Genomic DNA, 72,089 nt, shown 5'->3' with positions numbered 1-72,089 from the left:
AATATGCAAGAACAGATTCCAGAGATATCAAAAGTGGCTAGATGTCTCTTAACTCTTGGCACACTATAACAATTATTTTTCAAAGTTGTAAATAAAATATTATTGGAGTACGGTTTACAAAGAAACAATACTTCAGTCTTTGTAAAATGTCACGTTTAATCATGTTAGTTGTAGTTTCTTTGTAATTACTGAATGGAAATTTTTTCAAAGTAAGTTCTTTGATCAGGAACTGGACCATCCTGATGTTGAGATAAATAAATAAACATCTCATTGCCATCGGATCAAGCTGAAATACAATAAGGCCTTGATGGGAAGATCTCTGATGTTAATGGCTGTCTGTCGCAGATCACCTAATAGTGTGTTTACCAAACAGGAACTCTGCGCTTTTTGTTGCACAAATTGGTACATTATCTTCTCATCATCTAACACCTAACCTGCAAAACAAAGAATTATATTCTTTCTGGGATGTGCTACAACCAATGAGATACACCCCATTTACTGGCAACTCTGCTTTTCCTGTGAGGGCGGGACCTGTTGCTAATTACTTTTCATCCGATGGACACTACAATTAAGAGCGACCTGAATCCTATCCAGAGCAGTTATTGTTAAATTTAACAAGCTAGGGGAGAGGCGGGACAGTTGAAACACTTTTCAGATAAACGTCATTTTCTACGATAAGGTTACAGATAGATTTTTTGTGTGTGTGTGATCAACAACTCACATATGTGTTCTCTTAGTATCATGTGTTATTCGGTACAAATATAGAATGATTTAAGTAAAAATTGACTTTGATCGGTAGTTGTGCTTTGTTTCAATCGTCCCGCCTGAGCGGTTCTATCACCCATTAAACATAGGCGATAAGCCTATGCGCATTTTGTGTAATCTTTCTAATAGGCTATTTTGACGAAGACAGACAAATCCGTTTACAATTAATTATCTTATACTTCTTCCTTGAGTCATATCGAGTGTTTACTAGTTGAATAGCCTTAACAGCGGTTTTCCTATGACCAGGTTTAACTGGCTGGAGGCGCTGTTTCATCCGTCCCGACAGCGCATCCCGACAGTTAAACCTGTTTTTCCCTTAAACTAAAAAACTTTGATATTGCACACTTAAGGGTGTGTTACAGTACTAATACACCTGCCGTATTATCATTACAATGGCACATGAAACAATAAATACAACTTGTCAGTCAAAAAAAAGTACCGCACGAAAGAATTCACTTACTGCACTCAAAAACAGCTTTCCGGCTTTAAATCCAAAACGGCATGACGTAAAGAAGAAATGTTTTCGCGGGTCTGGTAGGCATTGCGTGTTATACGTGCTGAAGAAATATGACGTACATGACGTGAGTGGTTTTCAAGAAAATCGCAATGTTTCATCCGTCCCGCGTTTCAATCGTCCCGGCTCTCCCCTACTAAAAAACAATTTATGTTAATTGAATTGAAACTGAAATAAAATAAAAAGAAAATATTACATAACATGTCAGAGCCAACAGCCTCATAGATAGCTTGGACATGTAGCATGATTGCACTTCGGGTGACCTGGATCTTTCCCGATCCCATCCCCCTCCCTATCTCTCTACGCTTCCTGTCTGCTCTATACTACTATCCTATACTATAAAAAAATATTTTAAACTATTTTTAGACCTGTCGGGATGGTTTTCACAGGAAATTGCAAACATGCGTCACTCGCCCGTCTTGTCATATCCATAAATAGAGAAAATTTGCTCCTACTTTGACGTGTGTGTGGTGTGGGAGTGACATAGTCTAGTTGCAGTACCAAAACGTAACCTTGATCATTGGCCCGGTCAACTCCTTCCCTCATCGGGAAAAAAAACTAAAATCAGCCTAGCTTGCCGTGTCCTCTTCTATAGTAGTGCATAAGTTACTTTTGACTTGGAGCTGGGTTGAATTAGTGTCAGAGACATGGCTTGAATGTGGGCTGGAATCAGGGAATCCTGGAGTTCACATGGAGAGGAATATAATTCAGGAGGAAGAATGGTATTCCATGATGTCCAACTCCACCAGCAGTCCTTCAGAGATGAACATCGATACTGGCTCATACACCTGGTCAGCCTTGGAAGGCTTCGGCTCTGAGTCAGCGGTGGGCTCTGGCTTTTAGTTCATGCACGTAGTGAGTGCAGGTTCGGGCTCTGGGACAAACACTTGCTCAGACTTGAGCTCCAGGACGGACATTCAAGCCGTCTCACTCCTGAACAGACTCAGATGGCTCTGGCTCTGCGGTGGGCTCAGTCTTTACATCCTTGGCGGGGTTTGGCACTGACTCTGGGTTAATGGCTGACGGGTGGAGGAGTGGGGAAGGACTAGGGAGGAGTTTAGAGGCAGGTGAGGTAACTGGAATGAGAAGTGATTATGGCAGAATGGTGGATGTGGGCTGGGGAGTTTGCAGCTAAGTGGCCATGTTCTCCTCTTCCATTTCGCTGACAGTGAATGGCGAGCCACCTCGGCTGCAATGCATGGTCTATGTATTGTGCCAGCGTGCGGGTGATAGTCTTCAAGGTGTCGTCGCTGCAGGAAACCAGGGGCCTCGTGTACAAAGACATGCGTTGATATAATACTAAAACATTGCGTACAGACAAAGCTGTAAATCACAGGATCCCACGCATATTCTCTTTGTACATCCCAATTAACGTGAAATTGAGCGCACATGCACTAGCATAACACCCCACCCTGTCTCCTCCCTTAATTAAATACATTTTAATATGGTAATGAGTCCAATTTGCCAAAAGCAAGCAGCAAGAAAATGGCAAAAGTAAGCAGCAAGAAACAACATTGGAATTGGAGGTGCTACTATCGGAGGTAGAAACGAGACAAACTATTTTATTTGGAACTTTGTCCTCTGGAATTATTGAGAAAACAGTTTTGGCTGACGCCATCAATGCGGTGGGATCTGAAAATCGCACTGTAAATTACCTTAAAAATAAATGGTCTGATATACTGGTGGAATTTAAGCGGAGAACTGCTGCGCACCGACAAAGTGTGGGCAGAAGAGGCAGTGATACAGGGGTCGATGAACATACACCGTTTGAGCAGAGAGTTGCCTCTATTATAGGTGACACTTTACTCTCTGCAATAGTATCTGTTGGTGTGGGAGACTCGGATTTATCACAGGACTGCCACGAAGGTAACTAATTTGTATTTTTTTGCTTAACTTAGGTACACATAGCTTACCAGCCTGCATTTAATTTTCAAATGCATGCAATGTAGCTGACCAAAAGTACACCAGAGATTTTACATATCCGTTGCATTTATGGCAAAATGCTTGTACCCATTAATAAGGAACATACTCAAATCACAGTTAACATGTGCCTGTGTTTATTTGGACTTATATGGTGCAACAGTAGGAACGTCCACTGGCACGCACTCGGAGTCCGCCCCTCCTGAGAAGCCAGGGCCCATTGTGTCCAGCATCTCCAGTATCTCCGGCATTTCCAGTGCTACCCCCAGTGCTGAGGCCCGTCCATCTAGCTGCGTCTTGATGCATGCTGTTCTGGAGTCACAACAGCAAATCGTTATGGCCATCAGATAGATTAACAGTCACCTGAAAAATATCACTGACGCACTCACAGACATAAGCCACTCATTAAAGGAATTGGTCAAAAAATGAACTTTGTCTATGATTACCATTTATATTGTCGCAATCACATGTTGACGGGCCTGAATGGCTTGTTGGTTGGGCTGCAGATATTTTGGTCCTGGGTCAAGGTCATCTGGCGGTGCTGCCACTTCACCAAGTGGTATACCATGCCTGTGCGTGACATTGTGCAGTACACCACAGGCCAGCACGATGCGGCACACCTTGTCAGGGCGGTATAACCGCATCCCCCCAGTCTTGTCAAGGCAGTGTAGGGCTGGACGATATGGCCAAAATGTATATCACGAGATATTTCAAAATTTCGGTCGATACTATATAATTCCGATATCGATATGAACAATATAAAAGCCTCAGGAAAAACTGCCAAGAACGGCCACAATTAATGTCTGTACCTTCTAACTTCTGAAAAATTAATTTCCCAAGTCTCTGAAACCTCCTCCTATAAAACTATATAATATTTTAGAAATAAAAATGGTACAAATAAATTATTGTTAATATTTTATTTGTATTTAGCCTTCATACAAGCAATGTGACATCACTGTCAAATAAACATAAGTTAATAACTCAACTTATTAATATACTTTAACTTTAAGCTATAGGTTAACATATGTTGATTATATTCTTATAGATTGAAAAAAGTGCTTCAGCCAGGATAAAGAATATGAAAAGTGCTCAGAGTTGCTGCAGAAAACAAACCAACAAAAAGTGAGCAACAACAAAAGCACATGTTGCTAAAGGACATTGAGTGTTGATGACACCCAGAATTCGTTTTGATTGATGAATCTGAATGTAGTGTTTACATGAACGCTTAACACGTGATCGGGTTGATGTGCGCGTTTATGTCACAAGCTTCAAATCAGAATAGTTGTTTGGCATGCGCTGTTTGCACATACTGTAACTCCCTCCCTTGTTTTGGCTTATGCTACTCTGAGCAATGCCAGAACTTTGTATTTTGAGCACTTCTTGCGTTATTTTTGCCTCTTCACGATGACTCGCTTGCTGTAGTCCTCAGTTGTAAGTCGCTTTGGATAAAAGCGTCTGCTAAATGACTAAATGTAAATGTAAACTCCATTCGCCGAATCTGCCATTTTTGTCTGACAAAGCAGTCAGGAGAGTTAATTTAGTAGATTAACATTGGAGGATTTGAACTTGAAAAGCGAAGTGTACTGACGCCTTTCCGCGGATAAAACGACATTCCTCCTTATGTTCATTCATGTTTATTTGATGCTATAAATTAACTAAGGAAGAGATGATTGGTTCATGAGCAGCTTTAACGGAGGCTCGACAGCGATCTGTCACACACATTAAAGAGTCACAAAACGGTATTTATTGTTTAAATTTCTTGACAAAATTGCAAATTTGAAAGTTGAGGCTTTGTTTCATATCAAAAGTAACCTGGTCTGTCCTGTCTGTTGGCGCGTTGTCAGTGTCCTCTCTGTTCCGCGATGTATTTTTCACTGCGTGAGAACAGTGTGGCGTGAGAGTGCCGTGGCTTGTTGGACATAGCAACAGTATCTAAAGGGGGCGGGTCTTTGCGAATGGTCATGGAGACAATGAACATATGAACCCTTGTGCCGTGCTGCTTATATTTATCACGCAGTAAAAATGAAAACGTAAACGTACCCCACATCGAAATATCTGAAATGTGTTTAAAAATCATATCACCGTTATTGAAAAAAATTATATCGCGATACTTATTGATATTGAATTATTGTCCAGCCCTAAGGCAGCGCCACCGACATTACAGCTGCCCAATCGCCCGCTCTACAACTGACCGAGTGCGAGAATGGGCATCATTGTTTCTGCGCTCTCAACAATGCTGTTTGAAAGGATTTATTAATATGATTAATTGATAGAATATTCCCATAAGGTGTGACAATAGAATGTTAATTATTTTATAAATTGCAAATTAATAGCAATGCTTCTCACATGTGTGTGTGATAGACTTGTACAACAATTTGTAGTGTAATGTTTGCAACTTCACTTCATTGCCTGTAAGACAAAAACCATGAAAAAAGACTTGAAGTTGGCGTGGAGAAACGCACATTCTCGCGTTAATTTCATTGTTAGTACATCCGACCGTGAGTGTGTAAGCTGGCGTAGCAAAGTTTTTGTGCATACGCAGCATTGATACATGAGGCCCCAGGTGGCTGAGCTCGAAGGAACTTCATGTAGTCTTCCAAAGGACGGTTTTCTTGTGAGAGGGAGCGGAAAAGGTTTTCAGGATTGGCAGGGGAAAACACTGCTGAGACTTGGACTAGAAATCAAGAACCTGAAAACAGAAGAAGAAAAAAAACAGAAACGGACTAGAAATCAAGAACCTGAAAACAGAAGAAAAAACAGAAACATCCTAGCAAAGTAAAAAAAAAAAAAACTTTTTTTTTGTATGTCCCTGATAAGCTATACTGTAAAAACGAAATGTGATGATGTTAAACAGAATTAAAGACACTACACAGCCATTCTCATCTATAAAAGTGAAGGAACTTTGACTCATTTGGGTTGGAATTTATTGCCCACAGGGATATCAAATTGCATGCAAAAGCACATTTCCCTCCATTTAAGAAAGGCAGATATGCTAAGGTTTAATAATTGCTTTTAAATTGTCCTTGTAAAACACTCAGTTGGTCATTAGGCATAGGCCTACATGTAATAATAACACTGACATGGACCATTGGCGACATAAAAGGAACACACATGAAGCTTGAGTATGATGGTAAGTTACACTTATGGTCAATAAAGCTTATTCATCATTAACCACAGCATCACAGGGCTGAAAGCGATATTCTAGCTAAAGCTTGTTTCACACCACATGCAAAATCAGTGCATGCCATTGTAGTCAGAGTAAAATTAACCAACATTACTAAAAATTACAAGACCAAATGTTTACTACATTTAAAGGATGTTTTTGTCAAAAGTGAAAAACAATAAACTATTACAAAAGGACAAAAACTGTAAAATAGCTGGGTTCAGCTCTTTGTAGATTCATTTTGATTATTTTGATCACCTTCCTCATATAAAGATTAGATTTCACGTCAATCAAGTTTACCAAAAAGGTCTCATTTGTTCAAATTAGTTAATCCATTAACTAACATGAACTAACAATGAGCAGTATATTTTTACAGCATTAATTAACCTTTAACCCCCTGAGGTCGACAAACGCGTGGGCGCGTTTTGCTCGTTTTTTTTTACATAGCAGCAAAATAGACCTAAAATACTCCGTCGGTTTTGGTCATACAGACTTAAGAAATATGAAAAAATAAGCTGTTAAATGTCTACTTTTTTATGTGTCCACTTACAATCGAAATAAAACATTGTGCTTTTGTAAAATAAAGAAAGTAAACAGGGAGTGCTTTATGCCTCTCCATCTCCGTGAACTTTTTTTCTGAAGCACTTCTCTAAACTCAAACAAAACTCAGCGAATACTATTCACTCAGACATGAGCTATATATCTCTATAATCATTTAAGTGTGTAGTTTTAAATTATCTAATTCAAATCTAAAACAAATATTCTCTGTTTATGTAATCTATATAAAAAGAGCGAGAGATCAGCTGTGCTCATTATCGTTCTGGCACCTCATTACTCCGCTAATGTGACGCCCATCGAGAGCACGCGCTATTCAAACGCAGATAATCTGGAGCAACACATGCAAACCAGTCAACGCCCACAACAGCTGGACAACACACTCGCTGTGAGGAATAGCTCTGCTAATAATATCGTGATTATCCTGGAAATTTTACCTCAAACGTGCTGGAGTAGCCGAACAACGGATCCAGCTGCAGATCATCAGTGAGTGCTTTGTTCTAATCGCGATATGAACTGGTGTCTGTAATCCGCAAAAGACTGTTTAAATTTGAATCGCGTTTCTGTGTTTGAATGAATGCACGGCGCATGTGCATGCGTTTGTTTACTAACGTTACAGCTCGCGCGTGTCTGTGTGAATGAAATATCTATTGCCTACTGAGATGAGTAAAAATCGACTGAATACGTTGAAATAAAATGTCTTTGTATAAGCAACATTTTAAACTGCAAATTAACATTTATGCCCTAATATAGGCTATATTATAAAAGACGATATGTTACAGACGAAATATGAAAGACAACATTTCGTTTTGGATAGATTATAAAGTTTGTACTGCCACATCAAAACCTAATTTCCAAGGTGCAAACAAAATCTTAAAAGGTCAATATAAGCCTTCTCTTTAAATTATTTTTGTGTTTTATTAGTGACAAATTTGGGGAGAGGATAGCCTACATAATCCAAAACTTTCTGAAAATACGAATGAGAATTAACTGCACAATTACTAGAAATGTTTACCTTGGATATTATACAATTTGCAAGCATAGGCCTACACAGTTTGTGGAAAAATACACTTTTTTTTCAAGATGTTTCCAACTCTGAACCAATTCTGTAGATGTGTGTGTGTATGTATGTATGTATGTATATATATATATATATATATGTGTGTGTGTGTGTGTGTGTTGTCTTTGCATTCTTTGCATTCTGTGTGGCTCAGTGACACACTCAGTGAAAGGCTCATTAGTATGCAGCATTAGCAGGTCTTCTTTGTCTCCAGGTGTGAATGAGGACATTATTCATGACCTTGTTGGATCATTCACGCCCCCCTGCATATTGCCTTTCCAAACAAAAAGTGTCTTACAAAATTTAAATCAATCTATTGTTTAATGTGAACGATTAGCCCGGATGATTTTCAGATCATTTTGAAGTAAATACTCTAGCCGACAAGATCCATTAGTAAAAAGTATTGTGGGAATATGTGAAGTTGGCCGTTTGTGGTCTTATATCAGAACATTTAAGTTTGAGTTTTTTGAATAACCACGCATAAATAATATTCTCTCAAAAATGCAAACATGTACATACATGTTGCTCACATATTATGATAGTCATGTTCGTGCTAAATAGAGTGTAATTACACCTTTGCCATTAATATGTTTATAAGCAACTGAAAAAAATACAAATATCAGGTCATGTCAAAACATCTCAAGGACCCCAAAAACACCTTAGACTCCAGAGGGTTAACAATGTTTGTTAATAAACACGTTTTTACTCATGTTACTTCACAGTGAATTAACTGATTTTAAAATACATCTCTTAAGTGTAATAATTTATTAGTAAATGTTGAGATCACCATTAACTAATATTAATAAATGCTGTGGAAGTATTGTTCATTGTTAATTCATGTTAATTAATGTAGTTAGCTAATTTTAACAAATTAAACCTTATTGTAAAGTGTTAATATATGTTCTTGTATTTTCCACTTCGGAAAAATAGGTAGAGGGAGAGAGATGAAAGCACATCATTCAAAATAAGCCTGCTTTTGCTAATTGTCATAATAGAGGAAATCAGTTTTGCAATCTTATTTACTTCTCTGAAAAAAAAATATGAATTTAGCGCAAATTTGCTGTAGTCACCACACAGACATCATGCAATAGATCACATATTGCATTTTAGTCCACAAACACACACACACACAAACACAGGGGTTTTTCATTATACGGAGATCCAAATTCAGCAGTTCTGCCTGGTCAGGGCTCATATATCAGGGCCATGACAAACGGCTGACCTCGGGGTGAACGAGCAGATCCACGGCGGATGTGGATCACTGCAGGACACCTTTGGCCAACCCACTGACCAGCCCACTGCTCAGCAACCCCCGTGACATGAATTACCACACACCCAGCAGAGTGCTGACAAGACAGAGTGGTTATGAATTATGGACACACATGCGGTACATGCCTGCCTGAGTTTGCTATACTATTGCAGATACACACACTTGAAGTCAAAGTTTGGACACAAGAGACTGAAATGCAGTCAATAAGTGCACATTACACATTTTAATTATTTCATAAGTCATTATAAGCTGGTTGAATTGTACAGTTTAATCAGAAGAAGCAACTATTCTATTGAACTCTTGACTGCTATTGAACTATTTTCAACCACGTTACTCTAAAATGTGGAAAAACACTCGAGGAATAACACTAACTCCAGAGCGTGTTGGAAACAAGGTTCTTTACTGTCTCACACGGAAACTGAAATTCCAAAACATGAACAGCACATGAGATGCCGTTGCTCATGCAGGCACAAGGTAACTCATTACAACAAATGCGCATGCGCCTATCACCACGATTAACTAACTCGATTAGTATTTCCTTTGATCCATTCATATCTAACTGACACCATAAACTTCACAATATAGACATTAATGAATTGGACATAGAGGGGGGCTTAACAGAGCTAATGACCTAGTGTTGGGTGCGACTAAGCACACTGAATGTGCACAATGGCCCCCATCTGCAAGTCAGGTTTGTTTGGAGAAGCAGTCAGCTCTGTGGTCAATCAATTCCGTACTGCTAAGACGCAATCTGCCGCCCTAAAGCAGTTCAGGGCTTGTGAACCTCCCACTTCTGCCTTCGCGCCCAGGGACCGCCTCAAACAGGAGGACACCTCAAACACACCTCTAGGAGGAGTGACGAGCCGAGAAATCCCCCATCTTGCTCAGTTTGGGGAGCTTGTGCTCTTCCCATGACCCACCAGTGCCCCCGTTGGGTTGTTCCTGATATAGCTTTCTCCCTGTGTCGGATGCTCCAGCCTCTACGCTAGACCCTTAAGTGAGAGAAACCTCCTCATTATCGTCGTTTTGGAGGGGTAATTGGAGCCTCCCTTCAAACCTTTGGCGTCAGCTCCTCACCGGATTCTGACCATCAAGGTGGCGCTTTTGTTAGCGTTAGCCTCTCTCAAGCATATGGGGGATCTGCGGGCTCTTTATGTGAGTGAGCCTTGCATGGAGTTTGCCCCGGGTCTTGTGAAGGTGTTTCTGCAACCCAGGCCTGGTTATGTCCCCAAAGTTTGGTCCACTTCCTTTCACTCCCAAGTGGTCATGCTTCATTCTTTCTGTTTTCCTTCTTCCTCCGCAGAGGGGTAGAGAGAGATTTAAATGTATATGTGGACTGCTCTGGCCAGTGGCACAAGTCGTCTCAGTTGTTTGTATGCTTTGGGGCTGGCCGCAGAGGGCTCGCCACCTCTAAGTACAGGATCTCTTGTTGGGTGAAAGACACAAATTGCTTTGGCTTATGAGGTGCGGTAGCTCCCATCACCTACTCTACTAGGAGTGTCACGTCTTCCCAAACTCTTTTTAGTTCCTTCAGAGAATATTGTGTGGTGGTAGGTTGGACTTCTCTGCACACTTTTATCAAGTTTTATAACCTGGATTTGAATGCGACTCCTGGTTGCCGGGTTCTTTCCGCATGAACTGGTCGCATTTGTCCTGGTTGAGTTTGGTCTTGCCCAAAAAAAAAAAAAGAAAAAAAAGAGAGATAGAGAGAAGAATGTTCTTGGGTCAGATCGCAGATAGCAGCGCTTAGCTTGGCATGTGTGGTATATCGTTTGCATTGCTTTATCGCTACGCAGCATTGAGTGGAACCTATGAAAGAGAACGTCTCAGGTTACCTGTGTAATCCATGTTCTCTGAATAGGGAACGAGATGCTGTGTTCGCTGCCAAGCTCCTCTCGCTGCCGAGCTGGGCTTTTTTAGTATTAAATTTGAGGAGCAGATGACGTGTTTACTGTATTAAGAGTGAGTGACTAAGCACCTCTGAGGAGGAGCACGTGCCATCAGCCAATGAATTGTTGTGATTCTATACGGGTTCAGACAATCAGCACCGCCCAAGGGAGTTTCCCATTGGGTCACCGCTACGCAGCATCTCGTTCTCTAATCAGAGAACATGGGTTACACCGGTAACCCCAGACGTGTTCTGGTAATCTCCTGAGTATTCCCTTTCATTTAGTTGGGTTTGGAAGTGCGCTTTACATACATTAGAGCTGTGTTATACACGTGTTATTCAGACTCTCGCGCCTCATTTTCAAGATATTTTTAAGACAAAATCGCAAGAACCCACTTAGTTCTCTGTTAAACTGTGGACATTGTTCATGTAACACAATCAGAACAAATTTATGTGCAAATCAATCTATATTGTTGCAATGAGACAATTTACAGTAAGCCTTGAGCTAAATTCACGACGCACAGCCAACCACATAATCAATCACATCAAATTGAAATGCCCTCCATTTAAACAACAGCTGTCAGTTAAATGAGCTGGCCTGTAGCCGAACCTTATTTTGAACCTTAAAGCAGCAAAACAAAACCCCAAAAAGCCTGGGCAATCTCTTCCACCTTCACAGGGATGGACTGCAGCTTCCCTCTGGATTATCCTGTCAGAGAACAGGCCACTGCTCATATTTTACATTTAAAGGTTGGGGAAATGACCTGCCACACTATTTGACCTGTTCCCAGATTGTGTATGTTTTTCTTTTTAAGTGTGACAACGGCATTCTGCAGGTGACACGGTCAGTGATTTACCGAATCCATAAATGAACTGTTTAAAGCAAGACGGAGAGCTCTGTGGCCCAAAGTATCCCTTGTAAACATAAGTCAGCGAGGGCTGTTGAAGGCAATGGAATTGGGTTGTTTATATGATGGACAGCTGCCAGGGTGACACTTCTCTGAAATGCTGTCTGATTGGACACTCTTTAATACACCGCTGTATATTTTCTCTTTCAGGGGGAAATGGGTGTTGTATGCAGATATCGAAACGTGAGGTAATTTACAACTCAATCGTTTATATGTTTGCATGCTAAAGGTCGTTGACAATAAAGACAGATGTAGGGATATGGTGCCGCTCCCTATAGGCTGATGAATTGGAATGACATTCATGATCATATATAGCTTATGATTAATCGTTAAAAGATTGTGATCTCGATTCAAACCCCCACGCGATCTTATTCCTAAATGAAAACGATTTGCCTGTGTTTATTAATCCTTTGACAAAATCATACCACAATCAAATCTGTGTTCACGCTGCCGCTGACCCAGAGAAAGCAGTGATCATGTTTGTAATGCATTTTTGAATAGGCTGCAGCAATGAACATTTTGTCAGAACCTCTAGTAAATGTTATTTTGTTTAATTGTCTGTTAAGAATCATGGGAGAATCATGATCACTATTTGAAACAAATAAAAATGTGATTCTCAATTTTTCCAGAATCATTCAGCTCTCTGTAATACATTAAAAGTTTATCTATCCATCTACCAAGACATTTAATTAGAAATCTTAATTTAATTCAGAACCGCGCATAACCCTGACATATGCAAATTCATGTTTGACGCCAGAGCCAGTGCATCTTTCTTATCTGCATAAGGCATGTAAGAGCACGGGAAACAGGGTGATGCCAGGCTAGCAGTTTTTGGCTAGCATCCTTACATTCTCTGTCCCATCCATCTTTCGTCTGTGATAGATGAGGAAAGGCAAGGCAAACCACATCCGTCTGTTGTCTCTGTGTCAACAGGAGACGAGAATATATAAGTCACACCAAGGAAATGGAGAGCAAACATTTATAATAGTGCCACCTGTCCGCTATATTAATCACTCATCCTGTTTGCTAACAACACAAGCATCAGGGTTCAGACACGCACATGATGATGTTGCTGATTTACACATGCTCTTCAACTCGCATCTAAGTATTACCGATCCTTGAGTGCTGAGAAGAAGAAAAAAGGCTACACATGCTGAAAAATTAAGCGTTGACAAATTAGTGCAGTTGCTATTTTGTTTGCTAGTATCCGGTATTGCTACTTACAAAGATTAAGAATTAAAAATCTAAAATCTAAAAATCCCAAACAATTTCTTTACAAATTAGGTTATTAAAGGGATAGTTCACCCAAAAATTATTTACTGAACACAAAAGAAGATATTTTGAAGAATGATGAAAACCAAACAGTTGATGAGTCCCATTAACTTCAATAGTACCTTTCCCCACCATACTATGGACAGCCTTTCTAAAACATGCAGAGAGAAAGCAGTGCTGATACTGGTGAAATATCAGCAGTTTTAGAAAGCCTCTCGTCCAGTCAGATTTGAGGATCGGAACTGTTATAACATACAACCCGACATTATTGCCAGGTTTATGTTCTGTTATGTGGACCCTTATTTTGACATATCGTCCCCTTGGAATTATAAGGTTCTATCTGACATTTTTGTCAAAATTGAGTTATTCACATATTCTTATTCTGTGACAACTTATTTACATTATGTGATGTTGTTTTTTAAGTTGTGTACATTTTGGAACTTTTTATTTAGAAAATAAAAAGGTTCTTTCTACACAGTCGAATGGAATGCAAAAACTTTAAAGCTCAATATCTCAAAACCAGTCAGAATGCAGATAGAACCTTATAATTCCAAGGGGACGCATTCTGTTCTGTCTCATTTCTTCTTCTGCATGTTGTGTAGCATATTTATATATTGAATTCAATTAAAAATCACAGGAAGGGAAATATGTTCACTGCGACAGCCCTATCCTCACGCATTTCTTTACATTGTTATTTACACAGGAGGCTCAACACAACATAAAACTGTGCTTGAAGTATCACCAGGGGCTCTACACATGAACTCGAGCATTGACAACATTGTTTGTGTACACAGATTTTACTAAAAAGAAAGGTTTTGTACGACTCACTTTAGCAGTTAGTGTTTCCGGTGGCTGGAATTTTGTCAGTCAAAAGTAGTCGATCTCTGAATGCAACGTAACATGAGGAGAGTAAAGATGGAAAGCTCTTAAAGCTTGTTGCCATATAAATTGCCATGAGCTAAGTGTCTAAGTTATCATGCTTTTCATTGGAATTACAAGTTCATGACATTTCCTCATGGAGTCAGTTCATTACGTTGCATTTGGAGATCGACTACTTTTGACTGACAAAAGGCCGGCGGACGGAAACACAGTGAGTTGTTCAAAATCTTTCTTTTTAGAAAACTCCTGTAGAGCCCCTGGTGATACTTCAAGCACAGTTTCATTTTTCATCTGTTTCAACAAACAAACAAACAAATACATATTTCTGAGGGACCATGTGACAATGAAGACTAGAATAATGGTTGATAAATTCAGCTTTGCCGTCATAGGAATAAATTACATTTTACAATATATTGAAATAGAAAACATTTATTTTAAATTGTAATACCATTTCACCACATTACTGTTTTTTACCCTGTTTTTGATCAAATACCAATAATATCTTACCGACTCCAAAGCCGAACTTTTCATTTTTAAATGAACCTCTTTTGTCAAGACATAGCAAAAATGTTTCTTTAAACCATTATTTTGTACATTAATGGCCACAGTCTGAGGATAGTTGCTTTCAATAGTATACCGGAGGGATAAATGACTCTTGCGCCCGACGCAAATCTAAAATGGGTTGGTCTGAAGTACATTACTCATAGGTGTGGTTTGGGCGTAACATGCAAAATAACAATCATCACACATTCTCTTTAAGAGCAGGCACGCTTGTTCCATGGCGGATTGCTATTACAACGGCGGATTTGCCAGGCACACGCAACTTACATGATGGTAAAGGTGATTTTGCAGTCTTCAGAATTTTGTCAGATGTCCTTATATACCTATGTGTCTTGCCACTACTGAGCAAACTGGTTTGATCCGTCATTACTAGAATTAGGCTGAATAATTTGGGTAAATGTGTAAGCTAGATTTATGCCTATTTTTTCACATCTTCATGGACACCACAATGATTTCCCTCGTGTGGTAATATTTTTACTTGTAATTATGCATGGTTTGCAAAAATGGGAACTGCTGCGTCTGTGTAGATGAGAGAAGCAAAGTATATGTGCGTTGTGCACACGCTACATTATGGCCAAGCATGCACCCTTAAAATAGCATCTGAATAATGCGACTGACTGTAGACTAGGTTTTTCCTGGTCTGTGGCGGAATTGTTTCTAAAACTGCAAAATAGCACCAGGGAACGTTTGCGCCGGAACAGACCTCCTCTTTTCGCTGAACCGCCCCCGGGAGCGCAAGTTCATTCCCTAATTTACCGACGTGCGTCTGTGGAGGGTAAAGTCTGGTGTGCGTTGGGTGCAAAATAGCAATAATACATGCATCGGTGTACAAAGTCATTTGCGTTGGGTGCAAGATAGGGCCCAAGGTGTCTTTCACTTATGTTCCATGACATGACAACACCAATGCCTTCTAAAGATTCTCTTATTGTTTGACGAGCAGTATTCCATACTGTAATAAGACTATATGTTATAGACATCTATGTGTACAGAATGTATTAACCGTTTACAAAAGACCCCATTTGGACAATTATTAAGTTTGTGATGATGAACATGGGAGTTGAAGCTACGCTATGGGTAGGAGGTCTCGCGGAGTCCAGTGTCTGATGCCCGGTATCTTCGCCATTAATAGGCCGATGCAGTTTTGATGGCAGCACAAGGTGTGCCACAATGTATTAGAAGGCCGCCTGACAACACATCATCAGATTAGTATATACTGAAGGAAGACGCACAGACATGCCCAAAGCATGGCAGTGTGAAGAAGCATCTCGTTCCCTTGTCAGGGAACCAGGGTTACATAAATAGGCAACGTCTATGCTGCGCTAGCTGCTGATGCTATGGGGATGTCACACTAACTGTGACAATGAACATTTATTTAAGAGCTCAGCAAACAATTAAGTTATTTGGCGTAGGCCCCGTCCGTAGCTCGCATTCCGAGGGTAGTACATTTATGGCATTTCTCGGATCTGCACTGGTCCGGGTCCAGCTTTTCAAATAATAGACTGGTCCGGGTCAGTTTCGTGTAGCACATTACGGGTATCTTCGGGTTTGGGTACACATTTTTGTAGCCGTGTAGACCTCTGGTACAAAGCTCCACCAGTTTGCCCAGCCACCGCATATGCTCTGCCCACCAATCTCAATGTTGTCGGACATGGTTTAGAGGGCCAAACGGGAGACTTCAGCAATGAGGATGTCCCCAGAGAAAGGTAATTGACTAGTTAATTTCCACCCAGGGCATCCACTCATAACCCTGCTCACAGAGACTCTACATTCAAATAACTTGAAGGCAATTGAACCTTGAACCACACAAGGAGAGTATTGATGTCTCCATGCACCTGACACCTCAGTGTGTAGGTCTGGGAGAAAAGGAAGGCTCACAGAAGTTGCACATTTATGACTTTGCAGATATCATTAATCTAAAGGGCCTACTGCAGTCTTATATTTCGAGATGGACCAGTTCAAGCTTTGTTGGGCTGTGGCACAGAACATAAGCTCCACTAGCTCAACATATTCAGCGTTATGCTGCATGGAGCAGGAAAGAGATCTATTAGATATATCCATCTCTACTGACACTGCTTCTATTCCATCAGAATCTGATAGAATATACCCATGTCTATGTAGCACGGCTCTACAGTCTAAGCAGAAACCACTTTCTAACTCAATAACCTTTGTATTCTTTTTTTTACAGGTCACTTTCAATAAAAAAAAAACGAGAAGAACAAAAATAACAGCAGCAATGATAACAATAAATCGCAGGTAAAATATCGAATGACAACAAATCAGAGTTCCTTTCAATTAAGTGTCTTCTCAGACTTTCTGATTTAAGTAAATAAACAGGAATTTTGCTCATTTTAGTGTCCATCGGTAAGGGGAACTCCCTAGTGTTCCTCTACCAACTCTGTCTAAGATTCACATAAGGGGAGCATGCATGCTGCCTCACCAAATATGGGCTAGAGTCGTAGGGCTCAGTGGCTTGACTCTCTTCATTTGTGAAGATAGCCAGTTGAGAGCGAAGTATCCTCAATGGGAAATCATCACAATGAATGCATCCAGCCCCCGCGAGAAGTTCCATTGAAAGGGAATGTCTCAGGTTACAACTGTAACCATACACTGTGTAACAAGGCACTGTGTGTTGGATAGATGCTTGGGGGTGGCATCAGTATATCCAGTGTCTGAAGCACTTGTGAAAACAATTCCCATCTGATTGGTTCTGACAATGAAGTATAAGAGGGTACCCGAAGTACACGTCATCAACTTTGTCTGAAGGAGACGTGCAATGAGACCCAATGGCATGTCAATGAGACGCAGTGTCTCATTTCCCTTCTAAGGGAACCATGATTACATGCACAAACATAGTGGGAATAGCATATGTTGACTTAAAGGATTACTTTCCATTCATCCAGTGCATTGACAGACCGTCTAGTTGTAGCATTCACTAAGCCATTGTCTCTCATAAAAATAGAAGATCCCCTAACTTCTAGGCCTCTACAGCATGAGAAATCCCGACCTAAAGGAACTGTGGGTTACTGCAGCCAGGAAAAAAAGGCCTCAGCATCAGCTGTGACAGCATCAGCTCTAGGAAACACCTGCCACAGGGAGTTTTTCTTTTTCAATATTTCACTATCAACTTGGGCAGTACCACTACCTCTGGGGGAAAAGCACCTTAATTTTCATGTAGCAGGCTTGGCACAAGAATGGCAAAGTACTTTAATGCAACAGATTCTTGTAATAACTTATCCACCAGACAGACCCAGGGGTGCTTCAAACCCTTCTTTAGTTAGTAGATGAATTCTATACACGTCACTCCATCCACAGAGCCTGAAGTTTAACTTTTTGAGAAGGGACATCTTAGTGGTGGTGGGGTGGATGGAGGTGAATGGAAGCATCAGAGTATTTAGAGTATGATTGGATAGAGAGAAGGTAATCAGTGACGTAACGATTCAGTCTTCTCGGCAGAACTTACTTCAAAGCTTTAATTTCCATTCATACTGCCCGTGACTTTGTCGCTGTGTGTCGCTAGTTTCTGTAATGTGAGTTCGTAGTGCTGTTGCTCTGTTGCACGTCTGGCCATATTTATAGAAAATACAATCACAAGTGATATATAAAACTAAGATATATGTGGTGAGTGTAACAAGGTTCGTTGTTATGGAAAGAAAGAGGTAGGAAAGATTTTAATAATAAATAAACAAATACAAAAATGAAAGTATAAGCCAGCAGCCCCTCGCAGACTACTGCTGGCCACATAAGGCAGAAACAACACATCAAATAAAGTGTGTCAAGCAACCCACATTCTGTCACCAACAGTCACTGTCGCTAGTGTCGCCAGAAGTCGCCAGCTCTCCAATGAAATTAATGGGATCATGTTACTTTGTCGCTGGCGGTGTGAACTAGGCTTTAGACACCAATTACGCTGATGGTGTCCCCATAGGATACTGTACATCCAAGACACAGTGTAGAGTTCCCCTTCGAAAGGGAACTTCAGATCACTGTATTCCCTGTAAAAGACCTGAAATCAATATGCATCTTCTGATATTAACTCCGTTTAACAAGCTGTATCGCATCATATTAACCCGTTTACCAATTGCACCTAAAGACTGAGGCCGAGAAATCCAAGGTGTTCAGTCTTCACAAAACACAGCAGTGAATCTCACTGGGGGACAAAAAATAGATATATCAACAGCATTCATAGTAAAAACAGGGTGAATGGGTGTGAAATTAGTCTGTCTCATAAAGAAAAGATAGATGGACTAGGTGAGTTTATTATTGCCTTTATTGTGCTAGAAAGAAAAACCTACATCATACAGAAACATGTTTATGAGTACATCCACCCTCATCGTCCTTTCTTTTTTATTCAATTTAATTGAGTATGTATATACACATGATGACCTCAGAAAAACAAAATACAATTTTATAATTTAATTGTATATAATACATTTAAAATGTTAAACAATTTATTTACAATAAATTAAATATAAAATATCTAGATAAAATAAAAAAGATACAATTGTATACTTAGAATTTTATTTCATTGAGGTCATTTCTATTTCTGATAATGTAATGTGTAACACATTGCAGTTTTCTCTATATATTTGTCTCTTTTTCCTCTTATTTGTCTTTATCTAACACTTATAAATAAATTTTTGAGTGAAACATGTTCATGTTTCCAGTTGACATTAGCACCGGTTAATGATAGCAGTTGCAGTTAACATTCTCTCTCTCTCTCTCTCTCTCTCTCTCTCTCTCTCTCTCTCTCTCTCTCTCTCTCTCTCTCTCTCTCTCTCTCTCTCTCTCTCTCTCTCTCTCTCTCTCTCTCTCTCTCTCTCTCTCTCTCTCTCTCTCTCTCTCTCTCTCTCTCTCTCGTCGCCTCAGGGAGGTGATTCATTATATGAGAGTACTGTCGCAGCGCACTTTCTCTCCAGAGGAAGCTAGCACTGTTCTCTTTCATACTTTCATAGTCACACAAAATACAGCAACACGAGCAATCAAATACCTGAAGGTTTGGGTTCACATTGAAATCTTCAACATTTAATTGCTTGACAGATGTGGTCACAATGAGCTGATGAAAACTCACTATGGAAATGTCAATGTCACACTTATTCAACACATTATCATCACTCATTATTAAAACAACACATGTTGACCAATGTGCTTACATCATCTCAGTAAAATAGACAAAATAGTACAATAGAATAAAAAAATGATGGATGGATGGATGAATAGGCCATGGCAAACAAATGTGTCTTAAGTTGTACTTTAAAAACATAGAGTCAGCGTACCTAACATGTAATGGTAAGCTATTCCAGAGTCTTGGCGCTACTACCGCAAATGCACGATCCCCTTTCTGGCTTAACTTGGTCCTTGGAATTTTGATGATCTCCAAGTTCTTCCTGTCTGATACTCCATTAGCAGATCTGATAAATAAGTCGGTGCAAGGCCACGAAGAGATTTATACACCAGTAAAATAAGTTTAAAATCAATCCTATATTGTACAGGGAGCCAATGTAGAGAGACCAAGGACGGAGTGATGTTTTAACGTTGTTTAATATTCGTTAATAATCTCGCTGCAGCGTTTTGAAAAGTCCCCATTTGATGTCTATTGGTTTATTTTTTAAGTATAATTTTAAATGCACATATTTTACAACACACATAACATTTAAAGACATCTAATTTGTAAAAAAAAAAAAAAATCCTTCAACATAGTGTAACAAGGTTAGATGATATGGGAAGGAGGCGGCGGGAACCGGCGAACATTCAACAACTTTAATAAATAAATAAACAAATACAAAATGAAAGTATAAGCCAGCAGTCCCTCGCGGACGACTGCTGGCTACAGAAACAAAACATAACATAAAATCAGGCCTGTTCCTCTCTCGATATTCACTGTCGTCGCTCCTCCTTTTATGCCTCCGCTCCTCCGTGAGAGATACGAGACCGGTGCGTCGCGCAGGTGTCGCTCATCATTAATCACGCCACCGGTCTCGCGCCGCTCTCACGTCCCTCGACCTCGTCCTGCTCGCCACAGTAGCTATCAGAGAACAAAATGGGATCGAGATCTACTCTTCAGAGAAAGTTGCAGAATTCTCTCAAACATCTGACCTATACACAAGATTTCCACCATATTGAGCTCGAATGACCAGGTCACCACATGCCGGTCTGAGGCTGATCGATAAAAGGAAAAAGCACAGAGAGTGACCTGTAGTGCCAGTGGAACATTGAGCTGAACTCCCTGCTAGTTTGCTTTTTGGCCCATGTGAGAAGCCCAGGACACAGGAAGTGGTCAAACCGTGACAGCCAGACTTCCTATTCATCCTATTCAAACAATGTAATGTCACAATCAATTTCACAGGTCTATACAAACCCACAGATATACGAAGAAAGACTGGGGAAACACTATGTGGATGTGTGAGAGGTAATCTGTGACTCGCAATTCTATAGTTAACAATTAAAAATAATGATTGTTCCCAAACAGGCTTCCCCAAACACTTCCCCTGATTTAGAAGAGTCAAATAAATAAAACACACACACGCACACACACACACACACACACTCACACTCTGAAACCACCAATATCAAGGGCCAGCCACAGAAACAAAATGATGAAAACAGCATATAAAACATACTAAATGATGTGTTAAAGTAAATCTAATAATGCAAAAAGGTTTCTGTGAGTCAATGAACAGAGTTCAATTTGGCTGTAAAGAAGCTCTAAAAAGAAAATAAAGTGTCAAAAGTGTGAGTTAGAATAGGCATATAGCTTGCACGATAGCAGGAACACAAACACTTCATGTTCAGTAAATCTCACTGAAAATGACATTTTAAACAGTTTATATTCTAAAAAGCTATGTTTAAGTTTTGATCTGTGTAAATGGTTCTCTTCCTGACATAAATGCAAGAACCGCTACAACAGAGCGTCCTACAGATCGCCTTTGAGATTGTCCGGGTCCGGAGTCATCTACCCCCTTCCCAAGCTATGCCCATGGTTAGGAGGTATATATATATATGTGTGTGTGTCACAGGTCGGGGGGGTCGACTCGGTCTACACCCTCCCTTTACCCAGTACCACTGAGGAGCAGACCAGAAACCAAGCAGACAACAGGGTAAAATTTGAGCAGGCTTTATTAACTTAAAACAATTCGAAAATCCTAATTTAAAAACTTCTTCCTCCTCGATATCCAATGGGCGGTGGGGGAATACCACCAACCCAACGGTGGGCGTGCCTCAAGTGCTGAGGGGGGCGTTCGCTGGACAGCAGGCAAGTACCCCAGGTACAGTTGGCTTCCTCCCAGTATGACAGGTACAGAAGGCTGTGAAAAGGGGCGTCGACTGGACAGCAGGTAAGTACTCCAGGTACGGTTGGCTCTTCCCAGTATAACAGGTGCAGAAGGCTTACGGCTGTGGAAAGGAGCGTCGACTGGACAGCAGGCGAGTACTCCAAGTACGGTTGGCTTCCTCCCAGTATAGCAGGTACAGAAGGCTTGCGGCCGTGGAGGGGGCCTCGACTGGACAGCAGGTAAGTACTCCAGGTACGGTTGGCTCTTCCCAGTATAACAGGTGCAGAAGGCTTACGGCTGTGGAAAGGGGGCGTCGACTGGACAGCAAGTAAGTACTCCAGGAACGGTTTGCTTCCTCCCAGTATAACAGGTACCGGAGACTTTGTGGCTGTGGAGGGGGCGTCGACTGGACAGCAAGTAAGTACTCCAGGTACGGTTGGCTCTTCCCAGTATAACAGGTGCAGACGAATTCGGAGGGACGGCGGGAACGTTGACCGTGTGGCAGACGGGCAAGTCCAGGCAGTCGTCCAGCTCCTAAAGTCGGGCGGGCTTAGAATTCACAGACACTTAATTACTTCCTCGGAAAACTGTAACACAAGGAAAGACCGATGGGCACGTGACAGAACTCTGTACATTAGGCATGCAGCAACTTCACTTCAAAGACACACGGTGGGACACAGCATTTCCACACGTCACTCTCACTCACTCCGTGGAATTAAGGGCACGGCCCACCTCCTCCCCAATGCCTTGAGAGCGTGTGAAGCGATAAGGCTCCCGAGTGGAAAAACCCGCCGATGGGAAGCTGGCTAGATGAGAAAGTTCACTGCCTCGCTCTGACCAGTGGGCACTGTAAGAAGAGAGAATTTGGCGACAATAATCACGTGTCACAACAACTGTCCTCACATTCAGGCGTCTGGACTCCTCTTCTATTCCACCTCTTCTCATATGCAATATATTGGGGTGTAAGTCAACATTCAATACAGCCAGTGAAAGGTTGGTACTTATCTTCACCCAGGTGGGTAGACTCAATGCTACTTTGTATATGGTTTCGCCCTCTACCTCTCTGTTCTTCGCCACCCAGTTCTTCGTAGCAGACCCCTTTCCACAGAGCTATCTCGCCAGCCGAAATCTCCCAGCCCTTCTCGACAGAAACAAAGACAGTGCGCAGCAACAACCCAACACGAGAGAGACCCCTTCTCTGTCTCCCCGCTCTGCTTTTATCTGTCTCTCAAGGCTACGTGTCCCAATCATCAAGCAGCCGCTTAATCCGCCGCACCTGCTGTCACTTTGCCATCAGCGGCTGCTGTTACCATGGTAGTGACGCACCCGAGGCTGGCTTGGTGTTCTGTTGAAGTCGCTCCGGGTGGAAACGTCCCTCCGCTGACTTTTTAGTTCCGCCTCTACTTCGTCACCTTGTGACATATACACATATTGTAATAAATACTTTTAGTAAGAACACGTTACATTGATCAAAAGTGACAGTAAAGACGTATGTGTTACAAAATATTTATTATTTATATACTTACTGTTCTTTTAAACTCTTGACTCATCAATTAATATATTTGATAATGGTAGAAATAAGAAATGTTATATTAGAATGATTTCGGAAGGATCTTGTGATACTCAGGGTCTTAGAGTAATGATGCTGAAATTTCAGCTTTGCATCACATTCATTAAATTGAATTTCATTACAATATTTGCAATATTGCTGTTTTTACTTTATTTTTGATCATATAGGCCTACTGTAAATGCTGTTTATTTAAAAAAAAAAAAAAATTTACCTAGTTTGTTTAACAGTAGGCTATGCACTATCAATAAAAGGTGTCCATTCTTTAGGAAAATGTGCAAATATCAGGAAAGCAATTTTAAATCAGAAAATATAATTATTGTTTCTTTGATTTACACTGGAAAGGTTTTATCAGACAGAAAGAGATTGATCTTTTATCTTTGCCAGAACTGAAACTTGCAGTTTGTAAAAAGTGTCAGGACATGGACAATTAAGACAGGATTAATATCACTAAGTACTAAAGAGATAAATATCATGACATTATTCTACCTCCCATATAAAACTAATATTATCTGAATAGGGCTAATGTAGGGGTTGTATTATGGCACCAAGATTTTGGAGTAAGTAAATTGAAAAGCACTAGAATATATGAGCATCTTGCTTTTCAATGCCAAAGGGTTGATAGCTTTACTCAAAGAAATATACTGTATGGAAGTGATTCATAATTTGGACTGTATGGTTACATGAGAGGTGCGGTTTTCAGATTAATAATGGTTTCCTGTAGTAATCACACTTTCATCTGACCCGCTGTACGGGCTGCCAGTGGTTCTCCATGTAAATTGAATTGTTTCCTGGAGTGAATAATTAAAACGCCTCTTTGGCTAATTATTCACACTAATTACTCTCTGTGCTTGTGACACTGAAGAAATGCAAGCTGATTGTCTTCCGTGAAGCCCAAAAAAATTTATTTACAGTGTGTGTGTGTGTGTGTGTGTGCGTGTGCGTGTGTACTTGTGTGTGTGTGTGTGTGTGTGTGTGTGTGTGTGTGTGTGTGTGTGTGTGTGTGTGTGTGTGTGTGTGTGTGTGTGTGTGTGTGTGTGTGTGTGTGTGTAGTGATGAGGTGTCAGCTCGTCATGAGAAATCCAAAAATATGAAATGGGGAAAATAAATCCTAAATTTTTGTACACAACCACCAAGCATTGAACAATTCAATCACAGTAGCTACTGTATAGCTATCACGACTAATCTGTGTTGTTTTTGGCCAAAATCCCAATACAGTCTTATTAACATTTATTGAAAATGAAACTCAGCCTTCGAAGGAAAAAAAAAATCACAAAACAAAGAGACAATGAAGTCATGTGTGTCTGCATTATTCCTTTATGCTGCTCATATCTGACCAAGAGCAGGTTCCTCAATGAGACAGTAAAATTAACCATCAATTATTAGTGGCACTTTTAATTTCTACAACACTAGTGGCACTAAACAGAATGGTAAAAATAATTGTTACATTTTCTATAGAAACTATGAATGATGTTTACACATGCAAACTCTCATACACAATTCTATGTTGTCAAAGAGTTACTACGTGGTCCTTGTTTTAGAACATTACTGTGCAGTTGCTATTGTGTATTGGGAGGTTGCTATGCAGTTGCTCGGGTATTTTGGGAGGTTCTTAAGAGGTTTCTTGAGATATGTAAAGGTATGTCTTTCATGTCCATGTGTTTTTTTATTGTATACTGTGTTGTTTTTAATTATGTTTTACTGTAGCACTTTGAGATTTGGTGTCAAATGTAAAGTGCTTTACAAATAAAATGTATTATTATTATTATTATTATTAAACATTGTCCAAGCTAACATATACTGTATGTAATACTTACTAACTCAGGCACTGGATTCACAAAATCTTCTTTCTTCTTCTAATAATTCACACTATTTTCCTCGCGACAGGCTTGACGGGAGCTCAGCGCTAATATTTGTTTGAATGTGCTGTGCATTTTAACTGGATATTTATAAAGAGCTCAAGATTGAGAGGTCTGTTGCATTAATTTGTGTTACGTCTTTCATGTGCTCACTAAAGTGAATGCATCCTGTATCTGTGTGTAAGAGTGTGCGATAGTTATGTTGTAATTATAAAATAATAAAAATTATAAAAGGTACCTATTTTATGTGTTTTTGTAGAGTTATTGGGTCTTACTATACACCCGGTGCAATGCAGTCATAGACGTCTCTGTTACATATGTAACCCTCATTCCCTGAAGGAGGGAACAGAGACATAGTCGACGTCCCGACTGATTGGGTTCACGCATAGGGAGCCTGTCATCTTTGAGTATTGTTAAAACGAGCCAATGCACATTGCACACTCTGCCCCGCAGCGCGGGTATAAATACGGAAGTGGATGCACTCACCAGTTGTTTTACGCTGAGGAGCGTTACCGGTGCAGTACAATATATGGAATGTGACTGAGGTGACTCCAGCCTATAACAGGGGGGAGACGCACCGGTCAGAGACAGCAGAGCGGGCTCTGCTAAGGGAAAGACACGGGCTCGCCACAGGAAGGTGTACTGTGGAAGAATACACATGTGGGATCGCCGTAGGGATTACAACATATGGACCCAGCCTAGCACAGGTTCCACCAGTGCATACGAGTGTTAGACTTGGCATCGAACGCTCCGCCATGTCTGTTGCCGAAGGGTGTAGAGGAACTTAACAGGGTTCGGCAAAAGAGGAACTCTGCTGGAGCAAGAATGGTGCACATATCCATTCCAAAGGAGGGGAATGGCACAGCAAGCCGACACTTCGAACAGGGCTTACAGTGTAACTGGCTTCTATGCGAAGGGAGCACGCGGGAAAGCAACCGGCTCAACGTGTAGGCTATAGAATCTAGCGAACGTGTTTGGTGTCGCCCAGCCTGCAGCTCTACAAACATTTGTCAGCAAGGCACACTGTGCCAACGCCCAGGAAGCAGCTACATTTCGAGTGGAGTGGGGTCGCAACCCAGTGGGCATGGTGCATCTTGGGAAGGACACGTCAAGATGATGGCATCCACTTTCCAGTGGGCCAACCTCTGCTTGGAGACCGCCTTTCCCTTCTGCTGGTCTCCGTAACTGACAATGAGCTGGTCTGAGGTCCAGAAGCTTTGTGTTCTATCCACACATAACCACAAGGAGTGGACGGGACAGCGAAAGCCAGGGCTTGGACTGCCTCCCCCTTAAGTCATGCAGTGTGAAACCTCCTATCGCCGATCCATAGTGCAGTGTGAACACAGCAGCAATTGAATGATACCCCAGATAGTCGTGCAGTGTGAAAAGAACAGTGACCAGACTACTTTGAAAATCATGCAGTGTGAACTCGGCTTTAGCTGGTAAAGACCTTTAAACTACAACTAGTCAATTACGTGTAGCCCTGGGGCTCCGCCTTCTTTGATGTGAAAAAGTTATCCAGTTAATTTATTTTGTTCAGTCCATCAAAGTCAGACACAAGTAAACCACACTGGAGAGCTGCTTTATAGTAGAAAATTAAGTTGTAATTGAAACCGACACTGACACTGTTTTTTTTTTATGTTTAATACTGTACATCTGCTAGCTTTAAATGGGTCCTATTATGCTTTTAACTGTTTTGTTCCTGTTTGAGAAAAAGTTACAAAGCACAAAGGGATTTCTTTCAGGACCACTATCATCAAAGATGATTTATAATCAGCGTACAGTTTGGATTGGCAATATGGTTCTATTCTAAGCAAGAACTCCTTGCCATTATGTGTCTGCGTATCCCCCTTTTTGTGTTAATTGGTGCTGGCCACCAATGTATAAGTTTGTTAACTGTTTCTGTATGAGTTATTGGTGTTCTGTGAGAGAACAGGTCCTGTAGTCCCTAGACCTATGTAAGTGTTTGAGAGGCAAATGCAGTGACTCATGTTTATTGTAGGTTTTTTATTTTTTATAAATACTTTGGTTTACCTCAGTTAGGTTAACATTTCCTTTAATTTTGTAACCCCCATTCTGTGGAAAATAAACCAAAGTGTTTGCTGTAGCCTGCTTACTGATAGAATAGAACCAACATAAATGTATTGCAGATATCATTAATGTTCTTAATGACAGTAATTTAATGTGACAACATAAATCAAGATAAATGACAATCTGATTTGAAGAGGAATATCAGAAGACCAAGTTCTGACTGTGGACGAGAGGAGGAGCTGGGGATGGAGGAGTAAGGTGAAAAATCAGCTGATATTATTGAATGGGCCTTATATATAGGGATGCTGTGATAGGTGTCACATTCCTATAGATCAGCTGAGAGTCTGATGTGAGTATGAATGTATATTTTTATATATATTGCAGAATAAGCTGTTACCATAAGTACTTTACTGTGAAATTACAGTACAGCTGTAAAATGTAAAACTGTATTGAAACTGTAGAATTACAGTAAATGTTTCAGCTACCAATGTTTTACTGTAAATTTGCGGGACATTTTTTTTCACTTCAACACACTGGTCCAGCCAGAGAACATTGCGCTTTTCAAAAGGAAGGGCTTCATAAAGACATGAACTAAACAGGGCCCAGTTCCCCAAAACGTTCTTATCGCTAAGTAGTTCTTAACCTATTCCTTAACCTCTCTCTAGCAATCTGGCAAACAATTTGGCTCTAAATGGCTAAGATCTATAAATGGGTAAGCATGGTGGTGTCCAGTAAGCGACCAACTATGGCAGCGATCAAACGTGTCCTTGTATTGAATCAAAGACGGCGCCGGTGTTGTGCAGAATTTCGACCCCCGCCAAATTATTACCCCCCTGTCACGATACGGTGGTTGGAGCGAGGACTTAAAAGCAGGTTAGGGTTAAACTTCTTTATTAAATTATAAAATAAAACAAACAACAAAAACTACCCCGAGGGGGAAAAACAGAACCGAACAGACTTGACTTGACGCAGGGAAAACATGAAGGGACGCAACATACAAAGACATACCATGAACAACAATGACGATCCAGCACAGGACAGCAAACACAGGGAGACTAAATAGGGAGGCAAACACAGGAGGGTAACGAGGAGGAAAGGTGGGACAAATAAACCAATAATCAGATAACAAGGGGGAGGGACCAGACAATGACCAGAGCACATGGCCCCAAAATAACAAAACACCCATGTGCACCACCAGACAGGACAGACATGTGACACCCCCTAGCATTGGTAGGTTTAGGATTAGTTGTGGTGGAGGGGTTAGGATTAGGCAATCAGGTACTGACTTCAACGAGGGGGTACTGGTAATAATTTGGCAGGGGGTCGAAATTCGGCACAACACCGGCCGCGGAGCCGTTTAGTCCATGTCAATTTTTTTATTTGGCAAGACTTAAGCCCTTTTGACATTTTGCCTGACATCCTGGCAGGACCTTGATGTGCCTGATCCGGAGGCAGTCATCTTCCTTGCTATGTCGCTCCATAGCTCTTTTTTGTTGCTGTTGCACAAGTTATTAAGTGAAACATAAACATATGTCAATCAATACCGCATTAAACAGAAGTAACTGCAGCTGCTTGCCAATCAATTCTGATTGTAAAGTACCTTACCATTAATATAAAAGTATATTACATCATTTTTAGAAGTCGTTAAACCCATGTCAAGAAGCGGCACAAGTGGCACAACGGGATAAGGAGGCTGGATGATTAGCGAGGGATACCCGGTTTGTCTACCCGTCACATTGATAATTTAATTAATAGTCTATATTTTACTGATAACTTAAACTATGTTAAAATAAATGTTATTGGAATAATTTGATAATTTTATTTAATTTGCATAGAACGTGTTGTCTAACGCCGTAATGCACCTTCGCGTGAAGTGGAAAATCGATTCCTGAGCAATCGATGCCAACTAATTCAGCACCTTCACTTGGGACAGCGCCTTTGTAACGTCGAACGTAAGCGGCAGTGTGTTAAGAAGCTTCCTAAGGGACACTTAGGGGAACACACTTAGGAACAAACTACTTTGGTAAGATATATATTTCGAGTCTTCTTAGCGCACTAAGAGTGAGCATTATCGGGGAACCGGGCCCAGAGCGTTTCTGACTGACTGGGAAGAAACGTATGGCAATAATGTAAAATATGTGAAAAATAATGTGCTTTTTGAACATTCAAGCATGGAAACCTATTCTATTAAACCCCCCAAAACAAAATCAAGACTTTAAAAAAGGAGCACAATAGGTCACCTTTAAAGCAATTCTACTGTGTGACTTGAGTGATGAAATGCCTCTGTTATGTCCATTCAGGACGAATTAATCTGTGTTGTTTGGTAATGCCTAGCTGCATGTTTAGTATGCAGCTGTTTTGGTCTGAGTTGAGTGCATAAACCTCTTGTCTAGTGTCTTTTTTATATATAACAGCCTTCTCCTTTTTACTCCCAAGCAACGAATGAATAATAACTTTGCCATATTTACCATAAGAACTTTGCATATCAGGGCTTTTACCATCCCGTCTACAGAGCTGGGCAGATTACTTTAAGATTGTAGTCGGTTAGCGATTCCCAATTACATACTGTAACAAAAATTGTAGTTAGTAACATAATCCATTACATTACACATTTTAGGAAATATAATCCAACTTATTTTTGATTACTTTTAGATTTATTTTGACCTAAGGCATTTATTACATTGATTTAAATAGGATAATATTGTACCATGTTGATATAAAAATAGAAAGAGAAAGAAAATATATTCCATTCTTTGTTATCAGCAATATGAAGTGCATTAAACATTATATTATATTATAATGTATACATTGAGGTTCATGAAGGAACCCTGCAGAGGGTTGGTGAGTTTTATAAAAATCTAATAATTAAATATGTTCTGACTGTGGATGAGAGCTGCTTTATTTATGTATAACATTTTCTAATTAAAATAATTAATTTTAAAATAATACAAATTATAATAAAAATGTGTTTGGAAGACAAAAGCCTCCCAAAGACATAGTAATACATGGTTAAATGACTCACTGAGTGATGTTGAGAAAACACTTCTTAAAAGTGAAATGATTTCTGTAAATCCAAGTCAAATGCTTTGTGGTCTCTCAAATTCCCAAATATTTATAGCCACCTGACGAATGCCATTGTAAGAATAACATGTGATCATGTAATCAATAAAAAAAGTAGATGTAGTCTGACAACAATATTTAAAAATGTAATATAATCTAATTACAAGTAGCCTACTTATTTTTTTGAATCTGATAATGTAATCCCGATTACATGTAATCAGTTACTACCTGTCCACCACACACAAACAAACAAACATGACATTGACATGTAGGACCATTGAACTAACCGAGTAATGTTTTGAAAAAGCCACAGAGCCGCAGTGTTCACACTCTTGTCTTATAGTTGTCTCTGCACATTAAACTTGGATAGAAGAAAGTATTGTAACATGACACACTTCACCTTTCAGCAAAGACTCCAAATCTGCTGTAAAATTGAAATTACATTTGGAAAAGTCCATTTTCGAGAAGTGTGTTTTCAACATTAGTTGATTTTTTAAGTCAGGGTTGTTTAAATATTGAAGCAGTTTCCATTCACATTACAGTTTGGTTGACTTGAGGACAGCCACTAACATGGATGGCACCATACATGCATCTGACTTTAGGGATTTAGAGAGAGAGAAAGAGGTCAACTCTCTCCTCCCTTTCAAGACATCCCGTCTCTCATCGTTAGAGGGAAGATCAAAGAAAAATGAGTTCATTTCAATATCCCTTATTTTCATATCAAAGACTTCAATAGCTTTTTGTTCATCCTACTGAAGCAGTTATGTGCGTAAATTTTATTCAACGGGTGCTCCACTTGGACAACCGAGGGACAATTTACAATTTTAGTGCAGTTCTCTCATTTTAGTAACTGTTTTTTTATTCTGTTTTCTTTATTGCATAATCCAAAACCTGTTCACCTGGGACTGAAATATACATGTTGGGAGGGGCTCAAATTTGGAAAAAAACGTATGGGATTATGATTTTACATTTCACAGTATAATCGTCACCATGAGACTAAATGAGCATAATCAGACTTTAATGCATGAAAATGAAGTCGAAATAATTTCAAACTGTTTCATTTCAAAGCAGCTTGGATCAATTTAGACTCCGAATATTCATACAGTCAGATCATTAGCTCAACAATAATATACAAAAAAATCTTTTTCAGGTTTTTAAGTCACGATCTCTGTTGACTCATCTGAACAAAGATGAATCTGTTGTAATGAGTCACGCAGCAGATGTGACTTGTCTCATTTTAATAATATTGATTCATATCTGACAGTCAGAAAAACGTTTATACACAAGCTTAAGTACTAAGATATGTCAGTATAATCAATTTAATGTCTTTGTGTTAATTAAATATTTTGCCTTAGTATAAAACGTTTGTCTCAGTGCTACTAAAATCTGCTAAATAAATGTTGGTAATTGAAATAAAGCTAAAATAAAATATAATAAATATTAGTGAAATTTAACCAACAATTCAAAACATTGCCTTGTCAATCTCTTATGTTATATTGAGATCATCTGCACTTCCTTGTTGGTGGGGATCACAGGGACCCCAATGATTAAAGTTTGTCAATAGTAATTATAATTATGAAATATATATAATTTTTTCCTAGTAAACATCTTTTGCCATTTCTCCTGAGATTATTAAACTTGTGAAGTAATATAAATAACTGTATCATGAACCATTTACCATTACCTGTAATGTAGCTGTGCGCATTTCAAAAAAGCAATGAAATCCAGAAATAACCAAATAAATTTTTAATTACACAAATTAATGGGGAAAAAACATTGTTGTACATGCTCTTTACATATACCAGAACAATGATCTATCTTTTGTTTGACAAAAAAAATAAAATCACAATAAAATAAATCTTATGTTTTCCAAAATAGTAACACTACTTCTGTTTGGGGTTAAAGGGTAACTAAACCCTAAAACAACTTTTTTTAGTTAATGATCTGTAAGAATGAGGCTTCATAAATGCTGTTCATTGATTCAATTAAATTTTTTGACATTTGGGTATAAAGTGTTTTCATTTTAAAATATATGGTGTAAAAACGTCTGAGTGCTGCCCTCTTCAGGTTAAACGGAATCTCCTGAAGTAGGGGTACCCTGTGACGTAGGGAACTCTGTGACGGTACTCTGCCAAGCCCTTGGTGCGAGTTCACCACGCCCCTGGCAGCCCCTGGTATAAAAGCATCTGGTTCCAACAAAACCACTGTAGTGTAGCGAGTCAGGAGTTGGAATTACAAGTTTTGAAAACGGCCAGGGTAGCGAATATTAGCATATAATTGATATAGTTATTTATTTTGTGTAGCCTAGGTAGTTAATTTGCATAGTTGTTAGTATGGTTAGAAGCATAGTTAGTTAGTACTAGTAGTATTGCATCAGTTAGGATAGTGTAGATTTCTAGCATTAGCTTTATCTGTGTTTAGTACATGGGTTAGGATGGTACGTAGGTGTAGTGTTGCCGGTTGCAACAGCACTGCTGGACTGCATAACTTTCCACCAGACTTGGAAATTAGGCGCCAGTGTTTACATGCACTTAAGTGTGTGTGCCAAACGCTGCTCTTCTGCATGGACTCCACCACCGCCGGCGCGTTTTGCTGGATATTTTTGTTCACATAGCGGCAAAATATGCTTAACGTAGGTTAATAGTAATAATAATCCACTCAGATACTGGACCCATTCTCTCTTGCGCGGCTGCTTCGCTAGCATCGTCGGATGCCGATCGCGATGCGGGAGTTAATGTGATGCGACACCGCAGTTTGAGCTAGCGGCTCGAATTGATATGGTTTTGGCTCTGTGTCCACAGACAATTCCTCCACTTCAGGGGAAGGTGGGGGAGAAAAGTCCTCGACTTCAAATGACCGCTCTGTTGCAAAGCTACTTGCGTTACTCCAGTCACTCTCCATCTTAGCGAGTCTGACAGCAGCTGTCAATCAATCTGTCTCCGCTGGGCTCTGCCCACTTTTCCAGCATTTTTCAAATATTGCCAGTGGGTGGAGTCAGGCTCTGACCAGGGGTTTAGTTACCCATTTAACCAGACCCCAGTCAGACCTCATTGTTAACAAACCAATTAAAACGAATCAAAATTCAAAAGCGCTTTTTACTGCACCGTTTCAAATTAGAAAAACTAACTATGTGCAAATTGATCAAATTGATTCCTCTTGGTTGCAAAACTGAAGCATTGAAATGTGTTATCTTTTAGACGACAATTTCTGTTTCTAGAATCACCAACGTTAGATGTCTCATTCCTCGTTCCAAGTTAAACACGAAGACAAATCGTACATGATCCATGTGTACATGTACCAACAATTTGAAGTGTTTAGAGTGTGGCGATATTGGGCATAAAAAATGGCATGCTCGCATTAAATGCAAGCACAAAGCAATGCTAATAAAGCAAATGAAATTTAATTGGGTCCCACTTTATATTAAGTGGCTTTAAGTACTATGTACTTACATTGAAATTAACAATTTGATAGAATGGACTTATTGTGTACATACATGTTTTTACATTGTACTTATATTTTAAAAATGGCAGCATGTAATTACAGCTGTAGTTAATGTATGTAATTACATTTGTAATTACACAGTTGACCCTTCCCTTATACTTTAACCCACCCTTAAACTTACCCATACCAGCACACCTGTCCCTAACCTGACCCGTATCACATCGCAATAGCAGCAAAAGTGTTTTACAATACAACATGAACACAATAAGTACATTGTACTTATTTTTCGATGTAAGTACATAGTACTTAAAGACACTTAATATAAAGTGGGACCAAGATTTTTAAAAAGTTACACGAGTTCTCAAAAAATTGTGATACAAATGTCCGTATTTTGGTTTGATTGGAGGTAACAAAATAATTCTGATTACATTGTTCAATTGTGGGATGCGGGATAGAAACAAACTAGAATATTCAGTACAGTGCAAATAGTAGGATAAAAAAAAATCTAACTTGAAAAAGAAATAAAGTAGATTGAAAAGGAGTTAATTTTTGAATTTCTGTGACAGTTGGAAAGCTGGAGGGGGAAAAGGAGAAGGCTTTAGCCTCATTATTTCATGAGAAAGCAAAAGGAGAGCTTTAATCAGAGCTAGTTTTACCTTTTTGAGAGAGATGGATGATTTTTTTTTTAAATTGGGAACAGAAAGAAAGATAACTAATAAAATATGTTGCATTTAAAATCTGTGGATGGGAATTTAAATTCTGATCCTAATGAAATTACTATAATAGCTTTTAATTTTGATATGGACTTATTTGGAGAAGGACAGTGCGATGTTAGCCGTAGCAGTTCAACAACTTTCACCTGTAAAATCACATGGCTTAGATGGACATCCATCTGCATTTTTTATACAATTATGGAACTTATTGAAAGATGACAGCAGGAATTGCCAGTTGTAAAAGAGTAAAACAGCTCCTTATTTCCAAAAAAAAGGTGATCTTGGACTGTGTCAGTTTTATTTTGGCAAAGTGTCTTTCAAATAGATTAAAGCCTTTTTTTTTTTTTTACAATATTTTGTTACTGAATAACATATTGAATCCCTCACAAAAACAAATGACAATTTGTTTCCGGTATAGAGACATAATAGATATTGTAAAGATGGTGAAAGTACTGGAATTTCTTCAATTGATCAAGAGAAAAAAATGTGATTGAGCCAAGAAGGTGAGTGCCACCACAGCCATCCTATAGGAGAAGAGCTCTGGTTATAGCAGCTTTGGCACTGTGGCACAAAATTAATAGTTGTAATCCTCCAGATGTTATTGTTCATGAACTACAAAAACAAAAACAAAAAAAAGGGGAATTTTCTTGTTCTTTTTTTTTTGGACTGGTCAAAACTGGACAAAAGCTGCTATTCTTTTTTACCAGTAAATGAAGGTGGATAAGACCTAACATCCGAAGTAAGAAAGATGATGCTATATGCAACTGGAATGCGCTGGATTGACACCACTAAAGCCTTTTTATGTAAAGTTGATGTTTTAAAAATATGATCTGCATTTGTTTTTTTAATTAATTTAGCAGTTCATGGACTTGAAGGACACGTCTCCTTTTTTATAAATCAATGTTGCAAACATGGACATCAACTTATCAAGTAAACAAACGTTTCTTTTTATGGACCCTGGAAATCAGTGAAACTCTTAATAAAAAATAAACGGTTAAAGGAACACTCCGACTTTTTGGGACTTTAGGCTATTCAACTTATCCCCCAGAGTTAGATAAGTCCATACATACCATTTTCATCTCCGTGCGCGCTATAAGTCTGTTTGACGCACCCACCGCTAGCCTAGCTTAGCACAAAGACTGGATGTAAATGGTTGCAGCTAGCATACTAATCCAAATAAGTGACAAAATAACGCAAACATTTTCCTATTTACATGTTGTGATTTGTATAGTCACAGAGTGTACAAAAAACAAAGTCACATGAGACACAGACTTGCTACTTGGGCGGAGTGATAACCGCAGCACCTGAGACGCACCGTGGTGAGGAGCAGAGAGTTCGTTCAGAGCGCGTCTCAGGTGCTGCGGTTATCACTCCGCCCAAGTAGCAGTGCTTCGCCTTCAGAGAATATAGTTCCCAGTATTTATACGGTTAAAATGTCTGTGTCTCATGTGACTTTGTTTTTTGTACACTCTGTGACTATACAAATCACAACATGTAAATAGGAAAATGTTTGCGTTATTTTGTCACTTATTTGGATTAGTATGCTAGCTGCAACCATTTACATCCAGTCTTTTGTGCTAAGCTAGGCTAGCGGTGGGTGCGTCAAACAGACTTATAGCGCGCACGGAGATGAAAAAGGTATGTATGGACTTATCTAACTCCTGGGGATAAGTTGAATAGCCTAAAGTCCCAAAAAGTCGGAGTGTTCCTTTAATACAAAAGGCATTCAGAAATGATTGCCGAAAACTGAATTCGACAAGTATCATTAGAAGATGAAGAGTCTGAGATGCAGGAGATTTTTTTTTCCCCTGAACTTAATATTTCAGCTTTTGCAGAAGAGCAACTAAACAAAGTCTCAGCACTTTCTTTAAGGACTCCAGAGTTACATGGATTTATAGGGGCTTAAAAAAAAGCTTTGTATTTGACATGCGTAAAAGTTTTATATTGTTAGATTGACAGGTTTATTTTAGAAAAATATGGATTAAAGAACTTGGTGTAGCAATATGGGTAACAATAAAAACAAAACTTTCAGTAGATCCAAAGATGACTTTAAAGCTTTTGTAACTTCGAGGATCAAAGCAGAGTGTTTTTTTTTTTTTTTTTACTGATTCTGGCTGATTTTAAGAAAACATTGGGTTTGAGAGAAGTTTTGTGTAATATTGGTCATGAAGAAAACATCATTTTAAATTACATTGCTGTTGGTAAGGTATTCACTGTTGGTTAATTTAATGTAATTTATTTATTTATTTATTTTTTTGTAAAAAAAAAAAAATGTAAAGGAAAAACAAGATATAAATAAAAAGGTGTAAAAGGGTAGGTTCTCTCTCTCTCTCTCTTTCTTTCTCTCTCTCTCTTTCTCTCTCTCTCTCTCTCTCTCTCTCTCTCTCTCTCTCTTGATATAAGAGCCTGTGCAAAGTACAAAGCAAGAAAAGTGACTTCCCTGTGCTGGCTGGTTATTAAATTTGTTTGCAAATCTCCAACCTATTCTTATCCTTTCTGTTCGTCTCTCTGTCCATTTTCATACCTTCTTTCTTTCATTTGCTCCCCTAATTTCCTCATGCTTTCTTAATATGCATGGTCTCACAGTGAAAAAAAGCAGTTTGTTACTGCAGTCATTTATAAACATGTAATATCTTTCTCTGCCTTAGACAATATCTTTATTTTCAGTTGGAGGTTGTGTGCAAGTGTTAAACTAGTACTGTAGTTCACCCAGAAATCACAATTCTCTATCATTTACTCACACTCATGTCGTTTCAAATCTGAATGACTTTCTTTTTGCTGCAAAAGCCACAACTTTGATAGCTGTTTCCAATGCTCTTCTCCATGCAATTACAGTGAAAGCTTTAGAAAGGACACAATAGTGCCATAAATTTGCTTCATTCAAGAAATGCTTTATATTCTAGAGTTCTGAAGTCATACTTTGGAACCGACGGATATTTAAAGGTAGGGTGGGAAATTGTTTTCCAGAAACATTTTTGTTATACTGGTTGAGATTATCTTCATATCTTCACAATTAAAGTATAGGCCTATAGTATATATAGATCAATGAAAAAGCTAAAAGGGTCTGAAAAATGATGTCATGGTTGCAGTTTTTCTTTTGGACAAGTAATTACATGTTTTTTGTTGTGTTCACGAGTGAATAGGATTTTTGACTACCATTTTAAAAAGTGTTGTGTTCTGACTAATGTGTGAGAGAACGGAAGTTATTCTACTAGTCTTGAGTGCTTCTTTGTTTAAATACTCCTGACAGATATACCACAGTTTGATTTGTTTTTATTGGATTTTGTTAATGTAATGAAGTATTTAGTTTGTGTACCTTTATGAATTAGCTCAATGTTAACAGCAGCTATGGTGTAAAATGGCCAATAACCATAAATAAGTTACTTATGTTCATTATTATTGCAATGCTGCACTGTAATGTATCACTGATGAATTAGACATGAGGTATTCTGAGAGCATTTTTAAGAATGTTTTTGACCCTTCACCAATTTGGTCTCACATAGTGTGCATGTATGTGTTTTGGAGGAGGTGTGGCTTTTAGAGAGGGTGTGATCTTATGCTTTCAAAGCTAGGTTGCTATTGTTAGCCTCTCTGAAATTGCCTACAGGCTCTCCCCCAATACCGCTTACAGTAACAAAGAGGATGGAGGAGAAATGCACAAAACTAAATAAATATGCAGTAATGTCTGAGAGGAAATTTCATGGAGATTACTATTTTTCAAATGCATGGATCTTGTATTAACAATATTTGTTTCGTGGAAGAGAAAAATGTTTGAACAGGAGCAGCGAGGACAGAAAAACAGTAATGAAGAGCAGCGGTCAAATTGCATGAATCTTCAACATCTAATATACTCCAGCACCCAATGAATATTAATGTCACAGAGTGGGTTCCACTTCCATCGGCTTTGATTCTGCCTAAAGCCGAGAATAGAAAAAGATGTGTAATGTAGAAAAGGGGTCAACAATAATAATAATCTATCATTTAAATTAAAGGTTAGCTACAATAAGCAAATTAACTACTGACAGCTATATAGAGCACAGCTATCATGCCAGTGATATCACAAAAAGTTTAGAGAAAGATATGTATTTTATTATTTTCATTAGTCTAAATATATAAATTAATATTATTTAGACCAGTATGTCACAGGCATGTGTAGATAGAAAATATTTAGGGGGCTTCAGTCTTACTGACTTTTCATTGTTCATTCAATCCATTGTGGATGTTACCAGTAGAGGCTCTTTTTTTTTTAACTGTTACTGTTACACACTGTTACATGCCATAATCCCTATGATTCTAAAAAGTCTTCCTCATTTTCCTGTTCTCACACACAGAGACCCCAGATCCCATTTGATATGGTATTTCTTGGGCAGTCTAGCCTGTTTAATCCTCTTTTAACTTTCTCCACCTCATTTCTCATTGTATCTGGTTTTCCACCTGTCTTCTCCTTTACCTGTGCCCATGATTGTGAGTGTGACAAAGCTTTACACAAAATTGCCAGCTAAGCAACTTCCTCCGGCAATGAAAATAGTTAAAAATTAACGAGTAAGATTCTCATTCTGTTATATATATATAATCACTCACTGAACACTTAATTAGGTACACCTCTCAAACTGAAATAAAGAAGTGTGAAGTCCGCACACTGAAATGAACTGCTTCCAAAATGGATTTTATTATTAAAAAGGCAACGTTTCGACCCTCAGGTCTTCATCAGGCACAACACCTCTTAAACTGATCATTAATGCAAATATCTAATCAGCCACTCACATGGCAGCAACTCAATGTATTTAGGCATGTAGAGATGGTCAGGACGTTTTGCTGAAGTTTAAAACTAGCATCAAAATTTGGAAGAACGGTGATTTAAGTGACTTTGAACATGGCATGGTGTTTTGTTCCAGAGAGGCTTGTCGGAGTATTTCAGAAAGTGCTGATCTCCTTGGATTTTTATGCACAACCATCTCTTGGGTTAACACAGAATGTTTACACAGAAATCATAGATGTAATCTGGAGCCAACCCAGAAATGTAGTAGTCCTTGTCACACTTTAGATCAGGGTACAATTCCCACTTTTAACAAAATTGTAACTATGACTTTTGCCTCAAACTCAATTTCTGCTTATTTATTAGTTAATAAGGTAGTTGTTATGTTTAGATATTGGTTAGGTCTTATATAGTCTTGCAGAATAAGGTATTAATATGTGCTGCAATAAACAGCCAATATCCTAGGGTAAGATGCATGCAAATAAGCAGCTAGTTGATAGTGAGAATTGGACCCTAAACAAATGTAACCATTTTTTAAAAATTTTTGTGACAAATGGAACCATATTGTTGTCATAGAATGCCTGCATCAATGAAGCACACACCTTTTAATCCAAACACACAAGGAACATGCAGAGGAACTCAGAAAACAACCATCCAACATAGACGAGACAGGATAAAGAACTGAACCAAACAGGGAGTATATATACAAGACCAAAAAACGAGGAATTGAGATAATTAATGAGCAACAGGTGAATGAGATGAAACAGAGAAACGCATGGGAAAGCTGGGCCAACAGAAGATGAGCAAACAGAAGGTGAACACAATGAAAACAGAAAAAACCCTGACAAGTGTAAAGTGTTACCCTACACTGTAAAAAATTTCCCTGTTAATTTACAGTAAACTACAGGCAGCTAGATTTACCTGTAGAATGCTGTAATTTTACAGTGGACCTGCTGTAATCTGAAACAACAGTTTATTACTGTAAAAAAATCCCTGTTAATTTACAGTAAACTACAGGCAGCTAGATTTACCTGTAGAATGCTGTAATCTGAAACAACAGTTTATTACTGTAAAAAAGATTACAGTACTGTGCTGTAGAAAATATAGGCTGCACAGTATACAGCACTGTCAGGTGTTTGGGTCGTTATTTTTACATTAGTGTTCTTGCTGTAATCTTCATAAACTGTGCATTAATATAAAGTCTATTTAAGTACTCTAAAATTAATTAAAAACTCGTTGAAATATGCTTGCAAACAAATTACTCAAAACAAAAGATGACCTTAAAACATGCTTTTATTAAAGCAACAATGTACAAAATATTCAATTATTTCTGCTTCACTAGAGAAACTGGGTAACTCAATGCTTTGACTTCACATAAACATATGTGAGCAGAACAGAATGATGTGATGTCAGAAACATCTGATTGCAGAAATCAATGCTGCAACTGTAAACATGACAGAATTCAATACTTACTGAACTCCGTACTGTCACAAACATTATAGAACTCAATGCTTTGATTAAGTAAACATCTGGCACACCAGCACAATGCTCCGACTTCACCTTATTAAATAAAGCCCCACTCGATGTCTATGAGTTTTTTTAAGAGGGTGGCCACATGCAAATTCACAGTGGTTGCCTTTTTCTGGACAAGCTTCCCCGTCTTCTTGGACACCACCTTTGCCTGGCTTGCTTTGGTTCCTCTCTCGGGGTTCACACCAACAAAGCGTCTACAATGTAATTACAGAGAAATATAATACATTAAGTGAGGCAAGTAAAGATTAATTTAACTTTAATCATACAAAACCCATTGCATTCTCAATATGAATATTCTAGGTTGTTACCCATTATGGCAGTATTTGTTTAAGTTTGTTCTGAGGCATTTGAAGACCTGAGGATTTTAGAGTAATTTAGATAGCTTTATATAGATTTGTCAGTAGTGTTAAAAGGATAGTTAACCAAAAAATTAAAATTGTGTCATCAAAAAGAGAAATAATTTCTTTCTTCTGTTGAACACAAAAGAAGATATGTTAAAGAATGTTGGTAACCAGACAGTTGACAGTTGGCCATAGTAACAAAAAATACTATGGAAGTCAATGGGTGCCATCAACTGTCTGGTTACCAACATTCTTTTACAAAAAAAATAAACTCATACAGGTTTGGAGGAACATGAGGGTGAGTAAATTACCAAATAAAATTTTTTGGTTAATATCCCTTTACGCAGATTGATTTTTATGACTTTGGTTGGAGCATTTTAAGATAAAAATAAATGGTAATGCTACCCTTAAATGAGCTCAGAACTGTATTTTAAATGTAAAATAAAATTATGTCTCCAAAACACGCAAGTCCTTCAAAGCAAATAACTATTTTAGTCGACTGGATTGTTCAGACTAAGCTGTGGCATGGATCTCTACTAATGGCTGGTGCAACAATAGTGTATGGCATCAAATGGTGGACTAACAGCGCAAGCACGTAAACACAGCACACAAGTGCATTTCAACAGTGTGAACACCATGAAAAGCTGGCACGTAAAATGTAAACATGCAGAACATTCAAAGGACAGAAAATATGATGCGCTCATAATTACAAGTTGCGAGCAGAAATAACAAATCCGCAAGTCATGACAGGTTCCACACCCACAAGTTCTTATTGTACATGCAGATTTGAACATACGGACAAGTACTCTTCTACATTCGGGCACCGCTGAAATTTTTGCACACAAGTCAGATTTGACACTCGGGGCCGGAGCCCGAACCTTCCAGTTAACAAATGCTATTGGCTGCTGGCCAAATCGGAGCTCATCTTATTTTGATTGTCTGCTTGTATGCCGTGAATGTGGTCCTCCTGTTGAGGTTGGCCCTCAAAACAGAAAGCTAGATCCAGGATGACAGACTGTAAGAAGTTAGTTTTCTTTAGAATTTCATACATGTGTTTATGTTTGGTGTTTATATGCAACAGGTATAACAATTATACTGTTAAATTTATGTAGAATTTGGGTAGAATTAACACAAAATTTTCATTTACATATGTCTGATGTATTTAATCAATAATAATACTTCCATTGATACAAGGTTGTCTTTTGACCTGATTCTTCTACAATGGCTGACCCAAGTTGGCATGTAAGTGATTTAGGACATTTTTACATAATTGACTTGTGTTACATAGATAAGGTAACACCAACAACTATAAATATAAATAAAATAGCTAGACACGTGCATGTTTTTATTTTTCTTTACGTAAAATGTAACAACTGAAAACAGATCAAACTGACCTGAAGGAAAATGTTAATGTCTACATGTCTAGCTTTTTATAATTTCAAGAGTTGTCTGTGTTACCTTATCTATGTTACACAAGTCAATTATGTAAAAAATTTCTAAATATTTAAATCAATACATGCAAACTTGGGTATGCCATTTTAGAAGAATCAGGTCTAAAGACATCATTGTATTGATGAAAAAGTTTAAAAAATTTCTAACATATGTAATTGATAAATTTTGTGTTAATTCTACCCAAATAATACATACATTTAAAAGTATTATTTGTATACCCATTACATATACTGTAAACAAACTATAGATAAACATGTATGAAGTTGTAAAGAAAACTTACCTTCTTACAGTCTGTCAGCCCGGATCCCGCGTTCTGTTTTGAGGGACAACAACAGCCAATCAAAATAAGAGGCCAACAGCCAATAGCATTTGTTAACAGGAAGGTTTTGTTCTCGAGTGTTGGATTTGTGTTTACGTTTTACTTGCGAGCTTTGTCAGGGTGCTCACACTGTTGTAATTTACATGCACGCTGTGTTTATGCGCTTGCGCTGTTTTTTCCTCCATTGTTGACATAGAAATGAGAGAATTATTCTCTCTATTCAAAACATACAGCATGACAACACATTTTGCCTGAACCTAGTGCTACATTTTGTGCTACATAAATGTGCAAGCATAAACTTCAAGTCACTATCAAAGGGAACTACTGTAATCATAAAGTCAATAGGAACAAGAGAAAGTCATCAATTTAACATTCCTGAACAGAGCTGATAAAACAGACTTAAGCAGAGGATTTACCTTTGAACAAACTCCAATGTTTTTGCAGCTTCTTCTTGGTACTGCAAATTGAAGACATAGTAGGTGGCAAAAACTGCTGCAAGGCCAGTGATGAAGTTCTGTTGGATGCCTTCACAGATGACGTTGTTTTCCACACTGATCATCCATCCTCCTAGAGTGACTTCATCACCAGCAACTGATTCAGACAAAAAATATAGTTAATGTCCTGAAACAGTATCAAATATTGGTATGAGTGCCCTATCCATGCATTTTCAAGGTACTAGCTAAAACACACACAATTAAATTGAGCAGTATATATTATTATTTTTCTCAGTATTTACACTATTATAACCGCTGCAAATCAGTACTTTCCCAATGACCTGTGAAGGCTAAAACAACAAATTACATCTAAGAGCACAACAAAACATAAGTTAAAGGGTTAGTTCACCCAAAAATGTTTTCCATACTTTACTTACTCTCAAGCTATCCTAGATCTATATGACTTTCTTCTTTCAGCCAAATAAATTATAAATATATATATATATATATATATATATATATATATATATTTATATGTCTTGATGAGGACAAGAGAGAAGCTATTGTCTTTTTCAACGGCACATATTGTGCAAAACATTCTTTACCTGACTCATTTTTACCGAGACAAATGGGCACTGGCTCAACATAATTGAAATTACTTTTAAAAAACTTTTTTCTCTTATGGTCAGTTTTGAGTTTGTTGGTATTGCAAGCCCTGTGGAGATCCTCACTTTTCATAGTATCCATCACAGTGTTTATGTCATAATTAAAATTTTACAATTTTTCTTGTAGTTTGGAAATTAGGTGTGACTGATTTATGTCATGTTTTTCCTAACAGTCTTCAATAATTGTTTGAATTGTAGATGATGGAAGGAGCAATTTAGCTTGTAGTTTCAGATAAAACAATGCTATATTTTTGAGAAATTGTTCTTCGTCTGCTTTTTCTGGGTAGATCTCCATTTCTTCATAACTTTCCTGACTGGGACTGCCAGGTTGCATATCACTCTCATCATTACAATCACTGCTGATTGAATGTGCAATTGAGTCAACTAGACTTTCTTTAGAGCAATCTTTATGCTTTCTTGACACATGTGCTGTGAATGTAGACTTCAGTGTAAATTTTTTGTCACATTGTTTTAAAGGGCATGTAACTGTCTTGCCTTCAGTAAAATGACTTTTCAGATGTAAAAGAAGGCCACGGATATCCTCACACTTATAGCTACACAAGTCAATATGACATGTTAAATCACCTAGACAATCTAGTTTAGTCCTATTCGTTCCATATCTATGGCCATATGTGTGACACTTGAAGGCTGAAAACTTAGAAAAAGTTCTTGTGCATTCAGAGAAACCACACTTAAATGATGCATTCGGCGCAAAACTGTGAGCTTGCATGTGCCTGACATATGCAAATGTGTTGCTGCATGTTTTAGCACAAATGTTGAAGTTATCATTTTTATAATAAAATCCAAAGACCTCCCCTACGAAATAATCGCACAATATTAACTCAGAAAATCTTTAAGCTATACTCTCTCTAGGGATAGTAAATGTTTTGCATAAAACAGATGCAGAAAGTTAATAGGCTAACTGTTAGCCTTGATTTAGAGCACATTTCAAAAAAAACCAAACAAATGGTAAAATATCCCAATCCTCGACGTAGTTTTGGTAATCAAGTCAATATCACAGGGTAACACTTTTATCAGTTTGCACTTACCTTGATATATTGACGAAGAGAAAAGCTGAATGCAGGTGTCCACTGATCTGTGCTGGCAGGGTCACAGTCGGAGTGAAAAATCCTTTTTCTGAATATATAATCGTTTTCTTACTCGTCTTTCTCACATAATACAAATTTTAAGTAATGTAATTTTAAACCTGTAATGTAATGTTAATCATTTTTGAATGCACGTCTGTTGATGGCGATTGATGAGTCCTGATGTTTTTTCCCGAGTTGTGAGCGAGCGGTCTCAAGCTGGCTCACGCATGTGACCAGACTACAAAAAATACTGTATTATCCCGTAATACTGAACAGCAGCTTGCCGTTATTATTTTGCTTGTAAAATTCAGCATAATTTACAGTATTCAGCTGTATTTTTGAATAACGGTAAATTACTGTACAAAATCTCCCGTATTTTTACAGGATTTTTTTACAGTGTATATATATTTTTAGCATAAACTTTTTTTTTCAGTTAGTTGACCTGTCAACATTTCAATTATTTTTTAGCTTTAAAGGTGCCATGTGTCATTGTCTGGCAAAAAAAATCAAGTCATATTTCACATTCCATACCAGATGGGGGCAGTATACCTCACATATCAAAATATGTGATGTGTAGGATATGGTATTTTATAAATCACACACTATAAATATGATAAAGAAGCAGAAACAGATAGTTGCAGTAAAGTAAGATATTTTAATAAGTTGAAGAAACAATAATGATTTGTGACACACACACACACACGATTTGCGCATTGCCATCATGTGTGTATTACAGGTAACGTTACATTGCTTCCTGATATCACGTGCGCAAACACAAATAACTATTTATATATATATATATATATACTACAGGGCCGTTAAATGCTTGTATCTGATAACCGTGAAGCTCTTGTAATTATTACTTTACCCAACCTCTCCATGTCGAGTGATGCAGTAAACATCAGACAGCGCACGTGAACCGATCATCTCTACTATAGTAAAAAAAACACGAACACTGTTGAAACATACAGTAGGCTACAAATGACCTGTTCGCGCCACAAATTGTTCTCCGTCCTTAGCGACCGAGTCATTGAATGTAGAACAGCCGGCTTCTGTCGTCAGCGAGCAGCACTCTTCAGACAACGAGGGCGCGCGCGCCGTGTTGATACCTCCGTTTCAGTTTCTCGAACCCGCGCAGTGCGGCGCGGCGGTCAGAACACGGAGACCATTCTGCCCCTAGCTATGCGTGCGAAAGCATGGGGAGCGATCCCGGGCGTGTCAGAATGGGTGCTGAACGTTGTAAAACAGGGCTATGCGCTGCAGTTCGCCCGCCGTCCCCCGCGCTTTCGAGCCCGGACCGTGACGAGCGGTCCTTTTCTTATCTGATCTGATTTGTGCTTCAGAGCGCGGTGGTTGTAGGGGTCTCTTGCCAAAGGCTTCAGCCATCCTTCCGCTCTCTTCCCTGAATTGAAATGAAGTAGTGGGCTCTGTACTTTCCACACGATAGACATCAGGTTCAAGTACGCCCACAAGCCGTGCGAGTTATTCGTGTCGTGTATTGCAGGTTGGCTGGTGGTTATGTGGCCCGCATACCGCCTCCCATGGCCGAAACTGGTATTACAACACCTGTCGGGCCGTGGCTAGAAATGCTAATGCTAATTAAGGTTGATATCTCTGCAGCACTATAACTTGACATTTTTTTAATGACATCATTGCCCTTATTTCTTCTCATTCTTTTGATGCGTGTAGCTCATTTTTTGGATAATTTTACCTCAATTTTTACACATGGCACCTTTAATGCAATATTTACATTTTATTTAAACAATTTGTAATAGCTTCAGTTAACAATAACAACACTGGTTTAAATGTCACATGGATGAGTCGTATTCATTTACATGTCCGCACTCCGTATTACAGTCTGCTTCAACACAGAGAAGAGTCTAGAAATAACACAATTCACACAATTTTTACCTTGGAATTATAAGGTTCTATCTGACATTTTTGTCAAAATTGACATTCATATTCTGTGAGAACTTATTTACATTATGTGATGTTTGTTTATGTTCAAAGAAAAGGTTATATCTACAACATCAAAAAGAATGCAAAAGCTTGCTCAAAATCCAGAACCTTACAATTACAAGGTGGTGATTTAGCATGGTTCATAACATAGTATTGAGTACATACATGCATTAAATGTACATACTATTGGCACAGATCATTTAGATTCACCCTGTGTTAATCTAATGGTAGTGTTAATTAATCATAGGGTCCCTATTAGGATATTTTAAAGTTTCCTAATGTTGTTTTGGAGTCTCCTACAACAGGTTTACATGCATTAAAGGAAAAAAAAACACTGTTTCATTTTCTCATAATATACATTTGCACATCACCAGATTTTCAATGATTATCAAACGACTCGCCAAATGAATCCATCTCTCTAAATCCCTTCTTTCCGCAATCTTCTCTGCTCTGATTGGCCAGACAGCTCCGTCTGTTGTGATTAGTTTACCACGTACAGCACGCGTTGAACACAAAAACTCCCATTGCCATAACAATGACAGCTCGGCGTGTCCTGAGGCTTCCTACACTGTAAACTAAACACAGTGACGAACAATTACGTCGATTTTACCATATCAATCCGAGCGCGAGTCCGATGATGAAACACTAGAAGAACTAGGGTTATTATGATTATTCAACCCGAACCTCCATCGCAAGGACGACTCGAGCAGGGGTGCGTTTCCCGAAAGCATCGTTAGCCAACTATGGTCACAAGTTCCGTCATTATCAGCATAGTTCAACGATTTGGTGTTTCCCGAAACCATCGTTCCAATGAACGTTCGCAAACAGCATCGCAAACTTGTGTGGTTGGAACGACAGCTCTCGATCTGTGGTTAGAAGCATAGTTTCTAGTTTACATGAGATGTAGACTGAATAAATCCTTATCTTTACCAAAAGAAGCAAGCTGACATTCAGTACAACCCGTGTTATTTATTTAGAATACATACAAATGTAATTTACGTCTTTTAATCCTAAACACCACATTTTTGTCCACATCCATTTTAACGCACATGGTTATCTAATGTCAAGAGATTTAAAGCACCATTTTAGAAGACTGCGCATGTGCGAACTTGCTCTACTATGTAAGAACGAGCCAAATATTGAGTCTGGTAATAAAGCAAAATAACTGAGAAAAATTAGAAATGGTCTTCAGATGCCATGTCTGTGACTTATATGACAAAATCTAGCGTTAATTTGATCTCAAACAGATTAATTAAAATAAGTTGTTAGTCCACCACGTGTGAGATGCCATAAACCAATGTAGTTGAACGATACTTTGCGACACACGGTTTCGGGAAACAGTCATGACTAGCTAGTTGATTTCTCCAACGATGCATCGTACTATGGTAGTTAAGCAGCGAGCTATATAGTTGTACGGGAAACGCACCCCAGGACATTTCAGTGATTCATTACTCAGTTTGAGGTACATTATGAGATGTTGCAATTCCTCACCATCAGCATTAACAAGTGCATGTCCATCAACCGATTATTTTACTTGTACTAAATTATTTACCGAGTATGTTTCTAATATATTGCGGTGAAGATGTGGAAACTGTGTCAATAACAGTGCATGTATGCAATATAGCCTATTAGCCGAGCTCTAGTGTGAATGACTGATGTAACATAAACATTGGTAAAACAAATCTTGCTCCATGCTTAATCTTTCCACTAAGTAGTGAGAACGACAGACAATCTGCATTAATAGACAGTTTTATGTAATAGTGGCCCACAGCAAGAAAGTGATAATGTGAGTTTGCCAGTTAGCAGGAGATATACACAATATAAAACTCAAAACTAGTGTTTTGAACACCGTCTTTCAAGAGCAAGCGGTTTGCGAATCCTGCATTGAACTCCGATATTTGAGAACCTGTCGTCAGTAAAATAAGGGTAACAGGAAAAGTTTAGGATTATACTGCTGTAGTATCATGGTAAAGATTAATTTTAACCACAGATTATTCACATGCTCATCCTTGGGTAGTGAAAAAAAAGTGTCTTTACCGTCACAATGTAGAGCACAGCGTCTCCTCGACATGGTGCTGTGTGTATCCACAGGAATCAGCTGCCGGTTTGAGGTTTAAGTTTCCCTGGTATCTGCGCGCGCTATAAGTGGGCGGGCTAATGTCTCGTCTTGACGTCACAACGAAACGGCTCATGACTCGTTTGAAAAACAATTCATTTCATTGACTCAGAGTCGACTTTTGAAAGACAATAACTTTGGTAACACTTTACAATAAGGGTGCACTAATAAGCATGCTTAACTAATGCACAGATAATACTGAACTAATGTATACTAATGATTATCTAAGCTATTCATTAATGATTGCCTCATTAGCAACTAATGAAGAGTCTGGTTAATATATTAGTTAATATATGAATTGTTATTAATTAAATGTGTAAGTGTGTATTAATTCCATAATACCTTATTTTATTAACTAATAGTGTTAATTAATTTGTTAATTACCACAATGAGCCAAAGCCTTATATTTCAACTTCCAGATAATACAGGTAAACTAATATGCATTAATACATTATTAATTACAGCATTAGTAGTGTGTCAATTACTACAATGTTTTTGGAAACCAGTGTTTAATAAACAGCTTTTATCAACTCTAGTGATGGTCATTAATGATTAATTAATCATTAGCTAACAATCATTATGTTGTGACTTTACTTATTGAGGCACATCATTATTAACTCATCATCTAGTAATTGTAGTAATTGACACACTACTAATGTTGTAATTAATAATGTATTAATGCATATTAGGCTCATTGTGGTAATTGACAAATTAATGAACACTATTAGTTAATAAAATAAGTGATTATGGAATTAATCCACAATTACATATTTAATTAATAACAATTCATATATGAACTAATATATTAACCAGACAGACTCTTCATTAGTTGCTAATGAGGCAATCATTAATGAATAGCTTAGATAATCATTAGTAATACATTAATTCAGTATTATCTGTGCATTAGTTAAGCATGAATTAATGCTTATTAGTGCACCCTTATTGTAAAGTGTTACCATAACTTTATATACGGTGCACTTTCAGATTTAAAACTTTGCAGGATGTTTTCATTCGCTTAGAGCTATATTACACACTACATGAAAGGTCATTTTCAAAAATCCATAATAGGGGCCCTTTAAAACTCCTTTACATGATCGTTATGATTACTTTATCAGACAGAATGATACTTTCTCTCAGTTATTCAATTGCTTTTTCTAAGAATAGTGCTGCCTTTTTCTGTAGCTATCTTTGTCTTGTTCTGGTATTCTAAGACTAGAACGGGTCTGACCTATGCACGCTTGAGTTATTAATTTATAATTTTTTCTTCATTTATTATAATGGAATTGTATTGTGATATTTGTGCTTTATTATAACTCATTGTGTTCCCTGGCTCTAAAACTCAATTAATTGTGTGAACAAATTAAAACTTATTTAGCGTGAATTATATTATTGAATTTTAATTAAATGGGATTAAGCTGTTATTTGAGTCGTTCAGAGCTCTGTTTCCCAAAAGGCTGCTGTGTCTCTCCATCTGTCCCACGTCTATTGCTTCTTGTCTTTCCAGCCAAATATGTCAAACCACATTTCAGTTGGATATTAAATGATGGTTTTTGGAAAAAGGCAAACTGGGACTTCTTCAGAGTGAAGCCTCATATCCACACTGATCCCCTCTTTGTCTTGACCTTTCCGGCTATTCTGAGAAGCAATAAAACCAGTTTTATTAACGGTTCGCTCAGATTCATTCATTTACTGTGGTAAGAATTGACATCATTACAAGCAGACTCAAGGTAGTCTTTGCTATGAGATTTACAGGTTGTCAAAACTGTACAAAAGAAAAACTCTATAATAACAGAAGGAGCTAGTTATTGCTTCCAATAGCACTACCTTTTGAATTATCAGTGAGTGATATAGAAGAGAGATCTCGCTTGTTTCATAAATTATTCAATAAGCCGTGGGAGTGATCCGAACACTTTAAGTGTTGAACCACACTGGATTTCCAGGGTTTTGCACTTTCTATTATTAATAAAGAGAGTTTATTTCAATACTCTTTACAGGAGGATTACTGGCCAGAGACGGCACCCCCACTTTCTTTCTCGCTCTCTCTATTTTATGGTGTTAGTTGAAGTCATGTTGGAATTATTGCACTTACAAAAGTGAGCTACCACAATGTCATATTTATCAGGAAAACCCCCCAGATAAAGCTAAGCTGGTTTATGTGACTGTTTATGTTCAGAATGGAATACTACAGAATGATTGCATGTAATTCAATTTAAGAATCATAGCGGAAGTTATTTGCAATTGGTCATTTTTAAGTTATAGTGACGGGTTTGCAAGGACATGCTCATTTAGCTGGTTTATGAGGCACGTTTCCATCATTCTCTGTAAGAGACAAGGTGTAGCATCAGTTACACATCTAATCACATGCTAGCTCTGGTACAGTTTCCTGTTGTTGTCAGGGAATAAAAAGAAAGAAAACCAAAAACATTAAATAGCCCCAAACGATCATATTACTCTGAATAAAATCACTTGAACACCTCAAATCTGATTACATTTCGCATTTTAGGTCACTTAAAGGTCTTTCTTAGTCACTTAAAAAAAAATATTGTGCTAGTACAACAAGATATGCAGATTAGGTGTTTATAACTGATGCTTTATTTGAGCTATTAGCATTTTAGATGTACACTACCATTCAAAAGTTTGGTGATTGTTTGTCAGGGATCTGTCACTTCGGTCTGGTTTATTCTTGGTTTTGTGACAGAGATTCGACACTCCTGTATTGTCTTGTCTTTGTGTGAGCGTGCGGTTTCGTGTGTTGCCGTGTGCAGGCGGGGAGGAGCTGAAAACGTGAAGTCAGACCCTTTCTGCTTCCCGTAGTGATGCTCGCGCTGTGTTTGCATACTTTACCACAGCTGAAGTGAAATAAATGCAGTATTTGTCAAATACACACACTTTTCAGATACGTTTCCAATTACAGTTTTTTTCAATTGCTTACACACTAAAATTAGAACTTTCCCACAATTAGCAAAACTTTACACTCAAGGAGCAAAACACCGGCCTAGATTTGCACAACTGTAAGCACATTGTCAGCTTCACACTTTTTGCAAAACATTACACACAGTGATTTGCAAAACACTAAACACACTTGTATGCATTTGACACAGAAATGTATCATGATGTCATTTCCTTGCAATTTCAAAGCAAAGGCTTTCAAATGAGCACACCCATGAACCAATTGGTTAAACACAGGCACCAGGTGTGCACACACACTGGTGCTTAATTGTAGACACACCAATCAGGTTAAAGCACTATAAAAAGGCAACAGGTAAGTTCACCTGTCTTCAACAAAAATGGATGGTGTCAGAGGAAGAGGGAGAGTGCGGATGAGAGGGGGAATCCAGAGAGTACCAGGTGGAGGAAGAGGCCAAGGAAGAGGAAGAGGAAGAGGGAGAGGGAGAGGGAGAGGGAGAGGGAGAGGAAGAGGAAGAGGAAGAGGGAGAGGGAGAGGAAGAGGAAGAGGAAGAGGGAGAGGAAGACCTGGAGGAGGGGTAGGACATGCACAAAGAAGAAGACAACCAAATCTGTGTAATGAAATTCGTGCTACAATTGTGGACCATGTAATAAACCACGGACTAACACTGAGGGAGGCTGGATTGAGAGTACAGCCTAACCTAAGCAGGTACACAGTGGCATCAATAGTTCGGACATTTCGTCAAGAGCACAGGTGAGAAACTTCTCTTCAGTCAACAGAAAATCCATTGCTTACTGCATGTACTATATCAACAGTACTGTATATGTACTCTATATTTTGGTACTGTATATATTCCTGTGTGTATCATTTTACAGTAAGCTGTGTATTTTGTTTGGCCAACATAGGATTGAACGTCGTGAACACCAAGGAGGAAGGGGCCCCATATTCACACAGGAGCAAGAGAGAGAGATCATAAACCTCGTTTTGGCCAATAATGCAATCAGACTTCGAGAAATTCAAGCCCATATTGTCAATGATCACCTAATTTTCAATAATGTCCAACAGGTCTCTCTGTCAACAATAGCCCGTATCCTTAAAAAACACCAAGTTGTGATGAAACAACTGTATAAAGTGCCATTTGAAAGAAATTCAGACAGGGTGAAAGTCCTGCGGCGTGAATATGTGGTGGTACGTTTTGTTCACTGACTGTAGTATTGTGTACTGCACACATAACCTTTTTACTGTACATGTAATTTTACTGTATAGCAGACCTACAGTATACTGATCTACACAATGTGATCTTTTGCTGTATTTCAGAGAGTTTTGCAAATGGATGCGGAGGAAGTCCCACATGAGTTTATTTACATTGATGAGGCTGGATTTAACCTGACAACAGTACGAAGAAGGGGAAGAAACATCATCGGCCACAGGGCTATTGTCAATGTACCAGGGCAACGTGGGGGTAACATTACCCTTTGTGCTGCCATTACACAGAATGGGGTCCTCCACCGCCATGCCAACTTGGGTCCTTACAACACTGAACTCATTCTTACATTTTTAGACAGATTACACAATATCATCACAGCAGCAAACCAAAGGGACCAGATGCAATACATTGTCATCTGGGACAATGTAGCTTTCCATCGTTCTGCTCTGGTTCAAAACTGGTTTCAACAACACCCACAATTCACAGTTCAATACCTACCACCATACTCCCCCTTCCTGAACCCCATCGAGGAGTTCTTCTCAACATGGCGGTGGAAGGTTTATGATCTCCGGCCCTATGTCCAGATGCCCCTCATTCAAGCTATGGAGGAAGCATGTGATCAAATTGAACCAGCATCCATACAAGGGTGGATTCGTCACTCAAAAAGATTCTTCCCACGTTGCCTTGCAAATGAAAATATAGCCTGTGATGTTGACGAAGCCCTGTGGCCAGATCCAGCTAGGCGGAGAGATGTTTAGTTTTTTTTTTTAGTTTTTTTTTCGGTACTGAACTGGATATGTAATTTGTTACAGTATTACTGTAAGCTTAGAGTACAATGGTATGTTCAGTAATAATATATGAAAACTGGAAAATGTTTTATGAATATTTGTTCAGTATTGACTGACTTGAGTACATGAAAATAAATTATTTTCATCAGTCTGCACAATTGGTGTCATGTGGTGTTGGTGAATTTATTTTTACACTTTCTGTGTAAATGCTAAAAGTGTTTTAGGTTGAGCACAGGAGTGTTAAACTGATTCAAACAGAGTCAGACCATATGATGGTTGTGTTTATGTTATGACAACAAAATAAGGTTTTTATAAGACACTGTATAGTTTTGACAAAAGTGTTTCATTTTGCAAATGATCTGAGGTGTTGTGCTACTTTGGTGTAGTGTTGTGCTAATTGTGTGAAGGGTTTTGAAAAACCGGGCCCTGTTTTCAAAATTGTGCTTAAGCAATTGAAAAAAACTGTAATACTCGATGTACTGCTAAATACAGCGTATGTTTGTACAAGAATAAAGGGTAACACTTCAACAGTTGAAAAGGGTGTGCATAAGACTGACATGACACCTTCATAATCATGTCATGACACATGTCATGAATATAAAGGAGGTTTATGCATGTTTATGACAAGTGTCATTAAGTGTCATTCGCTCAATTATGACATTTTTAATGCAAATATGAAATCTTTTGAGATGTCTTTGTTATGACAACTTGACATAAACCAATACATCATGACCTGTCAGTGTCTTGGTAATGACAACTTGACAATACCAAGACAACATAAATTGTCATAAATATGTCATAAACATGACATAGCAGATTCATTATCAAACTTAAGAAACAACTTAGCTTTATGGGTTAACATTACAATATTTCTAATTTTAAATGACAAATTCAATGTGTACCACTGTAGTTGAGGTCAAGAAAAGTATACATAACTCTGTAATACAATTATTTGACGGAGTATTAACACTTAATGACAGTTTAATGACAAATTCAATTTGTACCACTGTAGTTAAGGTCAAGAAAAATATTCCTGACACAGTTAAAATGGCCTCACGACAGCCAATGTCAAAACCAACCACCTGACAGTTTAATGTAATGTTAACCCATAAAGCTAAGTGGGTTTTTAAGTTTGATCATTAATCATTTTCAGACATATTTATGAGAGGTTATGTTGTCTTCGTAATGTAAAGTTGTCATGACAAAGACACTAACGGGTTGATGTATGTCATAATTGAGTGAATGACACTTAATGACAGTTGTCATAAACATGCATACAACCTCCTTCATATTCATGACATGTGTTATGTCATGTCAGTCTTATGCACACCCCTTCAAGTAAAGTGTTACTGAATAAAGTTCAACATAAGCCTATACAATCAATGAAGTGGGGTCTACGGTTTTTTTTCATCAGTTTTATTTTGATAAACATGACATATCTGAATCAGAATCTGGCCAATCCTGGAACAGTTGGGTCGTCATCAGAGATTGTGCAGCCATTAGGCTTGTTTGAGATTAACAAAATCTGTGCAGAACCGATCACCGCGAGATGTATGCCGGTTCGAAATGTATCCAAATGCGGTCCGCTTTGCTCTGATGTCATGCTGACGTATGTCATATTCTGCAGTCGCGCGCAGTTGCTCTCCACCAAGGGGGTAATCCATCAGCCGGAAACCGAAGCTTTCCCGGGGGCCGCCATTGATTAGCAGACCATCACCTGCTGTTAGCATTCCATTGACAGCGAAAAAGTGAAGGAAAGACGGACAGATCTCTCTTCTCGCAGTGGATGAGACACCTCTGAGATCAAAGACGGATATCGCGGGATTCACGCTCGTGCACGGTCTTGCTAATAAACTCTATGTAATTTAAGTTCTGTTGCTTTTATATGAAAATAAATACAATGAACAAGACACCCAAAGTACTTGTTATTTAATTACATTCAAAATACGTGTTTATCAATGATTTTTTACTTTAATACAGACATATGTTTGTATTTTATTACAATTATTACAGCCTATTTTTTTATTTTTATACAATGACATCACATACATATAGAGATCACACTGTCAGAAAGTTGAGAATATTCACTCATAATTTTTACACATAAAAACATGATATCAGATTTTTTAAATCAAACATTTTAAAAGAGAACAATACATCACGGTTGTTTAAACCAATGAGCAGTAAGCTGTGTCGTCAGCAAGTCGTTTCCCATCATGCTTTTGATCAGTGCAGTAGGTGGAGAGCAACTGCGCTCGACTGCAGAATCCGACACTTCCGCCTTGTGCTCGCGAGAGTTTTTTGACATACGTCAGCATGACATCAGAGCCAGGCGGACCGCTTTTGGACACATGCACTCGAACCGGCATGCATCTCGCGCTGATCACCGGCATGCACTGCTTCAAGTCAGCATATTAGAAGCAGCACATTATAATTATTTCTGAACGATCATGTGACTAAATACTGGAGTAATGATGCTGAGAATTCAGCTTTACATCACAGGAATAAACTACACAAAATATATTAAAATAGAAAACAGTTATTTTAAATTGTAATACTATTTCACAATATAACTGTATTTTTTATCAAATAAATGCAGCTTTGGCGTGCATAAATGACATATTTAAAATATATAGAAACAAATCCAACCCCAAACTTCTGAAGTATAGTTCCCTTTCGTCCAGGGAACTCCGACGTACGTCGGGTTCCCCTGACGAATTGGGATCACGCTAGGGAGCCTATTACCTTCGAGAAACTAACAAAAAGCCAATGAACATTGGCATGCAACATTTGCATTCCGCGGACCCGCCCGTCAGCGCGGGTATAAAAGCCGGAAGTAAACATTGCATCATCGCCTTTCGCTTCGGAGCCTCAGTTATACTGTGCCTGCCTAAGCCTTTTGGAGAAACAACAGCTTACCTGGAGAGCAGAATCGCCGGTGTGACAGCGCGGTGCAGCGATCTTCGCCTTCAAAGCAGCAAAGGGTTGCAGTTTCCCCCGTCTGTCTGCTGCGGTGGTCCCTCGGCGCTTCGGCGCGTTCTCTCTCTCTCTCTCTCTCTCTCTTGTTTTTCTCTCTCTATTTTTCTTTCTAAAAGAGCTGGCGGATGTTTCGCGTCCTTTTCAGGATGTCGACTCACCCGTGCGTTTCTGGATGCGGTAGACTTCTCCCTCCGGATGACGGCCATAACACTGTCTCGCATGTTTGGGCTTAAAGCATGCTGAGGCAGCGTTGTTGGATGAGTCATGCTCTCTCTGTGGGAGCATGGCCATCGCGACGCTCCGCTCGAGACTGAGATCCCTGAAATATGGGGGAGTCCCTTCGGATAATGCCCGGTCTAGTTCGTCTGTCGGCTCAGTTCGACAGGCGGCTACTTCGGTCATTCCCGTTGGTGAGCGTATGAGGGTTACAGTGCGGAATGTCTCGTGTGGTGAAATATCTTCGCGAGCTTCCCACTCCTCTAGTAGCTCGCTGCCAGCGGCGCTTCCGGCGGAACTTCCGGGGCCGTCCCGCACGGTTCCGGTTGTTTCCTTTGGAGCGCCCCCGGAGGACCAGATGTCTATCGCGGCATCGGAAGGGGAGCAATCATCTTCGGGTGACGAGTCAGCGGGTCTACCCCCTTCGGGTGTGGTGGCTGCAGCTGACGCTGATCCTGAGGTGGTTGCTATGCTCGAAGGGCGGCCGCGAGTGTGGGACTCGAGTGGAACCCTCCGCCCGGGCCCTCACATTCGCGGCTTGATGATTGGCCTGCTGCGGTACGTGCGGATGCCCCGCGTACCGCTCCAGTGCCCTTCTTCCCTGAAGTGCATGAGGAGTTGAGGAAGTCCTGGTCGGCGCCTCTGGCGTACCGACGGGGGCCTCCTCGCCCCTCCCTCTTCACCACCCTTGACAGCGGGGCGGCGCACGGGTGCGAGGGAATCCCCACAGTGGAGCGGTCTATCGCGATGCAGCTGTGTCCGAAGACCGCTTCCACCTGGCGGGGTGCCCCTTCACTCCCCTCCCGCGCCTGTAGGTTCTCCTCGGGTCTAACCGGGGAGGCCTATAAGGCGTGTGGAGACGCCGCCTCCGCTCTGCATGCCATGGCTCTGCTTCAGGTCCACCAGGCCAAAGCACTCCATGACCTGCAGGGGGGTGGTCCCGACCCAGCCTTGCTGCAGGAGCTGCGTGCGGCGACCAACTTCGCTCTACGGGCGACGAAGGTTACCGCACGTTCGCTGGGTCGGGCGATGTCCACGCTTGTGGTCCAGGAGCGCCACCTGTGGCTTACCCTTGCGGATATGCGGGAAGTCGAGAGGAACAAACTTCTCGACTTCCCCGTGTCCCATGGGGGCCTCTTCGGCGAGGCGGTGGATAACTTAGCCCAAGAGTTTTCCGCCGCCCAGAAGCAGTCGGAAGCTATGCGGCATGTCCTGCACAGGAGGAAAGCCGCTGCTGGCCCAACTCCTGTTGCTGCACAGCCTCCGGCCGCTCGTCGCCGAGGTCGTCCTCCGGCGGCCGCTCCCCCTCCAGGCCAGCAGTCTCAGCCTGGGGGACGGAGGTCGGGCCGTAAGAGGGCGGCCCAGCCCGCTCCGACGCCACCTGCACCTTCCAGGAAGAAGAGAGGTGGACGTCGTTCCTGATGCGGGCGACCTGGAACTGGATGCTGCTGCTCTTCGGGAGGCGGTTCCAATCCGCCTCCTTCCCCCGGGGGAGGGCCGGGTGGAAAATCCTTGGTTTGTTTGTGTTCCGCCACTGACACAGTCAGTGGTACCCACTTCCTCATTAAAAGAGCAGTTTCCGCATCCGTTTCCAGGTCACCCACGGCCGAGACTGTCGGGCACGCAGTCTCCCCCGTGCGAGAGGGTCGCAGCGGCAGCACGTGTCGTCTCAGTGCGACACGGCCCCCGCTCCCCTCTCCCCAGCCTGTGGGTAGCGGCCTCGCGGAACCCTCCGCGTCGCCCCGGCCCACGGCTGGCCACGGAGGCGCAGAGACGGGGTTGCGAGGAGTCAGGGCCTCGTTCCTCGTCTCTCCCCCTCCCCTCGCCACGGGGCAGCCCGCAGCAGAGGGTACACGAAGAACCCTCTCTGCCGTCTGCCCCCCGGAGTGGACAGGTAGGTGTCAGTACCTGCGCCCAGACCCCGCTCGCGGTCGCCATGTCGTCGCTGGAGCCGGGTCCCTGTCCCCCGCCCTGCTGCCCCTCCGCGGGTACGCCGGTGGTTCGGGTGGGTCTACTCGCTCGGTTCTTGGAGGCCTGGCTAGCGCTTCCAGCTCCGTTCCGGTGGATCCTCCGCACCATTCGGCTCGGCTACGCAATTCAGTTTGCCCGCCGGCCTCCCAGGTACAGGGGCATTCTCTTCACCCGTGTGCGGTCAGAGGATGCCCCTGTCCTGCGGAAAGAGATCGATGTCCTGCTGGCGAAGGACGCGATCGAGCCGGTCCCTCTTGCCGAGATGAGGTCCGGGTTTTACAGCCCCTACTTCATTGTACCCAAGAAAAGCGGTGGGTTACGACCAATCCTGGACCTGCGTTCCTTGAATCGGGCCCTGCACAAACTCCCTTTCAAGATGCTCACGCAGAAGCGCATTTTCGAATGCATCCGTCCCCGGGATTGGTTTGCAGCAATCGACCTGAAGGACGCTTACTTTCACGTCTCGATACTTCCTCGACACAGACCGTTCCTGCGGTTTGCGTTCGAGGGTCGAGCGTATCAGTACAGAGTCCTGCCCTTCGGGCTGGCCCTGTCCCCCCGTGTCTTCACGAAAGTCGCGGAGGCGGCCATTGCTCCCATGAGAGAGCAAGGCGTTCGCATCCTCAATTACCTCGACGACTGGCTCATTAGAGCTCACTCTCGGGAGGTTCTGTGCGAACACAGGGACATGGTGCTCCGGCATCTCAGTCAGTTGGGTCTTCAGGTCAACTGGGACAAGAGCAAACTCTGCCCCACGCAGAGGATCTCTTATCTCGGTATGGAGCTGGACTCGGTCGCCCAGACTGCGCGCCTCACAGAGGAGCGCGTCCAGTCAGTGCTCACCTGCCTCAGGTCTTTTCGAGGCAGGACAGCGGTTCCACTGAAACAATTTCAGAGGCTCCTGGGGCATATGGCGGCCGCAGCGGCAATTACACCGCTCGGCCTGTTACATATGAGACCGCTACAGCGCTGGCTTCACGATCGAGTCCCCAGGTGGGCGTGGCAGAGTGGCACGTTCCGGGTCCAAGTGACCCCGCACTGCCGCCAAACCTTCTCCCCGTGGTCCAGGCATGCTGTGGTTTTCACAGATGCCTCGGCCACGGGGTGGGGGGCCACGTACAAAGGGCATGCAGTCTCGGGTCTGTGGACGGGGCCCCAGCTGCATTGGCACATCAACTGCCTGGAGTTGCAAGCAGTACGTCTAGCTCTGTGTCGCCTCGTAGGGGTTCTCAGACACAAGCACGTACTGGTCCGTACGGACAACACTGCGACCGTTGCGTACATCAACCGTCAAGGTGGTCTACGCTCCCGTCGTATGTCGCGACTCGCCTCCCACCTCCTCCTATGGAGTCAGAAGCATCTGAGGTCGCTTCATGCCGCTTACGTGCCGGGGGCTCTCAACCGTGTGGCCGACGAGCTTTCACGGTTCACCCCCCTGCCCGGAGAATGGCGACTCCATCCCCAGGCGGTCCAGCTGATTTGGAGTGTCTTCGGAGCGGCACAGGTCGACCTGTTCGCCTCTCCGGACACGACCCATTGCCAGTGGTTTTACTCCCTGTCCGAGGGGACCCTCGGCACGGACGCCCTGGCTCACAGCTGGCCCCTGGGCCTACGCAAATATGCGTTCCCCCCAGTGAGCCTTCTTGCGCAGACTCTGTGCAAGGTCAGGGAGGAAGAGCAGCAGGTCTTGCTAGTGGCGCCGTTCTGGCCCACCAGGACTTGGTTCCCAGAACTCATGCTCCTCTCGACAGCCCCTCCTTGGCCGATTCCTCTGAGGAAGGATCTACTTTCTCAGAGACGGGGCACTCTACGGCACCCGCGTCCAGACCTCTGGAAACTCCATGTCTGGTCCCTGGACGGGACGCGGAGGTTCTGAGTGGACTGCCACAGGCAGTGGTAGACACTATCGCTTCCGCTAGAGCCCCCTCTACGAGGCGCCTCTATGCGTTGAAGTGGAACCTGTTCGTCGCTTGGTGCTCCTCCCGTCAGGAGGACCCCCGAACTTGCCCGATCGGCGTTGTGCTTTCTTTCCTGCAAGATGGGTTGGAGCGTAGGCTGTCCCCTTCAACCCTCAAAGTGTATGTCGCTGCCATTGCGGCGCATCACGATGCAGTTGACGTTAAGTCGGTGGGAAAGCACGACCTGGTCATCAGATTCCTGAAGGGTGCTAGGAGGTTAAACCCTCCTCGCCCTGTACACTCTGTACCCCCTTGGGACTTGACTCTGGTACTGAGAGCTCTCCAGAGTCCTCCCTTTGAGCCTTTGCTGGCAGTAGAGCTTGATATCCTGTCTATTAAGACAGCGCTCCTGTTAGCATTGGCTTCTTTTAAAAGGGTCGGGGATCTGCAAGCATTTTCGGTCGACGAATCGTGCCTAGAGTTCGGGCCGGGCCTGTCCCACGTAACACTGAGACCCCGCCCCGGATATGTGCCCAAGGTTCCTACCACTCCGTTTAGAGATCAGGTAGTGAACCTGCAAGCGCTGCCCCAGGAGGAGGCAGACCCAGCCCTAGCTTTTCTCTGTCCCGTCCGCTCCTTGCGGTGTTACGTTGACAGAACGCAAAGCTTCAGGACCTCAGACCAGCTCCTTGTCTGTTACGGAGGCCGGCAGAAGGGGAAGGCCGTCTCCAAGCAGAGGTTAGCCCACTGGATAGTGGATGCCATCACCCGAGCCTATGAGGCTCAGGGTGAGCCTTGTCCCCCCAGGTTGCGCGCTCACTCAACTAGAGGTGTTGCCGCTTCCTGGGCGTTGGCTCAAGGCGCCTCGCTGACAGACATTTGTAGAGCTGGGGGCTGGGCGACACCTAACACGCTTGCCAGGTTCTGTAACCTCCGTGTGGAACCGGTTTCCTCCCGGGTTCTGGCTTCGTCCAGTGGGTCGAGGGAATAGGTTGTGTCGGCTTGCTGCGCCACTCTGTAATCGGATAAGTGCGTCTCTTCCGCTCCGCTGGCCCCTAAGTGGTAACCTCGTTGAGCTCCTCCATCACCCCCCCGGCGCCCGGCGTAGCGGACCGCCCGGCGCCAGGTTTGCTCCTCTAGTAAGAGTCGTAGCAGACTGGGTGTTCAGTGGTCTTGAGTACCGTTTTTTGCCACGTGCAGTCCAGCCGTGTCTTCCCCCGACGGACTCGCGCCGTCGTCCTTGTTGTATGCGCTCCCAATTCCAATGGTTGGGACCATCTCAGGGACTCCATATGTTCACTATGTGAATTCATATGAGTATTCCAGGCCAGTTCAGGCATCCTGGTTTCCGTAGTGTGCCTCCCCCCCCCGGGGGTTGAGGCACGCTTCCCAGTGTTATCCAATGTCCTCTGTGTGGGTCTTGCGGAACAGCAGTGGATTCCTAGCAGCCCCCGAAATTTATTGAAACTGCTGTAGGGCGGCTTAGCTGGGCACTGGAAGGGGCCAGCACCATGGCGTTTTATTAGGGATCCCAATTCGTCAGGGGAACCCGACGTACGTCGGAGTTCCCTGGACGAAAGGGAACGTCTCGGTTACGTATGTAACCCTCGTTCCCTGAGTACAGGGAACGGAGACGTACGTCCCTTTGCCATGTGGCTGCACCTTCGCAGGGGTCCGTTACTTCGGCTCCTCAGCGAAAAGCGATGATGCAATGTTTACTTCCGGCTTTTATACCCGCGCTGACGGGCGGGTCCGCGGAATGCAAATGTTGCATGCCAATGTTCATTGGCTTTTTGTTAGTTTCTCGAAGGTAATAGGCTCCCTAGCGTGATCCCAATTCGTCAGGGGAACCCGACGTACGTCTCCGTTCCCTGTACTCAGGGAACGAGGGTTACATACGTAACCGAGACGTTTTTTTTCATGCAAGCCTGTTGCCTGCTAAACCAGCTTGCATACAAAATAAGTATTACAGTCAACTTTCACACTTAAAACTTAACCACGACTAAAACAATTAGCTTCCTCCATGATACATTAATTCACATGACTTAAAGGCAACATAAGGTCTTAAACCTAAACATTAACCTGGTTAATTGTGAAAATAGCTCTCATTCATCAAAAATGTGTTTTACTTTACATTAAGAGGTGTAATCACACTGTTTGCTATGTAAGGTGTTAGCATAAGCTCCACTGTAATACCTCATTCTTCACATTTCCACAGCACTTCTCTTTCCTCAGCAGCAGTTGTAAACGTTCTCGTGATTAAATCTGACCCAGGGAATGCTGTCCTTAATTAGCTTTGCTAAACTTTGCAGTACAGTAATAAATCAGCAGCTCTGCGTTAGTCTTCCAGGGGGGAAATGTAAATTTTGTTCTTTATCATATTCATCATCCTGCTAAAACAACAGCAGAGCTTGACACGTTATTTAAATCCAGGTTGGTCATATAACAACGTGGCTCGATCTGCATAGAAGAGGAGTGTTCATGCTATTCTCATTAAAAGGAAAGAAATAGGAGCGCTCAGGAATGACCTTATTATTCAATACACTGCCAATAGGAAGGTTGGTCTAGGGCAGAGATGCACAGGTAAAGAGAGTGCAAACAAATAGACACACGCACATGTTTACTTAACTATCTAAATGAGGACATTCCATAGACCTAATGGTTTTTATACTGTACTATACTGTGTATAGTTATCTCTCATTACACTAACCCTACCCCTGAAGCTACCCACAAAACTTTCTGCATTTTTACATTAAAAAACACACACATTAGGGCTATTACAATATAAGGCTAATATAAAATAAAAATAATTACTATAGTGTATACTACTTATGTACAGAGCTTGTGACTAAAGTAAATGCTTTTTTTTTTTTTATTAGATAAAAGAAAAAAAAAAAGTAACCACTAGTAGATGATAACTGTTTAATTCTCATAATGTATAACCAGACAAACACACAGCTGTTTCTAATTCCCTGTCAGTTTATTGATCAGGCTAACTGACTTGAAAGTAATAGGACACAATGCTAATTGAGCTTCTGCGTGTAAACAAACACAGACAGGCTGTAATAATGGACAGCCGAGCTCAGGAAACAGACCAATTTATGTTACATCAAAGACAGATCTTCACGCCTATTAGTCGCCCCCAATGCTGTTATTAAGTCTGCAATATTTGGATGTTTGTAAAGTTTCCGTTGCAGGTGGTACTAGGGTGAATAGAAACACTGTTGCTATAGGCCCATGTTTTCTAGTGTGCAGTCTTATAATTATTATTATTACAGTTGTTATTGTCGTTTTTATTGTTGTTTGAGTCAGCATAATAGCTGTAAAATAAAATAATATATTTTATAATAATAATAATAAAATAGTATTTTATTGTTTAAATCAGTGTAAAGGCTGCAAAATAATTAATGTATTAATTAAATTATAATAATAATATCAGAGTATATTTATAAAATATTAAAATAACAGTATAATAAATAATATATATGGTGGTTTAAATAAGTATAAAATCAGTTAAATTAACTGATGCATTCAATAATCATGATCATCATCAGGGATTTTTATAAAAACTTGAAATAACATTTTACTCTTCTACAATAAAACATATATATATATATATATATATATATATATATATATATATATATATATATATATTAAGTAAAGATTATTTTTGAACCAGCATAAATGCTGCAAAATATTACATTTATTAATTCAATAAAGATGATGATAATAATAATAATAATAATAATAATAATATCAGAGAATATTTATAAAATATTCAAATATAATTATCATAAATACAAACATTGTATTTATTTTTTTTGTTTAAGTTTGACAGTATTGGATGCATTCAATAAAAATAATCTCAGATATTTTTTATCAAATATTTAAATAAAATGTTACTGTTTTAAAATAAAATATAGCACAATATAGTATAGTATTTATTATTTTTAAACCAGCATAAATGCTGCAAAATATTTAATTCAATAATGATAATAATAATAATGTAGAGAATATTCGAAAGTATTAAATATATAATACTAAAATAACAGTTTATATTATTGTTTAATTCCGCATTAAAGGCAGATATTTATTTTGATAAAGGCTGATACATATTTGTCAAGGTAAATCATATTTAAACATTAACATCTCCATAATGGGAATCGAAGTATATCACAATGCTAAAAGAATGGTCAAAAAATTGTTAAGCTTCAAATTCTTTAAATTAAAATATAAGTTCATATTTTATATTTTAAAATGTGTTACATACATCCTATTTGTGGGCAACATGTGTGTACACTTGTGTGCCAACCGCTCCACTGAAACTGCTATTTTCTAATTTCCTCAGACTCATGTCATCATGGCAGAAGCTGTTAATGTAATTATTCAAAATTAGTGGACCACACTATTGGGATGTTATAACTCGCCACCTTGGAATTATAAGGTTCTATCTGCATTCTGACTGGTTTTGAGATATTGAGCTTTAAAGTTTTTGCATTCCATTCGACTGTGTAGAAAGAACCTTTTTATTTTCTAAATAAAAAGTTCAAAAATGTACACAACTTAAAAAACAACATCACATAATGTAAATAAGTTGTCACAGAATAAGAATATGTGAATAACTCAATTTTGACAAAAATGTCAGATAGAACCTTATAATTCCAAGGGGACGAACTGTCATGTACAGAGCTACAATGTCTGTGTCGTACAAAATTATGAAACATGGGGCATTATACATCAATGCACGCAGCATGCACCTCAATGACCCCCGCTTGTATTTTTCAGCATCATGGAGAGTGATGTCTTGTCAGAATAAACCACATGGGTGGAGGACGGAGACTTATGAAACTTGACTGGCAGTGACTGATCGCGCAGCTTTTTCTGTCTGAGCCCCACTGCTGAAGACCCCTACAAGGTGCTTTAGATACAGCTTATATTTCATCTTGAGTGACAGACAGAGAAAATGAAGCTTAAGGGGTAAACTGAGCCACACAGACACTAAATACTAGAATATAATCTCAAGATTTAACATACAAACCACCATAATAGAGAAAGATGAGCTCTGAATTATCACCACACGGCAAAGAACTGAAGCTGACAAACACAACAACAACAACAGCACAAATAAAAGCAGCAAACAGCAAAACATTAAATAGTAACCATTTAATTTATTCACACCGATGCTGCATTGCTGAAAATTAGAATACCATGTCTATCTTAGTTTTATCCACAGATTAAACTCCTTTCTCAAAAATGTGTTTGAGTCCTGGTGTTCTTACCATTTAATATTTAAAGCATTTTTGTATGACAGAAAGAGCGCCTGTCAAAGATGTGCAACGGTGCCTCAAGAAAAATACATGGAAGGAGCTCAGACACCGCTGACAACATTCAAAGACATCAAACAGAGTGAAATATGAGCAGTTAATCTGCAAACTAACCAAAGTAACCTGTCAGGAACAACAACAAAAAAAATCTGATCATAGGCGGAGGGTGAACCGACTCCAGGGTCAGGTTAATGAGATATGCTTTCCCTTTAAAATCACAATTAAATAGATTTCCTTGTCAGTCCCTTGTATATTATGTGTGCATGAGTGCGGGCACGGCCAATAAGTTGCTGGCTGCAGCTCCCTTAACGGCCAGTGGTGTCACTAATTACAAATTAATTCTTGTTTCATTATTTTACAACCTCATAGTAATTAACCAAATAAATGTAATTTGTATTTTAAATTATTTTGTCAAACAGAGATTATTTTACACATTTTTTTATTCAAATAATAAAAATGTATCAGTATACACTATAACCAGTATATACACTTTACAGTGTAAACACTTTAACATTTAAATTGAAAATGTTAAGTGATACATAACCAAGCGCAGTGTGTGCTTTCTCTATGTAAGTGTGTGTCTAAGTAAAAAAATCACTTACATTTGCAGTAGGTCAAATCATATTTTTTATGCAATAGGACCTATGATAATCCCCCATAAATCCAAAGTCTGTCTTTGATCAATACACTCTCCTAAAAACTCTACTCAAGTAATGCAAACCAACTCATAAACACATCACTGACCTATATAACCTTACACACTATACGGCCCAAACATCTGAGGTTATGCATGTAACGTAGTTCCCTGAGAGGGAAAGAGACACTGCGTTATGACATTACTCCTATGACATCCTCTACATGAGCCAGTATTTGAAGCAAGTGTGGAAAACAAGCCAATAACATTGGTCGAAAAATGGTCAGGTGGCGTAACATCCGTGCATCACGAAGACCAATAATAGATGCCCGAAAAAACCCCGCCATGAGATGCTTATTGTCTGAAAGATGTTTCAAGCTCTGCTGAAGTATGGCAATGCAACGCAACATCTCGTTTCCTCTCAGGTAACCTGAGACATTCCATTTTGAGTGGAACTCAGTGCTGGGTAATGACGTTAATGCTATGGAAACATTACTGCCCATGCCTCCATACTGAGGGAATGCCTGACCAAAGGATGTGAACTATGCATGAGCACAAACCCAGGCCTAAGGAACATATTAACCCAAAGGTCAAGTCTGGTGTCGATCCAAATGTATGGCAATATACATGAAGTGTGTGGAAATGACGAGCCTGTCACATACACAACTTTACAAAGGCCGGAATTGATAAGTGACCTAAAACATTCAAATTCTTATTCAGTGAACTTGCCAACCAGTAAGTTTACTAGGCTGTACGGCCAGTGAGGATGAGCTAACCTGAAAGGACCTGAGACCCTGGGGTTGAACCATTTAAAATGGTTTTAACAACCTCAGTTGAGAGACCGGAATCTATTAGTGTAGCTAGTACCCCCCAGGAGCCAGACACACTGTTTCCATATCTCAGGCCGGGAATGAAATAATGTGGCCTGAGCCTGGGAGAGAAGGTCCCTCCTGGTCGGAATCATCAGAGGAGAGCCTTTCAGAAGAGATATAAGGTCTGAGAACCATACTTGGGCTGGCCAAACCTACTTAATCTGCTTAGTTAGACAGAGAGCCAAATCTGTGGCTCATCTGAGTACTTTGACTGACTCCAGGTCAATTGCCTCATCAGTATCCAGATCCTCCAGCAGGTCAGCCTGGTACGCCTAAAGAATGACCATAGTGTGCAGGGATGCATCAGTCTGACCAGCTGCCTCATATGCATTACCCACGAGTCTAGATGTAAATCTGCAGGGTATGAAGGGTAATGAAGGCCTTTTCATGGACGATGGGGAGAGAAAGCCAGTCAGCATCTCTTCAGCCAGTGGCATCGCTGCATACCCATACTCTCCAAACCCCACTATAGTCGACTAATTTGACGTCGAGGAGGTGTGGATATGAGCCTAGTATGGGCTGTACTAGGACCTCGACACCTCAGTGTGGAGGTCTGGAAAGGATGGCAGATGTTTACAGGGCTGATGACCCCGGCAGCTAGTGAGAAAGCATGCATCTAGCTTATTTTTGTTTGTGTTTTCCCAATACTAAGCTTTTCAACTGCTTGAGTAACCACCTCTAAAAACTCTTCAAACGCTTTAGATGACTGAGAGGGAACTCACGGCATCAGCGCTACCACATGCTCCTCAGAACAGTAGCAGGCAGTGGGTCCTCATCTGGATCAGAAAGAAATCGCCAGGCTAGCTTCCAAATCCAGAACGAGATCTCAGGATTCTGGCGATGCCGCAAGAGAAAGGGCAGAGCCCATCTCAAACTCATCCACCAGATCTCTCTATGAACCCCATGATTTATGTGGACAGGTGGCCTTAGCAGACACAGGATTTGAACCACGGGGCACAGAGATGACGGACTCCCATCCCTTGAGAAGAGAGCCAGATGTGAGTGGAGCTTCTGCGGGGTGAATTTCTCGCAGTTTGGGCAATCACCTCCATCTTCTCCCTCGCCGTATCTGCTCTCAAGCATATCACACACATACCATGTTTCTCATACCTCAAAAGAAAGCGAGGGCATGGCGGAACACACAGCTTATATTGCTTTTCTGATGTCATAACTCGTTCTTTCACAACAAATACAGTAGACGATAGATAAACATAGATTTTTTTCCCACTCCTAACACAGACAATGGACTTTCTACATACACACAAACATACTGCTTCCTGAAGACAAAGAAGCTGATTATGTGTTTTCTGGTCATCTATTTCTGGTCTTCATGATGTACTGACGTTATATCACTTGACCGTTTTTCTGGCAATGTGATTGGTTTGTTTTCCACACGTGCTTCAGACACCCGACTCACACAGAGGCATTCCCCTAAAAATAACATCATAACGCAGCACTGAGTTACACTCAAAAGGGAACACAGTTCACATGCTACATCATAGAAACCTCAAACTGACTCTATGAAAGCAGCCACGGTCACATATTTTCGCAGAAATACACCTCTGCAGAGCCAGCAGACCCACAACATACATTGTTTTATTTTAATTAAACGACTGCGGGAGGAAGCGCTGATATGTTATTAGGGTCACTGAGGTTACACAGCAGTTTAAAACAAATCCAAGTAATTTCTTAGACTCAGCACGGACACTGCATTTTACAGTAAACATCCCATTAACAGTAAATTAAGCTGGTCATTTGATGCGGTGGTACACAAATAGTCTGTTAGTTGTTTCTATGTGCTGTCTCTTGAGGACTCACAAAACTCAGCTCATCAGTGTAGTGTTTTGCATCTAACAAGTCACCACAAATTAACTGCTATCATTCTTCTGACAAACAATAAACACTTAGTTATATGTTTACAGTTCCACTGGAACATATTGGAAGCACTTTGCAGTCTGCATCCAGTGGGCAACATATTAACAATGTTGACTGCGCTATTAACCAAATTTCTCTGTGGACCAATCAGTGATTTACAGTAATAGAAGCCAATAAACATCAATTCATATGAGGACCTCAATGCTTCTGTCAAATAGAGCATAAATTTCCCTTTGCCTTCATATGGTGCATAATATTCCAGGGTCTCTTTCTCAGGGTCTCATCTTAAGAGTTATTTTCGTTCCAACTTTTTTTTTTTTTTTTCATGGCCAGTCATCCCTAACTGGGTCATTAAGGATCAGGTGGTTATTTTCTTAATAAAAACCTATTCATTTAAAGTGCTTCATGCCTGCAATGTGGTAGAATTAAAGCTCCCTGGACAAGGGATTTACTTTTTTATAACTCGATAACATTAAAGGAAAGCTTCATTGAAATGTATTACTTAAAAAAGAGCATTTTAAATTATTCACTGCAGTATTCAATAAAAAAGGCAGAGAGAACAGACAAATACTCAATAGGACAAAAGAAAAAAAGTCAATAGGGCAGAACTGCTAAAAGAAACTCCCAAATAAAGTAAAATAGTTTTTTTTAATGCCTATTAATGTTTCATAAAACTTTGTCTCACATATCATTCTAGACATTCAAACCTATACCAACCTGACAATGTTAATTCTAAATTGACAAAACTGGACTTGAATGAATGAATTAGTGAATGAATGAATTAAATATAGATGACCTTGAAATTAACAGACAAGTACTAAAGCGACAAAACAATTTTGACTTTAAAAGCTGCATTTAAATGTTCTGATGGAAGCATTTAAGACATTCTTAGCACACAGCCACAAGCACAGATTGGCAGATTAACAGACCATAGACTTAGATATCTGGAATGAAAATTGAAGAATGAATGAATAATTATTGTGTAAAAGTATGCCATGTCAAGGAATGTCAAGTGTATTTATTTAAAACAGCACGGTAAAACTGCAATTAGTAATGTTGAGACCAAAAAAAATATATATCTGTAAGCTATCTGTCCTCACTCTTGAGAGCAGTGCTTCAAACATCAATAAAATATCTACTTGTATCGGTCTGCTCTTTCAGAGGGCTTAAGGATGTCGTAAGAGGTCTGGGTCATGACCAGCTTCTATAGAATGAAGACGTCAGCGTCCAGCCTGAATGAGCACCAGCCCTGTTGCTTGGCTCGCTACATCTTACCCAATCTCATTCTTGTAGAAATTGAGGTTTGTGAAGGTCGTTATTGAGAAGTGCTGTCTTATTACAGTCAGTGACCTTCACCTCACTGTCACCGCTCCCTCCTCTGTGTTATTTAGTCAGGTATGACACATGTGTTTGAGTGTGGGTGAGGCCATCTAAGAAGAGGAATAAACCTCATTGCACTTTTCCTTGCTTCTTTATTGCTATATGGCGGTGTAACTGTCAATCTTCCTTCCTCCTTGTTGCCCCGGGACAGACAACAACATGATTGGCACTGCTTTTTCACCAAACAATGATCTGACACTGCCAATAAGAAACTGAGAGAATCTCAACAGCACTGACCCAAAGCCTATTACCTCATGGAAACTCCTAATAAAACACAAATGCAATAACAAGAATTGACTCTCTCAGGGGAATTAAATGAACAACTTTGAGACTTTAGCACAAAGTATGTCAGAAAATATTCAACAAAGATTTCAAATTTCGAAAGGGAACCCGCACAGCGTCAATTGACGCTAAGGAGAACGCCTAAGTGACAGGTGTCTGAAATCACAATCAAATCACGGTAATCCTATTGACCGGCGACATCCCATAAGATTCATTAACGTGCGGCCTGGACGTATATAAGGGTGCCTTGCAAACATGATATTATCTTTTCCTCTTCAGGGACTGTTCTGTCTGTAAAGCGCTTGAGAGAATTACGGTAAGAAAAAATGAAATGCAGTGAGAGGAAGCTTCCAGAAGTGTGCGGACCCGTGCCCAAGATAGCTGGCGCCAGGTGA

General features: G+C 40.2%; 1 long non-coding RNA gene across 1 annotated transcript; it reads right to left on the bottom strand.

The window, feature by feature from the left end:
• Window positions 1-40,759: 40,759 nt before the first annotated feature.
• Window positions 40,760-45,421, bottom strand: LOC307003214. Its single transcript, XR_013798651.1, has 3 exons — window positions 45,244-45,421; window positions 43,512-43,686; window positions 40,760-41,177 (listed from the first exon to the last, which is right to left on the bottom strand). It is a non-coding gene; the product is annotated as an uncharacterized lncRNA (long non-coding RNA).
• Between the last annotated feature and the right edge of the window lie 26,668 nt (window positions 45,422-72,089).

This window comes from Phoxinus phoxinus (genome assembly GCF_949152265.1).
Source record: "Phoxinus phoxinus genome assembly, chromosome: 8".
Classification (NCBI taxonomy): domain Eukaryota; kingdom Metazoa; phylum Chordata; class Actinopteri; order Cypriniformes; family Leuciscidae; genus Phoxinus; species Phoxinus phoxinus.
This window is presented reverse-complemented; position numbering and strand designations above follow the sequence as displayed.